The sequence below is a fragment of the Cibotium barometz genome, chromosome 39 (assembly GCF_041138505.1).
Source record: "Cibotium barometz isolate CiBa-2024 chromosome 39, ASM4113850v1, whole genome shotgun sequence".
Lineage (NCBI taxonomy): Eukaryota > Viridiplantae > Streptophyta > Polypodiopsida > Cyatheales > Cibotiaceae > Cibotium > Cibotium barometz.
The window spans coordinates 17,466,816-17,538,904 of NC_141084.1; the positions used below are offsets into that span (position 1 = coordinate 17,466,816).

Genomic DNA, 72,089 nt, shown 5'->3' on the forward strand with positions numbered 1-72,089 from the left:
GATGCCAATGGAATGAGCTTATTAGCTCTAGAAAATCAGGCTCTGCCTATTGTAAAAAAAAAAAAAAGTCTTAGGAAAGCTACGTACCTAGAGCTCTAGGAACGTGCATTAATAGAGAACTCTATGGACATGTGCATAAGATGGGGACGAGTATGCAGCATGGACAAAAGCAAAAAAAATGGGTCTATGGATACTACATGGGCACGTGCGTTCTTAGACAATGGGAACGTGCGTGGTAGATACGTGGGTGGAATTTTGTAGGTACGCGCGTAAAAAAACTTTATATCAACACATACGGCAGGCAGGTTGGCACGTGCTTCCATAGCACAGTGGTAGTGCACTCGCCTTGTAAGCGAAAGGTCGCGAGTTCAAACCTCGCTGGGAGCTCGACTTTTGCCTGGTTGACGTCTCCTTGCTTGGTTGAGAGTGCGCAAGCACTATCCAATAATATACAATACTAAGGATGTGCTATCTTTGGCACACGTGTTAATGTAGGACCTAGGTCGTCTTATTTTTGTGTTTTTTTTCCCCTCTTGAAAGGAAGGAGTCGTGTGAGAAAAAGCTCCTAGATCTAAAATCTGTTGGCTGAGGCAGCTCAGGCATGTGTGAGAAAAAGTGCCGAGATCTAAAATCTGTTGGCTGAGGCAGTTCAGGCAGGGATTAGGTGATTCACGCCTTTGGTGATGGGATGTTATTACATACTTGGTTGGTGTGGCAGGTATACACTTAGAAAGATGTCAGAGCCAAATTTCCCAAGTTTGGGCCCAAATCTAAAAGGTGGTACCTGAAGTAAGGGGATTATTTTGAAGAGCAAACTCCTAAGGGGTTCACTTCTGAAGTTTTCTTGATTGCTTGTATGCAGCTAGGGTTTCATATATCTTGCGAAATGTCCTCTTCTGTTTGGTAAGATGAGAAGTGGGGGCTACTATGAGATCTCCTTAATAGAGATTGGGAATAGAGGGGATAGGAAAGTGACTGAAAGCTTTTTTGTAAATGACTGTTGTAAGTTTATTAATATATTATTGTTTCCAAAAAAAAGAAAAAGAAAAAGCTTTGAGATCCACGAGGCACGAAACAAATCAATCCTAAAAACAGAAGTGCATATAATAAAAGTAAAGAAACACCACCTACATAAGTGCATATAATAAAGGGAAAGAAACACCACTTCTGCAAACAAAAACATTGCTGGATGACTATACTCAAAGCCTTCTCTAAGTTTTTCTATCCCGATTTGTATAGTTAACTTTTTTTTGGAGACCTTTAAGACTCACCAAGAAATTCATTCACATTCTTAAGATCATGATTTGAGCATTCATGTCTTTACTTGTGCCTCGTAGGTTATTAAAAGATCGCATGATTCTTTTTGGTTTTGTCAATTTTATTCGCAATTGTTTTTCTTTTTATCTTTCTGGTTTGCATTTTGAGGCAACCACATTGAGTACAAAACTCGTTGATTTTTATATGCCTTGATGTCTATTGTCATATGTTTATTTTCAACCCAAACTACACATTCGAAATTCCTATTGTTATGGTTACGATTTTTTATTTCCCATATGCTACGCATGGCTAAGAAAAATCTACTTTGATGATGACTTTTAACATATCCTTCAAGGGAAATGATGACCCTTATTGCCTTCACATTCTAGTCAATCACAATATAAGATAGGGGTTGACCCCACTCAACATGTGTCTATGTAAAAAATATTGCCTTAAGAAACTCCTCAATAGCACAAGAACCGCTTGATATACTATAACAAAGAAACACAGTGAAATAAGATGAACCATACAACGAGACTAGTTTACAAGTGATGACAAGAACTAGTAGCGACAAGCACTAGTAGAAGTATTACAAGAACATACAATAATGATAAAATTAGGAGAAAAAGAAAAAGAAAAATATAAAATAAAAGAGAAAAAAACAAAAGAAGCAAAATAAGGAGAAAAAGAGGCACCATTAATAGCATTGAGACTACTCACGGGAAAAACCACATTTGGAAAAGAAAAGATTGTCAAAAGATTGAACATGAATCCTCAAGCATGCAAAGCTATGGTGTGCTTAACCCTAATTATTATAATTAAAGAACATTGATCCTATGGTGGTGGGTGTAGTCTAATTTACAACATAATGATGATCCTAATAACTTAATCAATCTTGACTCAAGCACAATTAAGTTACAAGATGGAAACTTGTACTAATAAAAGAGAGGCTTGAGAGCTGATTGTGTTCATTGCTTGAAAATGCCCCTTTTTATATGAGGAGGGCACAATTCTACAAATGCGCTCATGTGGGATAATGTCCAAGTGTAATGTCGTTGTATTCTACTGATCCTAGTTATCTACTCATACCTTGCCCTTGGCACCACAAATTTCAACACCCCCCCCTTGGTGCCATGATGTATAGGCTACTGCAAGGTGGTTGGATGTGAATTATAAAAGATCCATCACTTTCCCATAGTGCAACATGCTACTCAAGGTGGTCAAGTGTGGTAATACAAGATGTCATCACCCCCCTTGGGTGCATAAATTGCTACTCCCAGGTGGTCAAGTGTGATAAGAAAACAGAATATAAAGGGCCAGGTCTACTCTCATTGTTGAACTTTTATAATCATGGGCTAAAGTGGTGAGGCTTGTCGATGCAGCTTTGGTTTAGAAGAGATGCTCGTCGGGGATCTTCGCTTTGCTTGATGACCTTTTATAATCATGGGCTAAGGTGGTGAGGCTTGTGGATGTAGCTTTGGTTGAGAAGAGATGCTCGTTAGGGATGTTCACTTTGCTTGATGAAGCCTCCACATAGTTGGCCTCCTAGTTCTTTGGTCTGCATTCTTCTTCGTTGGTCTTCACGTAGTTGGCCTCCTAGTTCTTCAGTTTGCATTCTTCTTCCTTGTGCTTGAGCTTCCACATTTGGGCTTGTGTTGGAGTCTACATTCACTTTTAAAGTGTCCTTTCCTTTTGTAGTGGTAGCATTCTTTTATGCCCTTGTTGGTGTAGAATGCTTGTTTCCTTGATGTACTTTGTATTTTATTATTTAACCGCTTCTCTTCTTCAAGTAGTGAAAAAATACAATCCTCAAATGTTGGTTTAGGTAAATTATTTAGAGTGGTCACTAGTGCACCATATTCCTCTGGCATGATTTTTATAAGTATGGCAAGTGCATCCTTTTCATCTATCTTTGCATCAATGTTATCTAGTTGGGTCATGATACTTTTCATTTTGCTTATGAATTGTGCTAGTGACTTATGAAATTCCATCTTTAAGCCATAAAATTCTATTTTTAAATGGATTTCTTGATTCTTGGCTTTGGAACCAAATATTAAATCAAATTCATCCCATGCTTGTTTTATCGTGGTTTTTGAATCAATGTGATGAATAAGGTTAGTGCCCAAATGCAATCCAATTAATGACAATGCTTGTTCATCTTTTTCAATCTAATCCTCGGTTAGATTAGTGTGTGCATTTTCCTTAATTAATTTCCATAGCTTCTTGTGCATGAGAAGATACTTCATTTGTGTGACCCATGTATGAAACCCTTCCCCAATAAACTTCTTATCTAATTAAATGTTTGTGGATGCCATTTGCAAAGGTCTTTCCAAATGAACCTTTGAGCTTCAATATGGCAGTGTCTAGTTACATACAATTTGGCAGTAAAAAAATAGGAAAATGTGATCAATTGCTTCCCGCTTATAATCCAAATGCTAAATGATAGACTTTGATGCTCATGCAAGGTTTATATGACCCAAAGAATTCAATGTTAGCCTTCAATTCAGCTAATTTTTGTTAATGACCTCTTAATGATGGTGTTTAAGGTTGAAAATAGTGATTAGCAACCACAAAGCTTGGTGGATTAAATTGAGCATGTGTGAGCAAACATTGAAGGGGGATTTTACATGGTTATTGCCCTTGATGAGGATCAACATCCCGAAGTGGAAGAATCAACTCGAAATCACCATAAATTACTTGTTTACAATGTTTGCACTTCTGTGTCTCCTAATTAGGTTACAAGATGAAAACTTGTACTCATAGAGAGGCTTGCGAGTTGCTTGTGTGCATTGCTTGAAAATGCCCCTTTTCATATGAGGAGGGTACACTCCTTATAAATGTGCTCATGTGGGATAATATTTAAAGTGTGATGTGGCTACATTGTAATGAAGGGATTTTAGTGTGCACATACATATGGGGATGGGCCTAGGCACATGGTGGCTTAGAGGTATTCACACATATGTGGTGTAGGGTATATGGGGCCTTGGGACTATAAAAGGCACTAACCTAGGATATTGTACCCTTTTGATACCTTTTATCTTGATATGACATCTTGTCTTCTTGGAGCTTATGCCCAAGCTTCCATGGCCTTCTTGGTTGTTGTCTTAGGAGGATGGTGACCTACATCCATGCCTACTCCATGCCTTGAGTATTGCCCCAGGATGGCGACCCACACCCATGTTGTCACTCTATGCCTTGAGTGGCCAACCTTCTCATAGTGGTATTAGAGCACTTGGCTTAGATCCTTGCTTAGGGAGTGATTAGATGATAATCATTTTTGGATTATTCTTAATTCAGATTTTAAAATGTATTTTCTTGAGTATGATTAGTGTAAATCGTTTTCGGAATTGATTTTTACACAATTTTCAAATTTGCTAATTTTTTGATTCAAGAAGATCAGCAATGAAACTTGTGTTAATCATTTTTGAATTTGTATTAATCACTATTTTTAGAACCCTAATCCACTTTACTGTTTGATTTCTTGAAGTTCTTGATCATTTTGATCTTGTTTTTTTAAAAATTTTCTTGATTTTCAAAATTAGGGTTTACAAAAGTTTCATCACCAGTATTGAGTGATTTCTTGCTTAGGGAGCATACTTTTTCAGAGATTATTCCTTAGAGCCCTTATTCTTCAAGATTGTAACCCTAGATTGCCAAATCTTTGAGTTCTTGAAGGAATATTGCAAGGAGAAGGTTGCTATGCAGAATCTTCGTGCACTTTCAAGAAGTGTGCAAAATTTCAGATTGTTGTGCAAGATTTCGTGCAAAAATTTTAGATTACTGTGCAGAATCTTTAAATTGCTTTGCAAAGTTTTCTAGACTGCTATGTAGAGGTTTTGGTTCCTTTGCAGAGCTTTTGAAGCAGTTCATAGTTTTCAAAGGTTGATGTACACAATTTTTCAAAGATTTTGTGTGGAACAGTGCACAGTATTGAAGGTTGTGCAAAAATCAATTTATTGCAAAGATTTATGTGCAAATTGCTGGAAATAGTTATTTGTAAAGTTTACAAAGATTTTAAATCTTTGCTTAAAAGAGTGAACAACACTTGGCCGAAAATAACATCATCAACATTGAAGGATTTCTACAATTTAAGCAAATCTTGGTCCCAACTTCAACATCGAAGGAATTCTACAATTCAAGCAAATCTTGGTCCCAACTTCAACATTCTAGGCTGTTGTGTAGAGGTTTTGGTTCCTTTGCAGAGCTTTTGAAGCAGCTCATAGTTTTCAAAGGTTGATGTACACAATTTTTTAAAGATTTTGTGTGGAACAGTGCAAAGTATTGAAGGTTGTGCAAAAATCAATTTATTGCAAAGATTTATGTGCAAATTGCCGGAAATAGTTATTTGTTAAGTTTACAAACATTTTAAATCTTTGCTTAAAAGAGTGAACAACACTTGGCCGAAAATAACATCATCAACATTGAAGGATTTCTACAATTTAAGCAAATCTTGGTCCCAACTTCAACATTGAAGGATTTCTACAATTCAAGCAAATCTTGGCCCCAACTTCAACATTCTTGGCTAAAATCAACATACAATGGCAACAATAGCTCAGCAACAAAACCAAGAAACTTATTAAGCTTTAGTTCTATTGCTGTTCTGCAAGCACTTTCAAGGCTATTAATCAATAGAATTCATCTATCATATTGATGAAAATGCAACATGCATGTTGACATGGTGAAAGATTTGATGTTTGGACATATGCTAAAGTTGTAACACATGCAAAATGCTATAAAACTAGTACTATCCCTCTTAAAGCTCAACTGAGACCAATGGCTAGGCCAATGTGCTTCCAGTAACCCAAGGGATTCTGGTTTTCCATGCAGAATGTTTAAGAGTAGCATGTAAAGCGGAGTGCAAGTGACAACAAGAGGCTGAGTCATACAGGCTACTAGCCAATAAAGGACACAGATGACAAGTAGGATGCTGGGTTAGATGTAGATTTAAGTTCTTACAGAGAGAGGAGCTGTTAGAAGTATAACATCCCTTCTTAATACCAGGTTTTAAGCTCATGTGGTTAAAGACATACACACTACAACTTATGGGGAAGGAGAGTTTGCAGAGTAGCAAGAAGAACTCAGCTCTTATCTCTTGAAGCCAGACAAGGAAATCTTGCAAGTGATGGAGAACACTATTATGTAATGACAAGAAGGGTGGGCAAGATCAATACTTGCAGCAGCATACAAGCAGCTTTTGACAGTGCAGTCAGGAACATCAAATTGCACTCAGAAGTGTACTGACGGCCAAAACAGAGGTGATTGATTATTCTCGAGTACATGAATAGCAGACAAATTGTGATTTAGAGTTCTTAAACAAAAAAAAAAGAGGAAGATCTCAAGTTCCTACTGTGAAATTGTCACACTTGCATGAAATAAAGGATCAATGTTACATCTGGAGTCACTTACCAGTAGCACATCATCATTTTTAAGCAACTTTTCATGTGTTTCGTAGCCAACCAGTAGCGTTGACAGACTCATTTCGCAACATAGGGCAAAGCTCTAAGTTGTTCACCCGTCTCTACATTTGCTGAAGCGCATTATTCAGCACAAATAAAGCTTTGCTTACTTGCAAGGCTCAATAGCTTCTTGCAAGAGCATCATTGCTTTTCTTACAAGGCTTAGCTCAGTTGGGTTCAACAAAGGATGATTCCAAAAAGCCAACGAAAGTGACTTGTCAGTATTATAAGAAGCCCAACCATGCAATTGAAAATTGCTTCAAACTTTAAAATAAGGATTTTTTTATCATTTAGTGTTCTAACTCTCCCAAGTTAAGGTATCCCACCACTTCTTTTGAAGAACATCATGTTGCATCCAATTTTGAGCATATTTTATAGCGTGGGGTTGTTCCATTAACATTTCAAAGGATATATTAAATGGTAAACTACAATGATAGTAAAGTGGACGTTACTTCCATAGCTTGCCATGGTTGCAAGAAACTTATTGGTTTCTGGAAGTTGCACTCTTTTTCATTGAGGAAGTTGTTTGGGAGGCCAAGCATTGGGCACTTGATCTTTTTTCTAAAGTTCCTTTCTTGCTTTTAGGTATCTTTGTTGAAATTTGTGGTGCCGTTGAGGGAAAGGTATGAGAAGAGGAATAGGATCATGATAATGTATGCAAGAAGGTTGGCCACTCAAGACATGGAGTGACAACATGGGTGTGGGTAACCACCCTAGGGCAATACCCAAGGCATGGAGCAGGCATAGGTGTAGGTCACCATCCTAAGGCAACAGCCAAGAAAGCCATGGAAGCATGGGCATAAGCTCCAAGAAGACAAGATGTCATATCATGATAAAAGGTATCAAAAGGGTATAATATCCTAGGGTTAGTGCCTTTTATAGTCCCAAGGCTTCATATGCCCTACACAACATATGTGTAAATGACCCTAATCCCCCATGTGCCTAGGCCCATCCCCATATGTATGTGCACACTAAAATCCCTTCATTACAAACTATCCCCTCCTATAATGATTTCATCCTCGAAATCGAAGGGTGTTCGTGCATAAAACAAATACCAAGGCTATATACAAAGAACCCAATACATGACCAAGTGTCACCATCGCAAAGCACCAATACCAATACATGAATCTCATGACTCTCGAGGTCAAATGGAAAAGATAAAGGACTCCTGTCAATGATGAAGCTAGTCAGGTATCCTCTAGGGTCAAATGGAAAAGATACGTATGTTGCCCCAAAGATGAAGTAATCCATACAACCGCATCCGCCTAGATAAAAAAGAAACCCAAGCCATGTAGACTCCAAAGAAATGGCCCTCGAACCACCTGGATTGAATCGAAAATGTAGAGAGCCAATGTCGATGACGCTCCTGGTCAATCCTCCTGGGTCAAACGGATAAATATGGTGCACATCACGGAACTCCGATGTCGATGTAGCATCTCCTGGGTTGTAGGGAAAACTTGTAAGTCCATCCTCATGACCATAATGCAAATCTGGCATCCATGGTATCCACCAAATGTAACCATCACACATGGTTGGAATGTGGAGAAATTCTAGCACAAAAGAATCATCATGTAGGCCAAGACAAATGTGTGTTGTGGTGGGTGCATCTGAGTGTTGTGCCACATAATCATCCACCATACAACTCAAGTGGCATAGAATGCACCCAAAGATGAATATCCCAACTTTGAAGATCATAGGATCATGTAGACACCCATGGGAGCCAAATGAACTCATCTCAAGGTCGGCCTCATGTAGTAGGATCAAATGGAAACCCATGCCATCATCAACCCCCATAGCTCTACTTGAAAAGTTGAAGGCATGATCCACTACATCTATATGTGCATGAGTGTGATCCAACCCATGAACTATATCCTCATGTGCAAGACCCTCTATGTGTGTATGATAATCCAAGATATCAACATCATCATAGTCATCACTAAAAAATGAAGAGATATCCTCACATGAAAGATAAATGGTATCATCTCCTAAATCATCATCTATGGCTAAGTGTATGTATCACACCTCACACGTGTGAAAAAAAAATCATCAATGAAGTCCAAGGCGTGTGAGTAAGACTCACAATGCACTAATACGCACGAGCATGCCCCAACAAACCCTGCGAGTGAACTCACATGTAAGAAACAACCCCAGGGTGGTTGCAAGATGAGGTTATCTAGTTTCATGTCGTGGGCGCCCTAGGCTTTAGCTGAAAAACGGGCATTTTTTCAAGAAGAATAGCCAATCTCTCATAGTTAGCCAAGGAGTTTCACTTCAAGGTCTTCTAATGAAACATCATATGCAAAGTTGGGCACCTAAAACTATAATCTGATCGAATATCCAATAATTGCAAATCCCCTTTTCTTTGGGAACCAAGTTTGTATACAGGCCCTGTCCTAGGTTTAGACAGGTATAGTGAATGTGAGTAAATTGCCTATAACTTTTACATTATTACTCATACGATGTTCCCACTTTGCATATCACAAATACAAATAACATAGAGCTTAACTTGATTTATCGAGTAATTTTTGATGTGTTCTACTATTTTCTATATTATTTAAAAGATATTAGAATTGTTAAAAACATACTATTTTATCCTCCCACCACATCTACCATTTAAAATGCTCAAATTGTATGGATCTAGTGATGATTAGATTGGGAAAGATTAGTATAATGTGGGTATAAGATAAAATTACAAATCTAACGGTTTGATTTTTGTAGATTTACTTTGGAAAATTTATCATGACTGTTAGAGGCCCATTAAATCAATAGTAATTTAATTCTAGAAAATTAAATATTGAATCTTTCAATCTAAAAACTCAAGGGATCAATACTCTTGTTGCCATGAATTTATCAAAAAAAATTTGGCTTGATTTGAGTATGGGAAGGTCCATTTTCAATCCTCCCAAGTGAAAATTCCCATATTGTGTCCACTCTCCCCTTTTCAAGTCTAAAACCAATCCTAGTTAGGTTTGGAAATCTAGGCTTGGTAAACTTCACAGCTTAGGTTTCATTCCATGTGTGAGGCTTGGGTAGGCCCAAACCTTATATATGCATGCCACTTTATGTCCACGTGAGCATCGAGAGGATCCACATAAGCAGTTTGCCACCTCAGCTTGCCACCTCCACCCTCCATGTCAACATGGTCAACCACTATGACTCCCCACCTCATCATCCTAGTCATCATTAATGCCACATCATCTTGCCACCTTTGCATGCCACCTCGCACATGGTGACATGGCATGCCACATCATGGAATTGCCACATCAACCATAATAGTGCCACATGTCAAGAGAATGCCACGTGTCATGCACGCTTGTGACACGTGGCATCTCCTTCCCACCTCCCCTCTTTTTTCAAAAACATATTTTTGGAAAAGTTAATTTAGTAATTTAGAGAAATAGAATATAGAAATTTAAATAATAAAATATATGTAACTTATTAAATAAAAGAATTTAAAATCACTAATTTAAAAGGATTATATTTTGGGATTAGATCAATAAAAATATTATTAAAGATCATATTATTAATTTTAAAAAAAATAAATTTTTTATTTTTATATTTCTTGAAATTTTTTTATGTAGAATAAACCTTTGAATAAAATATGAAAAAAATACATTATTTAAAAAAAGCAGTTATATAATTATAAAATAAAAGATTTCTTTAAAGATATATTTATATATCTGGTAATGATAAATATTTAGACTTGTTAATAAATATTATAAATAATATTAATTTTTAAGTGGATAATAGTTTATCTTTAAATATCTTTATGTTTATCTTAGTTATCCAATCAATCTTAGATAGGAAATCCAGTGAGATTTGAAGTGGATAACCTATTTTTCCTATATAATCACACATCTCTAGTACTATCCCACACTTATCTGTAGTACTATCCCATCATTGAGCCCTTATAATATTTTCTCTCTTAGCTTCCTTGAGAATGGGTTCTCAAAGTCGTAGGAGTCGGAAACGTGATAGGACTAGACTCCCCCCCATCCACCAAGTTCAAGAGGAGGAGAGGAGAAGGGTAGCTCGTGAGAGAAAGAGAGAGTGGAGAGCACGTCAACGAGCAACACCTTCCGTTGGCGATGATCCAAGCCTTGCTCCTCCTCTTCCACTTCCTCTCCCTTCGCCCTCTTCCCCCCCACTACCCCTTAGTTTAGATAATCCACATGAACCCGCCCTTCTTGAGTCCTCTCTTCTACAAGAACCCACCCCCCCTCCTTTGGGCGCCCTTCGTGTGGATAGGAAAGAACTATCAAAGTCAGGGGCACATCGTCGTGCCCATGCAATCTTCCAATCCTATTTCAAAGACCTCACGTCTTCATCACAGGCATGTGTGCTTGATGCTTTGATTGATCTGCCCAACATGGCCAACTGCAGGGCGCTTTCCGACATTGGAGGTCGAAGAGAGAGGAGAGCTGGCATGGCGGTGCTACAAAGTGTTCGTCATTCCTATATAGTTAACAAGAAGAGGAACTCTGCGGACGCTTTGGCTGCTCGACGGGCTATTGTGGCAGCCATAAGTAGCTCCCAAATGAAGGGTAAGGTTAGTGCCACATCTCGCATCCTTTCCATAGCACCACACGCACTTAGAGTTGGGTCTATTAGGCGACAAAGTTTAGATGCCAATGAGGTTGGTGCTATGTGGGCGAGTAGTGGTCGTGTAGCTAGGCATGATCGCCTACTAGATGAAACCACTAGAACCTTGATAGAAAGTTTTTGGGAGGAGAATTGTCGTGCATCGCCAGTTTTCAAGAAAGCTTTGCGTAAGAGAGTGACAAGAGGAGTGTTCATTGAGCACGGTGCTTGCTTTCTTGAAATGTCCCAAACTGAGTTGTATTCTCAGTTTGTGGCTTCGTATCCAGAGCTTAAAATTGGGAAAAGGTCATTTGAGGGGTGTAAGCCTTGGTTTGTGAGGTACTCACGTCAGCGTGACACATGTTGTTGTCGCTACCATGTTGAGTTCAATCTTTTTTATGATGTGTTCCGTTCTCTTAGTGGGCATAGAGAGTTGCCTCGTAGTCCACGTGATTTCATCCACTCTCTTTTGTGTGCACGCACGGAGGATGCCCAGTTCCATAGGATGCCTTGTGTGGAGAGCAATTGCACATCATGTGGTTCACTTGCACATCTACAGATGGTAGATCTTGATGCAAGTGACCAAGAGATAGTGGCATGGCAACGTTATGAGTATGTGACACACCAGCTCCAGAGTGGTGGACAGTCCAGGAAGTTGCAGCTCGTGGACAAACATACACCACGTTGTCACTTCACAGCTACATTTAGGGAGCAGATCTACCCCTACATACGGCACAGTCATTGTGCCAAGTGGCAGGATCGTCAGTTCCGAGCATGCCTAGCAGAGTTTCCTATTGGTGTGGTCGTCTCTGTGATTGATTTTGCAGAGAACTACACTTTCATACCTTTTCAGGAGATACAATCTGAGTATTACTTCTCAGAGCAGGTAATGGTTATATTTTGTAATATTTGTTTTATGTTTGAGCTTCATTACTTAATTGATTTTTTGTGTCCTAAACGTATGTATTGCTTCCCTCACCAGGTTGCTATTTTGGTCCACATTAGCTATCGACATACAGAGGCTCATGTAGATGGGATAGCGAGTACCCCCGAGACCCGTGTCATTATTCGAGAGTATCATTTCTATATCAGTGATGATCGTTCACATGATGCACATTTTGTGCAACACTGTTTTCGTCTCCATGACGATTTTTTAGGAGATTGTGGGATCAGACATGTCCAGCGATGGGTTTGGTCGGATGGTTGTGGCGCACAGTTCAAGTCATCACGTCAATTCTATTGGCTCTACAGGTTGTACTTATGGCTTTCTTACATTTACAAATTAAACTAAATTCACTAGAACATCTTAAAGAAAACAATAACTAAGACTATCTTTTATGGATTTATAGGTGGCATGTGCAGTCTAGTATCCCAGTGATTTGGTCATTCTTTGAGATTGGTCACGGGAAGGGTGAGCATGATGGTGCAGGCGCGTGTGTGAAACGTGCCTTGAGGCGTCATCAGCTGCGACAGGATGCTCAGCGGTTCAGAGATGCGGGCCACGTAGTCGAGTGGTGCTCCCAACATTTGTGTGGGAGTGCAGCATCATCGTACCCCAGACGTGATTCTCGGATTGTTAGGAGATTTTTTTGGCATGTGGATGGTGGCACGATTGACCGCAGAGCCTCCCATGATTGTGACACAGTACCTGGCACCTTGAGCTTACATTCCATCAGGAGCACGTGCATGACGGCCCCCACGATTTACACACGACGGTTTGCATGCTTCTGTGGAGCATGTATGGATGGCGATTGGTCACATTGTGCCTCGAGAGGATGGGCAGATGCATGGATACAGACATTCCTCTCCCCCGAGCATCCTTCACATCCAGTGGTGTCTGATGAGCACACCGGTCCTGCGTTCATGGTCAGTTATGATGACCTGACAGATTTGCTACAGGAGGGTGATGTATTTGCTGTTATTGCCAGTGAGGGAAATAGCGAGGGAGTAGACTACTATCTGATGAGTTGCACTAGGCCAAAGTGCATGCTTGACCAGGATACAGTGGATGATCATGGGTTTTCTTATGACGCCCATAGCATGATTGTGGGCAGGCCGGTTCTACCAGCAGATTCGACTTCATCGGGGGAGTCTTGAGTTCCAGCAGTGGAAGTGGGAGTTAGAGGCATTTCAGTTCTCTCATCTAGTGGTTGCTACCCTCGTTTTCGGCTTCGAGTGGATGACCATGAGAGCATTCTAGAGCAGTTGAGAGCTAGAGAGGGTGCTGCTGACTAGATCTCTATCTTGATAGTGACTAAACTCAGACTAGCTGGGTTAGCTCACTTACATTGTACTTAGATTTTTGGGCAGTGACTAACCTCAGACTAGCTGGGGTAGCTCATTTTCATTCTGATGTACTTATTTGATGTTTATATCATTATGAGTTTTCTCATTATTGAGTATCATTACATTTTAGTTGATGTTCTTGATTTTATTATATTTTTTAACACTTTGGCTATCATATTTTTTAACACTTTGGCTATCATATTGTTTGTTGAAAATCCCCATGCCATCGCACCCAAACATGCTCCGATGGGGACCAAACTTTGCAAGCATGTGGGGGTGGGTCCCCCCCACATGCTTGCAAAGTTTGGTCCCCATCAGAGCATGTTTGGATTGGCAATTAGCGCCCAGTGCGGGTTTTTCAAGACTCTTGGTGCTTAAGAGGCCATGGAAAATCCGGGCCTTCCCCATACCATCGTACCCAAACATGCTCCGATGGGGACCAAACTTTGCAAGCATGTGGGGGTGGGTCCCCCCCACATGCTTGCAAAGTTTGGTCCCCATCAGAGCATGTTTGGATTGGCAATTGGCGCCCAGTGCGGGTTTTTCAAGTCTCTTGGTGCTTAAGAGGCCATGGACAATCCGGGCCTTCCCCATGCCATCGTACCCAAACATGCTCTGATGGGGACCAAACTTTGCAAGCATGTGGGGGTGGGTCCCCCCCCACATGCTTGCAAAGTTCAGAGCATGTTTGGATTGGCAATTGGCGCCCAGTGCGGGTTTTTCAAGTCTCTTGGTGCTTAAGAGGCCATGGAAAATCCGGGCCTTCCCCATACCATCGTACCCAAACATGCTCCGATGGGGACCAAACTTTGCAAGCATGTGGGGGTGGGTCCCCCCCACATGCTTGCAAAGTTTGGTCCCCATCAGAGCATGTTTGGATTGGCAATTGGCGCCCAGTGCGGGTTTTTCAAGTCTCTTGGTGCTTAAGAGGCCATGGAAAATCTGGGCCTTCCCCATACCATCGTACCCAAACATGCTCCGATGGGGACCAAACTTTGCAAGCATGTGGGGGTGACCCAAAATCCGGGCCTTCCCCATACCATCGTACCCAAACATGCTCCGATGGGGACCAAACTTTGCAAGCATGTGGGGGTGGGTCACCCCCACATGCTTGCAAGCATGTGGGGGTGACCCACCCCCACATGCTTGCAAAGTTTGGTCCCCATCGGAGCATGTTTGGGTACGATGGTATGGGGAAGGCCCGGATTTTCCATGGCCTCTTAAGCACCAAGAGTCTTGAAAAGCCCGCACTGGGCGCTAATTGCCAATCCAAACATGCTCTGATGGGGACCAAACTTTGCAAGCATGTGGGGGGGACCCACCCCCACATGCTTGCAAAGTTTGGTCCCCATCGGAGCATGTTTGGGGGTGATGGCATGGGGAAGGCCCGGATTTTCCATGGCCTCTTAAGCACCAAGAGACTTGAAAAACCCGCACTGGGCGCCAATTGCCAATCCAAACATGTTCTGATTGTGACCAAACTTTGCAAGCATGTGGGGGGGACCCACCCCCACATGCTTGCAAAGTTTGGTCCCCATCAGAGCATGTTTGGGTACGATGGTATGGGGAAGGCTCGGATTTTCCATGGCCTCTTAAGCACCAAGAGACTTGAAAAACCCGCACTGGGCGCCAATTGCCAATCCAAACATGCTCTGATTGTGACCAAACTTTGCAAGCATGTGGGGGGGACCCATCCCCACATGATTGCAAAGTTTGGTCCCCATCGGAGCATGTTTGGGTACGATGGCATGGGGAAGGCCCGGATTTTCCATGGCCTCTTAAGCACCAAGAGACTTGAAAAACCCACACTGGGCGCCAATTGCCAATCCAAACATGCTCTGATTGTGACCAAACTTTGCAAGCATGTGGGGGGGACCCATCCCCACATGATTGCAAAGTTTGGTCCCCATCGGAGCATGTTTGGGTACGATGGCATGGGGAAGGCCCGGATTTTCCATGGCCTCTTAAGCACCAAGAGACTTGAAAAACCCGCACTGGGCGCCAATTGCCAATCCAAACATGCTCTGATTGTGACCAAACTTTGCAAGCATGTGGGGGGGACCCACCCCCACATGCTTGCAAAGTTTGGTCCCCATCGGAGCATGTTTGGGTACGATGGCATGGGGAAGGCCCGGATTTTCCATGGCCTCTTAAGCACCAAGAGACTTGAAAAACCCGCACTGGGCGCCAATTACCAATCCAAACATGTTCTGATTGTGACCAAACTTTGCAAGCATGTGGGGGGGACCCACCCCCACATGCTTGCAAAGTTTGGTCCCCATCGGAGCATGTTTGGGTACGATGGTATGGGGAAGGCTCGGATTTTCCATGGCCTCTTAAGCACCAAGAGACTTGAAAAACCCGCACTGGGCGCCAATTACCAATCCAAACATGTTCTGATTGTGACCAAACTTTGCAAGCATGTGGGGGGGACCCACCCCCACATGCTTGCAAAGTTTGGTCCCCATCGGAGCATGTTTGGGTACGATGGTATGGGGAAGGCCCGGATTTTCCATGGCCTCTTAAGCACCAAGAGACTTGAAAAACCCGCACTGGGCGCCAATTGCCAATCCAAACATGCTCTGATTGTGACCAAACTTTGCAAGCATGTGGGGGGGACCCACCCCCACATGCTTGCAAAGTTTGGTCCCCATCGGAGCATGTTTGGGTACGATGGTATGGGGAAGGCCCGGATTTTCCATGGCCTCTTAAGCACCAAGAGACTTCAAAAACCCGCACTGGGCGCCAATTGCCAATCCAAACATGTTCTGATTGTGACCAGACTTTGCAAGCATGTGGGGGTGGGTCCCCTCCCCATGCTTGCAAAGTTTGGTCCCCATTAGAGCATGTTTGGGTACGATGGCATGGAGATTTTCAACAAACAATATGATAGCCAAAGTGTTAAGAAATATAATAAAATCAAGAACATCAACTAAAATGTAATGATACTCAATAATGGAGATTTTCAACAAACAATATGATAGCCAAAGTGTTAAGAAATATAATAAAATCAAGAACATCAACTAAAATGTAATGATACTCAATAATGAGAAAACTCATAATGATATAAACATCAAATAAGTACATCAGAATGAAAATGAGCTACCCCAGCTAGTCTGAGGTTAGTCACTGCCCAAAAATCTAAGTACAATGTAAGTGAGCTAACCCAGCTAGTCTGAGTTTAGTCACTATCAACAGCAACCCAATCAAAATCGTCATCTCTAACTGCCGGTCGACGTGCGCGTCGAGGCTGCTGTGCACGTCGAGGAGGCTGTGCCGGCTGCGGGGGTCGTCGAATGTCTGCGGGGAGGTCTGCCTCAAAGGAAGGATCGTGAGCTGGTGCCGGTGTACTCGGGAGCTCACGAGTCCCAAAAGCTGCTATGGCCCTCTCTCTCTCTCTACGTCGTGCTAATGCAAGACGCCTCTGTCTGTAAACCCAAAATCGATAATCTGCAATGGTGCATGTCTGCCACTCTGCTCGTGTAAGCTCCTCTGCTGTAAGGACACGCTGCTCATGAGAAGCAGCACTGCTGCTAGCACCATCACCCGCTGTGCCACTAGGGCCAGCACCACCCACGCGCTCAAATGCTGTCACCTGGCTCTCATGTAGGACTCTCTGGTAAGCGTCGAACTCATGTGAGCTCCACTCTATCTCAGGAGGCACCTCAGGCTCCTGGGCTCTATCGTCGAAGGCGTCGAGTCCCAAGTCCATAGCTGATGTAAAGTCGACAGGCCTGCCAGTCCTGGCATCTACTCGTACAAGGCCTGGGTGAAGATCATCGATGCCCAATACCTTGTACGTCGCTAAGTCGACGCGTGCACGGCAGGATGGGCATGCTGAGAACCGGACGAGCTCCTGGGTGATGCAAGACAAGTGGAAAATATGTCCACATCCTAGGGCATATCCTCCTGTACTATCAATGTCCTCGATACATAAACAGCAGCACGCATCACGTAGGAAGGGTGGTGCATCCTGCGGGAGAGGTCGTCGAAAAACCTCTGTGACAGGCCGTGGATATAACGGTAGGTAAGGCACTGTCACGTCCGATGATCTACGATACTCTCGAACATGCAGCATCAGCTGCTCTGCCCTGTGCTGGGCAATCTGCTCCATAATCTGATGATGCTGTGCCTCAGCTCTGGAGCTCTCTACCTCGGTCCGAGCCTACGTAAAAAAGTAAAGCATTAAAATATTTGATTAGTCTCTCATTAGGTATTACTTAAAGAAATTTGTAACTTAAACGTGCAAGAGAAACCTACCTGCTGGATGTCGGACTCTCTCAGATGCTGTGCCTCTGCAGTAGCTGCCTCTGCCATTTGTAATGCAGCTCGGAGGCGGTCTATCTCCGCTCTCGCCTCTACCAACTCCTGAGTGAGCCTCTGAGTGGCAGGTGTGGGAACCTGCGTGACACAATCAACCATGCTGCTCATGTAAAAATATAGAAAAGTACATATAAACATGAAGATAAATGACCAAAAAAACTTAAGACGTAATATATATGTAAATACCTCCACATTTGTCGTCGGTATAGATCGTGAGAATAGGCGCACCACGTGCTGGATGCTCTCCGTGGTACTCCGTACGTCAATGCCGACCTGCGTGCCAAGAGCCTCTACTGTCGACAATGGCACAAATGAAGGATCTATGGTAGGTGCTACACGAAGGGCTGGTGGAGGCCGCCTACCCTGGTCCTGGAGACGGCCTCGGCCAGCACCACCACCCGGACGATGGCTGGTGTAATCGACCTCCTCCCCTAAGACAAACTCCGCATATAACTGCTTTGCGAAGTATATGGGAATCTGGCGGTTGTTCGGCATCCTCCCATATGCGGCAACATATCGACTATAGATATGTGCCGCCATACGAGGATGCGAACACCGCGAAATAGTGAGGGGCTTGCCCGCCCCGGGCCTCATCCCACGACTATCGAGGAAAAGATCTAGGAAAGCCCCATCCCTAATAGGAGCAAGATCACAGACCTGACGATATGTTAGGCCATGTGACACAGGAGCAGCGCGATGGTGGGCTATCCACTCATCTACATAAACAATATCGTGAAGGCTACGAAGGGACGCAAGCATCGCCTCCAAGTCTGCCACGATATGTAATGTAGACGGAGTGTCTCTAGCACTCCTACGGATAGCCGCTAACTCACGGTCTATCTCCGCGATGAGGTCCGCAATAGATGAGCGGCCCTCCTCGTGGCCCTCCTCGTGGCCCTCCATGCTAAAACCTAGGCCAAATGTGAAGGGTCCAATGTGAAGGGTCTAATGTGAAAGGTCTAATGCTTAGTGCTAAGTAGCACTAATGAAGCTAAAAACAAAGCTAATGGGCTCACTAATACTAATCCAAATCAAGAGCGCAAGAGAGTGAAAACGACTTGTGAAAATGAGGCAAAAAAAAAAGTTTTCCGGTTTTATAACCTCGATCGAGGTTCGGAAACATCATGCAATTTAGGGTTTGCAAGATTAACGCTCTGGATATTAGGGTTAGTGCAACATACGGCCAAGATACACACCTAATTCTAGGGTTGGGGAAGGATCGACGGCTGAGATTTGATATTACTATCTCGTTCGAGGTAAATGGACGGCCACGATTTAAAGGCATTACCACGACAAGGTATCTCGACGGTCAAGATTCATTATATACCTCGATCGAGATATTTAAACGGTCGAGATCGCATCTTCCAGCGTACGTGAATGGACGGTTTAGATTGCTTTTCCGTATCTCGATCGAGATAATTAAACGGTGGATATTGCATCTACGTATCTCGTTCGAGATACTCGGACGGTGCAGATTGAATCTATGTATCTCGATCGAGATATTTGGACGGCTGAGATTTGAACTCAGTATCTCGATCGAGATATGGGGACGGTGGAGATTGTATCCGATTACCTCGAACAATGAATGGTCGCGATTGGATGTATATTTCTCGTTCGAGATATGTGGACGATGGAGATGTGCTAGTCAAATATGCCTACGGGGATACAGCGTGGCCCTGATGTGGATCCGAGTGGCATAGATATCTCGATCGAGATATTGTGGTGGCGGTGACATGTATTGGTGACATGGATGACGCCTGAAAACCCGGACCTGCTAGCGTGGCATTAGTTGGCATCTCGATCGAGATATGTCGATTTAGGCTCGGGAGGCACGTGTCGTCTTTTGATTCGCGGCACTATCACGATCGAGGTACTCCGCCCGAGATGCATGGATGTCCCAATTTTGGAGAGAGTGAACGAAAGTGAGTACCCTCATCTTGCAACCACCCCCCATCAATCTCCAAGCATCCCAAATCTCTCAACAAGGAGTGTATGTATGTACCATGGCCTCAGAAGTTTTGTTTGAATTGGCCTTCCACTGAAATTTTTTGCCCTTATCCTTGGCTATTGCCCGATCAAATCTCATCACATGATCTAATCACCTCTATACTCAAGAAAGTATCACCATAGCTCACCCAAATCCTTTATGTCAAAATTTTTCTTGAGGACATCTTCACCTCATGAATATCAACATCACTGTCCCACTATCCCATGTGATATCAGCATCACTGTCCCATGTGATAAACAACTCATCACTATCCCATGTGATAATCAAGTCATCACTATCCCATGTGATAATCAAGTCATCATTATCCCATGTGATATTAGCATCATTATCCCATGTGATAAATCAAGTCATCACTATCCCATGTGATATTAGCATCATGACTATCCCATGTGACAAATCAAGTCATCAATATCCCATGTGATATCAACATCATTGTCCCATGTGATAAATCAAGTATCACCATAGATGACTACTACAACAATGCCCATGTCAGTCTTTTTCACATAAAGTGAAAAATCTGTTGTAGATATATGAAATCCAATAGTGACAAGATACTCTGCTATCTTGTTTGACCATGATCTAGGTGCTTATTTTAAGACATACAAGGATTTATGCAACCTATAAACAAACTATGCATGTGCATGGTCCCCATGTCTGCTGGTTGCTCGCTACACCATGTAGACCTCCTCTTGTAAATCATCATATAGAAATGTATTCTTTACACCCATCTGATGTAAATAACATTTCTTAGCTACAACCATAGCAATGACTTCTCTCGCACGGTTGCCATCCTAGCAATTAAGTTGAAAGTCTTCTTATAGTCAATGCCATAGGTTTATGCATATCCTTTGGCTACTACCAATCCTACTTGATACCTACCTACTCACAGACCCATTTGGATGTTGCTTTACTTTATTAACCCACTTGTATACAATTACCTTCTTCTCCTTACACAAAGGCAACAACTCCCATGTCTCAACTGTATCCAATATAGTCATCTCTTCGTCCATGGTATCTTCCCAATGTGTCCAAATGTCTCCTCTCAGTGACATGTGGGCTTTATCTCTTGTATTGATTTAACCATATAAGCATAATGATTGGCTATATACCCATCATATCTAAACCTATCCATTGGATATCTAACCTCATTTGTATCTAATATAGTCATTTCTTCATCCATGGTATCTTCCCAATGTGTCCAAGTGCCTCCTCAAAACATGTGGGCTTTATCTCTTGTGTGTACTGCTTTGACCATAGAAAACATAATGATGGGCTATATACCCATCATATCTCAACCTGTCCACTGGAGATTTGACCTCATTTGTATCTAGTGTAGTCATCTCTTCATCCATGGTGGTATCTTCCCAATGTGTCTAAGTGCCTCCTAAAAACATGTGGGCTTTATCTCTTGTATTGCTTTGACCATTATGCATATTGATGGGATATATACCCATCATATCTCAACCTATTCCACTGGATATCTGACCCTCGTAGACCTGCATACACCTAGATCACAGCCAAGTGTTCTTAAAATTACTTTGTAGGATCCTAAAAAACTCCTCATCAAGGCTCTATTCTAAGCCATATCCCCATCAATAAAATAACGACTACTAAAACATCAAGCATTATGCAAGCTTGATCCACTTTTGCATTAAATTTGTTGGAAACATGACTCGTGTATTGTGCCATTAGGTTTGGGGTGGGGATATCATGGCTTCCACATAGGTAAAATGGTTGATTTCCTTGGTCTTTCTTCAAATATGTGGAATGTATCAAGTTCATATTCATATACATGTGAGTGTATGATATGTCTTATGAGATGATGAAAATATGGTTGTGGAATTTCTGTCACGATTCTCTATCTAGTTTTTTGAGGATGAAAAACATAATGATCAATAGCCCATGGTTATAAAAGATTATATTTCTAGGAAGACAACCTTTGTGATAAGGGTAAATTAAATCTTAGTTTGAAAAGCTTATCTCAAAGTTTTTAGGTTAGAAACTATATGCATCCCTCTCAACCATTGGGCGCACCAAACCAAAAATGAGTAAAGTCCATAGAGTGGTAGGACAATACTAATGGCACGATCTCAACCTGGCATTGCAAAAAATAAAAACAAAGAGGATTTCCAAAAGAAGGTTGTAAAGGATACATATTCATTGGTAATAAGTAGTAGCCTACTAGCAGGGTTGGTGTATACATAGGAGCTCTTATGGATAGTCAAGGAGTTAGGGTAATGATAAACAAATCACATTAATAGTATCTAGTGTGGGAGACCCCATGTAAAGTTAATTGTAAAAGAGTATGATAATAGTCAAGCTTGATTATTTTTTATATCTAGAGCTTAAATGAAACAAGAAGAACATGATTGAGGTTATGAAATATAAGAATTGAACTCATTTCTAGAAAGGGAACTATACCTATGTATATAAAATAAAACTTATCAATGTTTGTAATCACACCTCTAGGATGTGTAAACATTATAGCCTTCACTTACACATGCTTGCATCCGATGTAAACATTGTAGCCTTAACTTCATGCATGCTTACATCCAATGTAAACATTGTAGCCTTATATCCAATGTAGACATTATAGCCTTCACTTTATGCATGCTTACATTCAATGCAAACATTGTATCCTATACTTCACGTATGCTTTACATCCACCAATGTGAACATTTTGTCAACTTTATTTCCCTTTGTAACCAAGTGGCATTGGATTTTAAAGTCTTCCACATAATATCCATAAGAGGGTGAAACCTCACTTATAGGCCCTGGTCAATTATTTGACCAATAGAAAACCAAGTTCTTTGTTACGTTGTGGCACATGAAGCACATCAACAAGATACTTCATTTTGCTATCATGTATAGACAAAGTAACTTCGCCAACATTTGCAATAGGGTTAATTGTATAATCACCCCTTTTATATATAACCTAGTTTTTCCAAATCCCTCATTTCTATGAACCACTCACCATGGCTGGTTGTGTGGTTAGAGGCACCAAAATCAACTTACCATACATCTCTAGAATTTGATGCATGTATAGTTGTGAACTAAGCATATGCTATATCACAAATAACTACTCACTTCTATCTTTAGCATGTTTACTTAAAAATGCATAGTCCCCTATAGCTTCCCACTGTTTATGACATTCACTTCAAAGCTACTAGGGCCCTATCGATAGTTTTATCGACCTATGTGCACCCTTATTTGTGACATTAATAGTGTCATTTCCAACATGTCGTTGTATAATTATATTTTTAGTGACAGGTAAATGACATTTTTGAGGTGGCAATAATATAATACCACTTATTAAGTCGCTTTAACGACATAATTTGTGTTGCTATGTGACACTATGGATTTGCTAGTATTTTTGACCTACAAAAAATGTCCAATTAACTCTCTCAAACATACACGTCCTTTTCTCTCTCTCCTTCTCTCTCTCTCTCTCTCTCTCTCTCACACACACACACACACACACACACACACACACACACACACACACACACACACACACACACACACACACAGATTTCTTTATCTATCTCACGCTTAGATATCTTTCTCTCTTTCTTACTGACATAAGCACTTTTCACTCTCTCTCAAACTATCATTAATCTGTCATCGTGTGTGTGTAGGATATGACGATGCTCGATACTTGGCTCTCATTGACGAGGATGACAATTCCTCTCCATGGAGGTTGGCTTATCTTTCTTAATAATGTCATACATTTACTTGGTTCTAAGATCAATAACATGCAGTGAATATATTTGTTTCCTTGATAAGAGTTTGTTAATACAAATGATAGAATAAACAACTTAAACAAAAGAACTAACAAAAAGATATAAACTAAAGATCACACTAGCTATAATTGCATTTATATACAAGTACTATAACTGTATGGGTCCATGGCCATGTACAAAAAATGTGATGCATACATCATCATGAAAAATTAGACTATAAAAACCCTCTGGATGGAGGAATATAACCAAAATAAGCTAGCTAAACTAATCTAATGGTTCTCCCTCGGTTCTCCTCATTTGAGCTATGCTGGTGCTTGTGATCCTTCCTATCATCATCATCTCTAGCATCCTATTGTCCATGATGCTCGGGGGAAGGCGATGGTCCAAGCTCCTACGATGAATCATATATAAATCAAACACTTTTACTATTTAATTAAGCCTCTCATTACCAAGATCACAGAATATAAACAATTTTGTGCTATTTGACCACATACCTCTAGCACAAGCTCCTCTCCATGCCATATGCTTGTAGCCACTTGTATGATGAGTTGCATCTCGAATCTCATTAATAGTCATAGCATGAGCATAATATTTAGTTTGAATTTTTTCAAACAATACTCTTCTTAACTTTATTTTAGTACTAACTATATATATAAACTTTATTTTAGTAGTTAATATATATATAAACTAGGGACAATTGTTGTACTTACAAAGCATGCAATGAAGCCACATTTTCCATCTCCTTTGCAAAGGTGGATGAGAATATCTCTCCTTTTTGCAAAGGTGGATGAGAATATATCTCCTTATCCTCTCGTCTATTACTCTCGTCTGTTACTCTCTCTGCTGATGTATCTATCTCTTCTTGCTTTTGACCTCATCTCTCTGCTCTGATGCATCTATCTCTTCTTGCTCTTGACCTCATCTCTCACATGTGTCGAGGTCTCACCACTACTAAGGTGAAGAGGACATGTGCTCTTCTTCTTTTGAGCCTCCGTCCTATATTTTTCAACAATGATAAGCACAAGAGATTAAGAAAAATTAATAAAAACATTTATATATCAATGAGCTAAATCCCAAACTATATAACCAATAATGATGAAAAACTTTGTGCAACTAATTGACTAAAGAGCATGAATAAGGTTATGATAAAGAACCTCAAGATTGAGCGTATATGTAAGATTACAATGAAGAACCTCAAGATTGAGCGTATATGTAAGATTACAATCAAGAACCTCAAGATTAAATGCATGTGAGGTTATGATCAAGAACCTCAAGATTAAAAAAAATATGAGAAGATGTTACCACCACTATAGGTTGCTTTTTGTTAAGCCATGAGATGGAATAATTCTCTAACAAAAAGCAAAAACCACTAGTCCATTGTCGTGTATCATAGTCAGTAGCCCAATTTGAAGCACTATAAGGGTGTAACTATAGCTCACCCCTGGCATAGAATAACCCATATGTCTATGTACCCTAGAGGTATCTGAATATACATTTGACATGCATAAAATTGCTCCAAAGGGAAACACCATAAGCTATGTTTGGCTATGTCATACACAAGTAGATAAAGCATCCCACATCCTGACTATACATGGTAGCATCAAAAGGCTCACTTGTATCAAAGCTACTGAGCTTTATTCTTGTCTCAAATGGTATGGAAATACCCTTGCAATACTCCATGAAAAAACTTTTTTCCAAATCCCATAAACATAGTTTGATTGAAACATAACTATGCCACCATCATGCTATATAAACTATACGCCTAAATAAAAGCTTTAAATCTAGAATTTTCTTCTCATTGTTCTCTATTGAAATCATGTTCCTACAATCAATGATTTCTACATGCATCTACATGCTTGACCAAGTGCGTTGCATCTATCTAAAAGCCTATCAATTCCTGTAACACCATAATAACATTCCAGAGGGTGACTACTATGTGTAGGACTTGCACCACATCCATGTGTGGGACTTGTACACCTGACCATAATCATGTACATAGGACTCGTACATCTGACCATGGATTCTTAGAGTGGATCCCTAATTGACTCTTCACATGATGACAAAATAAGTCATTTAAGTCACCAAAATCTAGCTTATTTTACAACCCACAACATTCTCAACCATAGCATGGAAGTGCAAATAAAATACAAGTGTCACTATTATGAGTTGTAATTAACTCTCACCAAACCATCACACGAGGAAGGGATTTTGATGCATTTTTCCCAGAATGTATCCCTCACATACGTAATGTGCAGGGATCTCAACATGAGGCATAGATTCTACCATATTATGCTTATGTAGAAGCATCAAACTTCCAAAGTTTACATGCCCAAAGCATGGATGCCATAATTCAGCTCTGCCTGCATAGAGGAAGTATCACTATAGCAACAATAACTAAACATACACTATGTGCCTACAACTCATAGGTATCCAACCTATATAAACCATTACATAATGTTGTGAGAGTAGAGACAAACCTATCGGAAAGGTCTTGTGCTATATGGTAAATCTACACTTATAGAGGATCTTGTCGTGCTATCGCATGGATCTTTCATAAGTGTTTAGGTGATTGTGTTAAGTGGACAAGTGTGAACACATCCTTTTTGGAAAAGTGTTAAGTGTTATAAGTGAACAAGTATGAACACGTCCTTTGGACAAGGAGGTTTATAGTGCATGTTCTCATCCACCTCATGGATGAAATGTTGCTTGCAGCCATCTAGCCCATTGCTTGCTAGTTAGTCTGCATACTTGGTGGGGACTTTTTATTACATCTTGATTGGAGATTAGGGTTAGGGTTAACCTAAGATTAGGGCTAAGACTTAGCAAAGGTATGGGGACATGGAGGGTTTACACATGGACGCGCTAGAGCAAGAGGAGGTGTAGATTGGCCGTAAGGTCAAATAGAGCAAAAAATCTTCATAATTAAAAGCAGGACACTTATAGCGCGAGGTTATTACTATATAAGTGACCTAAGGTTACTTATATATAAGTGACCTAAGGTTACTTATTAGACATAAGAGATGAAGTAGCCATGTGGTAGACTAGGGTTACCAACAGAGCATGTAGGATCTCAAGGCTATGGATCAAGTAGCCACCATGCGGTAACCTTGGGTTACCAAAGAGAGCGTGCAAGATCTCAAGGCTATGGAGCTATAGGCACATGATGATACAAGTAGCCACGTGGTAGCCTAGGTTTACTAAGAGAGCGTGTAGGATCTCAGGGACATGAAGCTGCATAGGCACGTGGCTCCTCTTGGTAGTAGTATCAACTAGACATGCGATAGCCTAGGGTTACCGATCTCAGGGACATGAAGCTGCATAGGCACGTGGCTCCTCTTGGTAGTAGTATCAACTAGACATGCGATAGCCTAGGGTTACCAAGAGAGCATGCAGGATCTTAGGGCCATGGCGTTATAAGACATGTGGCTCCATTTGGTGGTATGGAACACTAGGTTGGTGGTATGGAACACTAGGTTGGTGCTACATGGCTCGATAGGCTCACCAATCTGACCTCAGGCTCAGGGGTGGTTCAAGATATTGAACCTATAGTTGGGTGGTGAGTCACTTGCCACAATCTATTGCAATCACGCTATGAGTTTTAACGCTCAGGTCTATGGAAACCTTGCTAGGGTTCCTCAAGTATGTCCTCTATCTTGATTCATAAGGGTTTGCTAGGTAATCCTAAGGCACGACCCAAGGAGGGATCTTACAATGGTATCATAGCCTATATCGCGACAAGTTCCATAACCTCAAGGATTTGGGGGTTTATTCATGCTAGTAGTGTATAGATAGTACCCTCATGCAAGGTCTGCTAGTGGCAAGAAAAGCATGGTTTTTTCACATGGATGTGCGGGATAAGCAAGAAAAGCACATGAAAAGAAAGAGGATTTTTCCCTTGTAGTATGTTTCTGGTTTGTATGGTTGGTTTGCGTGTGCCAGGTGGTGTACTATTCATGGCATGGGGGTGGAAACCTGTTTAGTAGCGGCTATTTGCCTTTGCATAGGGGCTTAAGAGCCTAAGGGAGGCTAAGCTAAGCCAATCCTAGGTGGGCCTTAGGCAAGGCGATAGGTCACCTAGCCATAGGGGAGGCTTGGGATGCCCAACCTAATCAAGCTGTGTAGTCCACATGGTAGCCCACAAACATGCTATCACTTGGCTTAGGAGCGTGCAATTAATTAATGCATGTGTAGTCCACATGGTAGCCCACTGATGGGCTATCTAGGCTTAGGAGCTAGCCACGTGATTGGCTAAGGTAGGTAGCATGGGTAGCAGCGCACCTCAATATGGGTAGCATAAGGACATCAGTTCATATCTGACTATGGTGGCTATTGCTTACGTGGGAATCCACACACTTTTTGGTGGATCCAAGAGTAGCTCAATAGTCATGAGTTTGTAGATCCAAAGTCGTGAAACTTGTATTTTTTAAATACTTTTGTATAACCCCTATTTAGTAAAATTTAATTTTTGGAGGTCTCTTTGTCTTTTGTGATTGAATCTTTATGCTCATTTCTTATTAAAGGAAGGATCACATTGAGTGTTGAGGAAGGAATCTTATGGTCTCAGACCAAGGATACCAAGTATAGGAAATAGATTCTAAGATGCTCTGGTGGTGGCTCATAGTTAGCCAAGGTTCAAAGACTCACAATTATTGTTTGGAACATAGACTGTGAAGTAAGTGAATTAGTATCTTTTTTTTAGTTTCACATGGATTGAGCTGATTCTCGGGTCGAATAAGGGTTGGACTTGTTAATCCAATAGGTAATTTAGTGTCTCAAGGCTAGTTTGTAGGGGGGATAACTAATCATTCCACCTACGATCGTGTCTTAAATAGGTGGTTTTGTATGGAGTATGTCATGGTGGTATGGGACGTCATGGTGTATTTCATATGGAATGCTCTTGAGACAATTGGGGTTATTTCTTTGGTATATCCATGCTAGTGCATGGTTAACCTAAGGTAACTACGAGGGGAAGTGCCAATTATGTGGACAATAAGATAAGGTACTTTCTTGGTTGTCAAGAGCACGATTACTGAGATTCATTACACTCTCTCATGTGGATGCATTGCGTTTGTACATGACAGAGATTCATTACACTCTCTCATGTGGATGCATTGCATTTGTACATGATAGAGATTAGAAGTTTGAAACTTCTCAGTTTAGGACTTGGTGCTGTCTAAGACCAGGTTGCGTGTTGTCCAAGGTTTAGGACCACTTATTTTTATAGTGACTTTTTGGACATATACCAGTGAGTCCCAATGGTCAAAGATACTCTAGGGTGGATGGATGTTCCATGAGATTATTTTGATTCCAGGGTTTTGGAGTGATATGGAATCCACATGTTAAAAGGGATAGCTCTAGGCATGTTAGGGGTAGAATATGTTATAATTCCTTGTTACTTTTGGAAGTAGGGCCTCTACATGAGGATATGTTCATTCCTAATTTGGTGGGATAAAAAGTAGTTACAAGTTGTATGTTATTTTCAGGTTATTCAAGGACAAGTAACCTAACACAAGAATAGGTGAAGTCATACATTATCTTTAGGTTGTTAGAGGGAGGTTGTTATACAAGGGACATATGGAGGATTGTTTAAAATTCTATGTGATCTTTAGGATTTCGAGCACATGTCGCATGGGATATACATAGAATTTAATGGGGAGTTTTATGCTTGACCTAAAGTAGATGTGAGTGTCTTCTTGTTATGTGTAAAAACATAATCTCCATTCATTCTTAGATGAGAATTGGATAAAGAGATCTTGTGGTTAGAATATTGTATTGGAAGTGCATAGCATTAAGACTTCTTTGTACGTTAAGTGAACTAGTGTTTACAACTAATGCAAGATGCCATTTGGTATGGGTTTGTGCTAGGGTTGTTACGGTAGATCTTGTTGCACTTTGTGACTAGATGTCCCATTGAGATTCGGCTCTTGGATGATGGATAGATTAGCAATAAGTACTAGGATCTTTGTAGGTAGGTTCTACAAGAGGAGTGTTAGAGTGGCCGAGATATCTAGGGGCTTCAACTAAAAATATGTAAGTGTAGTATGTTAGTTCATCAGGAGGGGTATATTAATTTAGAAAAGTTATAGAATTACATTTACAAGAGGGTGTTGTTAAACCAATTTTGGAAAAAAATAAATTGTAAGTTTATGAAGAAAAAGGGGTCATTTTATTCACAAAAGTATGTAAGTGTAAGGGGTTTTTTAAATACTCCTTGAACGTGCATGATACATAGGATTTCTTAATAGTTCACCCCCTGAGCTGAGATAAGAGCCAATAGACTTGAATAAATGCTATGAATGGATGTTTAGACTCAAGGATTTACTTATAGAGGCTTATTCTCTTTATTCATGTTACATCCTAACCAGCCTAGAGCTAGGGTGGGGAACACGTGGAATTAAGGTTAATCTAAGATTAGGGTTAAGATTTAGCACAGGAGTGGGGACCTAGAGGTTCAGATATAGGCTAAGGGCACTAGTAAGAGGAGGTCTAGATTGGTCGTAAGCTCAATAAAGCTAAAATTAATACCTAGGGCTAATAATGGCTAAAAGATTAAAAAAAAGTAGAAAAGATTTATAATAAAAGCAAGCCACTTATGGCGAGGTTATTACTATATATAAGCTACCTAGGGTCCCTTATTAGACATAATATATCAAGTAACGATAGCCTGGGGTTACCAAGAGAGTGCAGGATCTCAAGGACATGGAACTACAGGCAAAATGTGCTCCGATGGTGGTGACCAAACTTTACAAGAGTGAGGGTGGAGTAAACATATACACTCTCGTAAAGTTTGGATCATTGGAGCACATTTGGTTATAATGCGCATGCCATTTGCTTGGTTTTCAATGTATCGTAGCCTTAGTGAGCCCCCTTAAAATTGGGCCTGTAGCTTGCACATTACAACCAAATGTGCTCCGGCGGGTGACCAAACTTTGTAAAACTAGGGATGGGGTCCACATATATACTATTGTAAAGTTTGTTGCCATTAGAGCACATTTGGTTGCAATGTGCATACTATTTTCTTGGTTTTTAATATGTCGCGGCCTTAGAGAGCCCCCTCAAAATTGGGCCTTTGGTATGCATATTGCAATTAAAAGTGCTTTGATGGTAAACCAAACTTTGCAAGAGTTAGGGGGGGTCCACATATACACTCTTGTAAAGTTTGGTCACATCGGAGCACATTTGGTTGTAATGTGCATGTCATTTGCCTAGTTTTCAATGTATTGTGGCCTTAGAGAGCCCCCTCAAAATTGGACCTATGGCTCACACATTGCAACCAAATATGCTCTGATGGTGACCAAACATTGCAAGATTAAGAGTGGGGTCCATACATACACTCTTGCAAATTTTGGCACCATCGGAGCACATTTGGTTATAATGTGCATGCCATATGCCCAGTTTTCAATGTCTAGATCTTATAAAGCTCTCTCAAAATTGGGCCTTTGGCTTGCACATTGCAACTAAATGTGCTCTAATGGTGACCAAACTTTACAAGGGTGAGGGTGGGGTCCACATATACACTCTTAAAAAGTTTAGACCATCCGAGCACATTTGGTTGTAATGCGTGTGTCATTTGCCCGGTTTTTAATGCATTATGGCCTTAGAGAGCCCCCTCAAAATTGGGCCTACAACTCGCACATTGCAATCAAATGTGCTCCGATGGTAAACGAAACTTTGCAAGAGTGAGGGTGGGGTTCCCATATATAATATTTCAAAGTTTAGTCGGAGTACATTTGGTTGCAATGTGCATGCCGTTTGCTCGATTTTTAATATGTTGTGGCCTTAGAGAGCCCCCTTGAAATTAGGCCTTTAGCACGCACATTGCAACCAAACATGCTTCAATGGTCGTGAATAAACTTTACAAGAGTGAGGGTGGGGTCCACATATACACTCTTGCAAAGTTTGGTCACATCATCGGAGCATATTTGGTTGCAATGTGCATGCCATTTGCTTGGTTCTCAATGTGCATGCCATTTGCTTGGTTCTCAATGTGTCATGGCCTTAGAGAGCCCCCTCGAAATTAGGCCTATGGCTCACATATTGCAACCAAATGTGCTTTGATAGTGACCAAACTTTGTAAGAGTGAGAGTGGAGTTCACATATACACTCTTGAAAAGTGGAGTTCACATATACACTCTTGAGAGTGGAGTTCACATATACACTCTTGAAAAGTTTAGTCACCATCGGAGTACATTTGGTTGTAATGTGCATGCCATTTGTTCGGTTTTTAATATGTGGTGGCCCCCTCGAAATTTAGCCTTTGGTTCGCACATTGCAACCAAATGTGTTGTGATGGTGATCACAACTTTGCAAGAGCGAGGGTGGATCCACATATACACTCTTGCAAAGTTTGATCATCACCATCGGAGCACATTTGGTTGTAATGTGTGCCATTTGCCCAGTTTTCAATGTGTTGTCGCCTTAGGAGCCCCCTCGAAATTGGGCCTTTGGTATGCACATTGCAACAAAACGTACTTTGATGGTGGCCAAACTTTGCAAGAGTGAGAGTGGGTTATATATATACACTCTTACAAAGTTTGGTCACATTTGAAGCACATTTAGTTATAATGTATGTTTGGTTTTCAATATGTCATGGCCTTAGAGAGTCCTCTTGAAATTGGAATTTTGGTATGCACATTGTAACCAAATGTCCTTCAATGGTGACCAAACTTTACAAGGGTGAGGGCGGGGCCCACATATACCCTCTTGCAAAGTTTGGTCACCATCACATCACATTTGGTTGTAATGTTCATGCCATTTGCCCAGTTTTCAATGTGTCGTATCCTTGAAATTGGGCTTGCAGAGCACATTGAAAAACTGGGAAAATGGCATGCATATTGTAACTAAATTTGTCACCATCACATCACATTTGGTTGTAATGTTCATGCCATTTGCCCAGTTTTCAATGTGTCGTATCCTTGAAATTGGGCTTGCAGAGCACATTGAAAAACTGGGAAAATGGCATGCATATTGTAACTAAATTTGACCAAAATTTGCAAGGGTGTATATGTGGATCCCACCCTCAATCTTGTAAAATTTTGGTCACACCATTGGAGAACATTTAGTTTTAATGTGCGAGCCATAGGCCCAATTTCAATGTATCATTGTCTAAGACCAACGATACATTGAAAACTAGGCAAATGGCACACACATTATAGTCAAATGTGCTCCGATGGTGACAAACTTCGCAAGAGTGTATATACCCCACCCTCATGCTTACAAAGTTTGGTCACCATTGGAGCACATTTAGTTGCAATGTACGAGTCGCAACCCAATTTCGAGGGGGCTCTCTAAGGCCACGACACATTGAAAACTAGGAAAATGGCACGCACATTGCAAAAACCAAATGTGCTCCCATAGTGACCAAACTTTGCAAGAGTGTACATGTGGACACCACCATCACTCTTTAAAAGTTTGGTCACCATCAGAGCACATTTGGTTGTAATGTGTGAGCCATAGGCTCAATTTCGAGAGGGCTCTCTAAGGCCACGAGCCACGACCCATTGAAAACTGGAAAAATGGCATGCACATTGCAACCAAATGTGCTCCCGGGGTGACTAAACTTTGCAAGAGTTTATATGTGTACCCCACCCTCACTCTTGCAAAGTTTGATCACCCATCGGAGCACAGTTGAACACCAAACGAATCAAAAGATGCAATGACAAATAGACATGAAAAGATACAAATTACAAACGAATCAAAAGATGCAATGACAAATAGACATGAAAAGATACAAATTACAATGAGAAAAAGTGAGACACCAATAATATAATAATAAAAATCCAAAGTACAACTCGTAATGATATCAAACTAATGGATCAAGCCAAGCTTGATCGCAATCTCACAAGACGAGAGAAAATGTAGGCCTCACGATCAACCTCATACTGCTGAAACTGAATGCATCTCCCATACTTGTGAACTTGCTAAAAATAACGCAACCATACTATGTGCATTAAATTGAACCCCATGACCATCCATAGCATCCTTGTTGGAGAGTGCTCTTCGGCATAGAGCATCTCAATAAATAGTAGTCCATCGGCTTTTCATTACCATCGGGGGGCAATGTCAATAAAGACGTTATCCATGGTTAATAAATCTATAAGCTCGTCATAGTAAACTAAAAACATGGATTAGCATCATGTGCCATAGGTACAACATCATTGGATTCTTAGGTGTTATCACTCGCTCACTCTAAGCTCATGCAGACATGACACACTCACCCCAGCACTGTCACCCTCTATGTATGCTTCACATAAGCATGCAAACCGTTATGTGAAGGTAGTGGGGTCACTCTGCGAGAGGTGTTCCTTTGAATGGAGTGAAAGCCCAAAGTGCCTGGAACTGTTTGGGAGCGATCGATAGTGATACCATTCACACACCAAAAAAATCTCCTAACTATCCTTGCATCACATGAGGGATAAGAAGAGGTCATGCTACCACACAAGTGTCTTGTACACCACTCCACCACCTACTGTGCATCTCTAAACCTCTCTACATCATGCCAAAGATGGTGACATTGTAAAGCATGCCTCATGCATACACTAGCACCGTCATGCTCCCCCTTTCCATGGCTAGTCTAAAAAAAGCTCTAGATGATGTGTCTACTAGTCTTTGAGTGCCACCTGTAAAGCCAATATAACCGCTTGAAGAGTTGAAGTAACCACCACATCCATCAGACCAAATCCATTGCTTATGCCATGGGACTCCATGATCCATCATGAAGGGAGAAACAATGCTGTACAAAATGTGTATCATTCGAGCGATCACATCACTAATGTAAAAATGGTACTCCTTAATAATGATACGAACCTCGGGGGTACTAGCAAATCCATGCAAGGGTATGACGATAGCTAATATGCACCAAATTAGCCACCCAAAGTGTAATACAATTTTATCTTAATATAATGGACAAAAGTGATATATTACATCACAAAGAAATTAATACTATATTAAATAATTTGGAAAAAATCCCATTCCCATTTGAAAAATGGGATCAAGGTGAACCTATCCAAGGTTTCATCAAAACCCCCTCATGAGACATATCATTGGAAATATATTTAAGAGTAGAGCCTAAATCTATAATCACTGACAAATTTGGACTTAATATACTTAAGATATGGCCAAAACTATATTGAAAAAGGAATTCCCAAAGCATGAGATTTTTTCCAAATGATCTAATATTGTCTTAATTGAAGAAATTATACTTGCTTTGAGAAGTAATACTTAGATTGTATGGTGAGAATGTATAGTTCACAGCAATGTCCACCATCACTGATATAACCACACCAATGGGAAAATGCTCCAGGCATGCATGATGAAACCGATGGTCTTGCCACTTGGCATAATGGGTGTATTGTATATAAGGGTAGACGTGCTCTCTAAAAGATTTAGTGTGAACAATGCATGTGGAGTATGTTTCTCCACGACTTGCAACCTCTTGGATTGTCCCCCCACCATCGCACTGGTGCACTACATACTGATATTGCTACCAATACACTACCCCAATGCCACTAACATCCCCCTCAAGCATATGTAGCACTGCCAACCCCCCACATACACCACAGATTCCCTCACACACGAAACGTGATGGTATAAGGCATGTGGCTTACATGGACACAAAAGAGAGTGTATGAAATCGCATGGGCTAGTAGGCCTTCCATTGTTTCCACTAAGGGAACGAAATGCATTAGAGTTGAATTGCCACATGGTATCGACAACATGTGTCATGCTAATGGAAGTAGCACACAAACCATGCTTTGCATTGCTCAAAAGATCTTTGGCCAATCTTAGAGGGTGTGCCTCTAGAAACTAAGTATATACCTCAGTTTGACTCACCTCAAGAAAGCAAGCCCCATGTTCAATGAACACACTCTTTGAGACTCTTTTTTGCAATGCTTTCTTGAACACTGAAAAAGCTCTTTTTTGCAATGCTTTCTTGAACACTGGAAAAGCTCTATAACTCTTCTCCCAAAATTTCTCTAGAAGTGCCTTGGTACTATCGTTAATCAAATGATTACACACCTCATAGCATGACCATTAGAATCCCACAATACCCCATCATCATTTGCATCTAGCCTGCCATGTGGGGTCTACATATGGCTGCTACAATAGCACAACGATGAGAAACCAATGCATCCAAAGTATTCCTCTTCTTGATGGATGCATATAAGCGACAAATACTATTAAGAACCTCTACATCCGCTTTCCTCTCTCAACGCTCACCAATCCTAGCAATAGCTCTACACTCAGCTACGTCAGGATGGTTAATAAGGGATGTGATTAAATTTTATTTTTTAAAAAATAAAAAAGAAAAGCGTGCTTTAAATATAAATAAATAAATAAATAAATAAATAAATATATATATATACAAAATAAATTAACAAATAGCATAAGATTATTTTACATAGGTGTAATAATATATTTTTAATTGATGTATATTATATTTAAAAAAATTAAATGTTCTAAGAGTATTTTACATATATATATATATGGATTATCTATAAATTAAAAACATATATATATCTTACATGTATGTGAAGCTATGAATGAATGCACCCATGCATTTTAGGTGATGATGACATGGAAACTCAAGTTGATGACATGGCATGATGAAATGCTGATGTGGCACATACATGTGTGTGACAAGGTTTGGTACATCACCTAACCTAGTCTAGACTTGGGTTTAGGCTTGGAAGGGAAGAAACTGCTTAAGTAGAGCTATTTTCACATAAAATGTATGAAAATATACATTTTCTTACTCAATTAAACTAAAATTTTTTGCATAGATTAGCACTACTTTCTCACATAAAATTATTGCATAATCACATAAAAACGAATTTTTATAATTAATTTACTACTTATGTTCAGCTACTCTAAGACTTTGAAGTAAGGCACTTATTTTACAACCACCCACCAAGAATTGTTTTGTAGTTATTAGGGTATATAAGGAGCTGGGTGGAAAAAGACGCTCGACTAGTTCAATGATGTTTTTCCATGGAAAATTTTAAAGGTTATAAACCTTAGCCTAATAAGGTACTTTTTCCATTTTCTCTCCTATTTAATTGAGATAAGCCATCAGACCCTACATAATTATTCATGTTTCTATAGAGAAAGTTTAATGCTACAAAACGTGACATGACAAAATTAATTTATGTGGTTTTGGACCTTAAATACGATGCTTCAACATGAGTTCTCTACCATGGAGAATGTAGAAAGTAGTGAATCTCTTAAATGTTGGAGCCACATAAATGAGGCAGGAGCTTACTCATGGCCTCTGTGAATGGACAAGGAAAGGGAGAAACTTATGGTGAACCGGATGCACATGGTATGCTATGGGCGCTTTGCATGGATGAGAAAAGGGAAGAACCTATGGTGATTTGGATGCACATAGAATGCTGTGACTTTGTGTTGATTTTTAGATGATGATGATCCTTTCTAGGGGTGAGAGGAAAAAAAATTGCTAGGGATGACAAAATAATTATGGGAATGGGTTATTTCCAAGGTTGGAGAAAGGAGGAAAAAGGGTGGTGTGAGGCCGGGTGAGAAGGCAAGACGGTGAGGACGTGCTAGTATGAGCCGAGGCAAGTGGACTTTAGAGAAATCTTTATGGGGTATGAGAGCATGTGAGTGAAGGGGGGGTTTGAGAGAGAGAACATGCACGAGTCTGCTACCTAGAGACAGGGCTTTCCCACACATGCAAGGCGTGCATCCCCCCCGTTTGTCTACCAACACCTCTGGCAGAGCTCGCTTGTGGATCAACGAGCTTGGACTTTTCATAGTTTATGCGCTTCTTAACGGTGCTAATGCTTAATTAATTACAGAATCGAGAGCACGAGACCATGAGCCACTGCCACGTTCATGTATCTGGTTGGCGGACAGCGAAACGCGGCGGGGATTGATTCGACGACGATAATTAACTCGGCATGGTGGGTTTCGAAGATGAAGACGCAGACGCAGACGCTTGGCTTTGATGAGCTGGGTGGCATATGGCGCATTGCTGCGGTTGTTGGAGCCTGCGCTTCTCTCGAGACCGTATAGATGGCATGATGCGCAGAGAGGCCAGCTCCTGCGCGCTTGTCTACTCTTTGCAAGGCAAACTTGCTCCCCCGCCTTACCCTAAAGCCTTGAAGACAGCTTGTGTTTAGCAATGCTTATTCCAATATAAATATGCATCCCAATGCTGGCCCTTTCACCACCACCAAGACCATGAGCTAGCTTGAGAGCTTCTGCTTAATTCAAGCTTCCAACGCCTCATAGACGTCCTTGACCTTAGCTCAGGCCCCAGCTCTCGCCATAGCTCAAAACTTGCTTCACCATCTTTCATTTTATTCAAGCTTCCAACTCTTGATAGACGTCCTCGACCTTACTTAGCTCAGGTCGAGAGCTCTTGCCATAGCTCAAAACTTGCTTCATTATCTTTCATCAGTACTCTTGTACACATTATTACAAACCCTAGCAAATCTTGCCCTAGCGTGTTAATTCAGTCGAGCGACCGCATTAATTAAGCATGATTCCCCTTACCTCTTTGCTAATTCTGCTCTCTCTAATCCAGCTTGCTCCGCTCTGTTTTGCTGTGCTGGTTCCCCAGACAGGCCCAAATCTAACCTACCATGGAGGCCCTCTCCTCTCCACCAAGCCCACACTGGACGTTTACATCTTGTGGTATGGCCATTTTTCGAAGACTCAGAAACGAATAGTGCTAGACTTTTTCGCTTCTATTGCACAAAACCAGATCAGCAGCACATCTGCTCCTAGCGTGAGCACGTGGTGGAGCACCATGACCTTCTACAAGGACACCCAAGGATCTTCTGTTTCGCCTGCGGTGAAGCTTGCAGGGCAGGTTTCCGACAGGAATTACTCGCTGGGCAAGCAGCTCAAGAGCGTCGACTTAGACAGCCTCGCCAAGGGCGCGATCAGCAAGTTTGCAAACGACCCGCTTGCGGTGTACGTGGTACTGACCTCCGAGAACGTGCTAGTGGAGGACTTCTGCGAGAGCCAGTGCGCCACGCACGCCGTAGTGAAGATGAACAAGAAGGCGGTGCCCTACATATGGGTGGGAAACCCCGCGACGCAGTGTCCGGGGCAGTGCGCGTGGCCATTTGCATTGCCGCAGTACATGGACTACAGCTCGATGGAGAAGCCCAAGAAGGCGCCGAACGACGTGGGGATGGACGGGATGGTGATCAACATGGCCACCATACTGGCGGGAGCGGCCACCAATCCGCACGGGAACGCCTACTACGAAGGCGATCCGCAGGTACCTCTTGAGGCCGGCACGGCCTGCGCTGGGATGTTTGGGCCGGGCGCCTACCCGGGTGATCCCGGCTCGCTTCTCACCGACAGCAACGGCTGCTCCTACAACGCCGTGGGCGTCAACACGCGGCGCTTCCTGCTGCCCTGCCTCTGGCACCCGGTGCTTCGAAAATGCACACCCCTCACCAGCTAGTTAATCACTTCGACAGCCTTGCCTCGCCTCCTCTCCCCTTCCATGATCATAAGCTCCCATGATTGCCTGCCTGCCCGTCCCGCAGTGTCCATTCCTGCACCCATTACAGAGATCCATGCTGTATAGACCTTTTGAAATTATTCATTCTCCTCTTGGCTCGACCCCCTTCACTGTATAACTTGCAGTTCTTTCATCGCAAAACTAATAAAGCACATCTTTAAGATTCTAGCCTCTATTTCCTCTTAGTCTATCTATCATTTCTTTTTATGTCCTCGTTGGTTTTTTTTTTGGGTTGTTTTTTTTAAAATCATGTATGGTTGGTTTTTGGGTGCCAAGTTGTATGTAAAACAATTCCTTTAGTTTCCTTTATGACCGATATGTGACATTAGCATATAGAGTACTTCTCTTCACGACTTTTTTAAATAGAAAACATGATTTTTCATGTAAGATTTTAACCTCCTCCTTATCGCTCTATAATTTGTCGGTTATCTGAAACCAATGTAGAAAGGCACTGTAAAATGTATGGCATACACTTTTTGAAAATACAATTTTGTATGTAAGGAATTATAATACATGTAGAAAAATAAACTCTCAATTAAAACGATGAAGTGCGATATAAAAATGACAAACTTATTTAGGGTGTTCTAGGCCTCTTGCTACTTGACTTGCCATTAGAGGATGCAGTAGTAAAGGCCTTGATTAGCCAACATCAAATTGCATTCCCCCTTTAGCTTAAGCAAAAAATGCTTCTCTTCTTTACAACCATTAACATAAAGTGACAAAAGTATATACTATAAAGAGAGGAGAACACATACTATAAGGAAAAGTACTCTCTTACTATAACTTACAATGGTCGATCCATAGTGTGAACCCGGCTATATGAGATGGTGCCATGACTATGCCAGAAGAGTACATACTATAAGGGAAAATACTCTTCTACTATAACTTACAATGGTCAGTCCATAGTGTGAACCCGACTATATGAGCTAGAGCTATAACTGGGCTCTATGAGATGGTGCCATGACTATGCCAGAAGAGTACATACTATAAGGGAAAATACTCTTCTACTATAACTTACAATGGTCAGTCCATAGTGGAACCTGACTATATGAGCTAGTGCTATAACTGGGCTATAGCTATGCCATACTCTAGTAATCCAAATGTGGCTATCACACAACCTATCATCCCCTATCAACCATAATCTCACCAACCATGTCAAGGGCATAAGTGCCGAAGCTATCACCACCTAGGTGGTGGGTCATCAATATCTATAGTACTAGTTGAGCTCGATATCTCAACACCCTTCTTGCAACTTCTCACTTTTTATATCATTTTGCTTTTTATAGTAGCAGTCCTTTACTATATGCCTTGGTTTGCCATAGTAATAGCAATCTATGCTATTTTCTGGCTTTCCTTGGCTCTAGAGTGGCCTCTTCCACCTTTTTGTGATTGAGAATCATGTTGTTATTATCCATGATTCATGTTTCCATATTGACTTGCACACCTTGACCTAGGTCCACCTCTACCTCTACTTGTGTTAGCATCATAGAAGGCATACTAATGTATATTATTAAAGGATCATTTAATCCCAACATTCATCTCCTCACTAATCAAATGGGCTATAAGTTTCTAAAAATTGTAAAAAAGTTCACAGTTCTTCTGATAGATGTTCAAAACTCGTCTAACCTTTTCCAAGCCCATTCAAAGTGACAAACACCAAGTCATAATTTGTAAAAAAAAATTTGTAGGGCTAAAACATGGTTCAGAAAGGTACTGGATGGAAACAATAATGATAGAAAGGCACTAAGACCCCTAAATGTTGAGAATCATGGTGCTCTAGATGATGGCTATGGAAGTTGCCTAATGAAGTCTCTAATTATGATGATTAAGAAACCCTAATCCTATGGTGGGTGTAACCTAATTACAATCAATGAACTAATTAAGTTAATCAAGATTGACTCAAGTATTTTGTGTTTAAGTCTGCACTCACTTTTGAAGTGTCCTTTCCTTCCATAGTGGTAGCATTCTTTTAGTGCTTATTCCCTTGTTGTACTTTGTGTTCCATTCTTTAGCTGCTTCTCTTCTTCAAGTACGAATGAAATACAACACTCAAATTTTGGTTAAGGTAAAGTCTAGAGAGTGGTCACTTGTGCACCATATTCCTTAGGCATGCAAATGCATTCTTTTCACCTATCTTTGCATCGATGCCATCTAATTGGGTCATAATGCTTTTCATTTTGGTTATGAATTATGCTAGTGACTCATGCAATTTTACTAAGCCATAAAATTATATTTTCAAATTAATTTCTTGACTTTGGGCCTTGGACCCAAATATTAAATTCAACTCATTCCATGCTTGTTTTGCCGTGATTTTGGTATCAATGTGATGAATGAGATTGGTGCCCAAGTGCAGTACAATTAATGACAGTGCCTGTTTATCTTTTTCAGTCCAATTCTGAGCTGGATTAATTAATGAGTGCATTCTCCTTAATTAAATTTCCATAGCTTCTTGTACATGAGAAGATACTTCATTTGTGTGCCCAAGTATTCAACCCTTCCCCGAATAGCTTCTCAACATTTTTGTTAGTGCTTTGACGCCATCGCAAAGGTCTTACCAGAGTTTGATTCTTGGTAATGTCTACTTGCTTACAAATTAGTGGCTAAATTATGTTTAACACCATCTAGGAAGGTCTTACTTAAGTACTACCCAAGCAGTGTCTAATCCCGTACAACTAGTAGTAACTAAATGTATCAAGCTTAACCCAAAATCAAGATTCACACTTCTAATTTTTGGTTAAAAACTACTAATTAACCATTAACTACACTAATTATATATCTTAATTAGATGATTAACAGGCTAAGTTTTTGGAGGGTTCAATTGAGCAAATTGAAGAGGTTTTTGATGGGGATTTTTGCATAGGGGGGTTTTCCTTGATGAGTATAAGTGGCCCACTAAAGATTTTTAGCTCAGAAAAACCCTAACTGCCCAAATCTATGAGAAGGATGACAACTAGGTTTTTTTATCACAATAGCCTCTACACTTGATCATTTGACTCAAAATTCAATATGTAGCATCGTTAGGGCATTGCTAAGACACGTCTTGAAGGGCTTGCCCTATTTTTTCTCATATGCGGTGAATCTAAGCAAAGAACAATTTATGAAACAACGGTGTTTTTTGGCCACCAACTATGTAATTTGTCAATTCCTCCTAGCCATGCCTTCGCCTATGGGTGCTAAGGATGTCCACAAATTTTGGTGGAAAATGGTTAAGAGAATGAGCAATGGCAAGCCAATCAAATTTTGGCCACAAGGGAGAAGAAGAAGGTAAGATGAGATTAGATACACTAACAATGTGATTAGTGAAAATGATTCTAGAGAAGTTCTAATGAGAAGCTCTAGGAGAGAGGGAAGGCTTTGATACCATGTTGAGAATCATGGTGCCCTAGATGATGGCTATGGAAGTTGCCTAATGAACTTCGTAATTATGGTGATTAAGAAACCCTAATCCTATGGTGGGTGTAACCTAATTACAACCATAATGATAAACTAATTAAGCTAATTATCAAGCTTGACAGCAAGGTTACAAGATGGAAAGTTGTACTCATAGAAAGGCTTGAGAGCAGCTTGTGTTCATTGCTTGAAAATGACCCTTTTATATGAGGATGGTATACCTCTTACAAATGTGCTCATGTGGGATATTTCCACAGTGTGATTTGGCTATATTCTCTTTGTCCCGGTCCTCTACTCATGCCTTGCCCTCAATGTGCTCATGTGGGATATTTCCAAGTGTGATTTGGCTATATTCTCTTTGTCCCGGTCCTCTACTCATGCCTAACCACTGGCATTACATCACCCATAATCTACCAACCATGGTAGTGGCATAAATGAGGAGGTGTCATCTTGATGTGTCATCCATATTTGTACTAGTTTGATCTAATTTATTATAGAGTGTTGAGATGTCCACTTAGTATGGTGGATCTCCCTAAAGTATCGTAAGATGTCTTGAATCTAGAGAAAATAGGTAGAAGGTCTAGATTTGAAGAGATATTTTGTGCCCATCTCGAGAGTAAAGAGAAAGTTTAGGCTAACTTAAAGAACGTACTCCTACACTACCATGCAGACAGTAATGTATAGTTTAGAGTGGAAGGTCAAGTGTGAAGAGATCTGCAAACACCTAGTGCACATGTTTGAGAGAGAGAGAGAGAGAGAGAGAGAGAGAGAGAGAGAGAGAGAGAGAGAGAGAGAGAGAGAGAGTATTCTATGTAATCTCATTTTGAGTAATATTATTTGCTCCATCTTCATGTTATTTTAGGGCTACCCATGCACCATGATCTGGATCAATTAGTGCAACACCCACCACACCAACATCACCACCCCTCGCCACCAATGCACCTATATCACATCACCTGTTTTTGGTACACCTTGTCCATTACACTCACACCACCACCGGTGCCACAGTCAAACTACACTATCCATATCCTTATCACACCTATTGTCCACATCTCTCATGACACCATAGGTTAAGCATTCAATCATTCAGGGCGGCATGACTGTGAGAGCTCATTTTGCACTACCTACCACTAGTCTATATATCATGGCCGTAAGTATTTTATAAAAAAAGATCTAGGATTCTTTAATTGATAATCTTGTGATATAGTTATTTGTGATAAGATGTGAATGGGATGTGATAGGATGTGGTGTGATGAAAATGAATGTGGATGAGATGTGAAGTAAAATGGATGTGAATGTGAATGATGAGATGAGAATGAGATGAGAGGATATGTGAAAGGGTGAGATGGGAAGTCAATGGTGGATGTGGATGTGTATGTGAAAGAATGTGATGTAAATGGATGTGGTTGTGTGAAAGAATGTGATGTAAATGGATGTGTATGTGAAAGAATGTGATGTGGTTGTGTATATGAAAGAATGTGATGTAAATGGATGTGGATGTGTATGTGAAAGAAGGTAATATAAAGGGATGTGGATGTGAAAGTGATGTGGATATGGATGAGATGTGATGTGCTGAAAAGAGATGTGGATGTGAATGTGATGTGGATGTGGATGAGACTATGAAATGCTTACTTTTAAATGAAGGAAACAAGATGATCTTGACAAAAAGAAAGTAATCAACCAATTGAAGGTAGAGTTCACAGGCACGTAATCAAGGAAGAGAGATGCGCCGGCTAGTGAGGTAACACATATATGATAACACCATGTATAATAATATATTCTTTATAATTAGTAGAATTTACATGAAAGGGTAACAATAGGATATGATGTAATCCAAGTGGTAGTGCCTTTCACTATGACCTTAGAGTTTCCATCAAAAAGTTTATCAAAAGTTTAGTCTCTTGACGTGCATGAAAAACATGATGGTAATCCCAAAGAAGTGAAAGAAAGAGAGTGTATGGTAGATTTGGTCCCAAATAACCCCAAAGGCCACCCCACCACCTTGAAGTGTATTTGATTTTCTTGTTGTATGAAGTATCTGAACCAACTGTAGGGCTAGGAGTTTAAGTCCACATTAGAGATGCATGAGATTGAATATGAGCAATACCAAGGTAGCTTGTTTCTAGACTAGGTCTCACAACATGAATTATACATAGTGTGTCCAAACTTTGAACTTTCACTAGAATGAGATAGGGAAGTAAGAGTTTGACTCTAAGTCCACATTACGTCATGTTGAGATATTGAGCTCAACTAGTGCTACGGTGGATATTGATGACCCACTTGGGTGATAGCTTTTGCACTTATGCCACTCGCATTGGTTGGTGAGATTATGGTTGATATGTTGCCAATGGATGACAGGTTGTGTGATAGCCACTTTGGAGTACTAGAGTTATGGCATAAATATAGTGCCAACTGGCTCATATAGTGAGATTCGCACTATGAACCGATCATTATATGTTGTTATAGGAGAGTAATTTCCCTTTATGTATGTACTCTTATCTTTTAGTTATATGGCTGTAGATAAGAAGAGAGAAGAAAATTCAGCCATCCATCTCTCTCTTGTGTGTATGTGTGTTTGCTTTGCAAGGAACTCAAGCTCTTCCTCTCCCCCACATTCTCTTGTTGCAAGGAACTCAAGCTCTCTCTTGCTTGCAAGGGACTCAAGCTCTCCCTCTCCCCCACATTCTCTTTATGGTATTAGAGCTCCAATTCATCTAAGAGCTAAGGAGGTAAACAAGAAAGTGGTACATTGGTAAGAGCATCATCATCTCTTGCCCTTCTTGTTTAGGTACAACACCCCCTTGGTAGCTCTAGCCTCTAGGAGCTACACATCTCTGATTGAGGAGCTATCTTCACAAGCTTGGAGGTGCGTGTGTGATATGCAATACTTTGTACTATAGTTTTAGGACCAAATTCACATTTCAAGTGTGTTTTGGTCTCCGTTCGATCACTGTAACGTATTTTCAATAGTTTCAAGAAGTTCTCGTAAAGAACTGTCTCTGGTGGTCAAAATCTGGTTACTACAGTGCAGTAGTGTATTTTGGAGTGTAGACAGTGTTTGCACATGTATTGTTGATATTGGGTGTATGTACATGTATTCTGGTTAGATCTGATAACATACAAGTTGTGCTAAAGTATCGCTACAGTCACATAAGATACTCTTGCTGTGTTACAGGTTGCATTATAAAAATTGTCTATTTGCAGGTCTCACATAGTTGCAGGCAAACATGTCTGGGAGGCTCAATCATATTGTTAGTGAGAAGTTGGACAAGAATAACTTCCATGCCTGGAAGTTTAGAATAACCAATTTCCTAATGGGTAAAGGATTTTGGGACTATGTTGAAGGAGATAATGAGGAGCCTCTAGAGAATGCCACTCTAGCAGATATAAAGGCATTCAAGGATTGGAATCAGGGTGCAAGGAAAGTCATGTATTGTCTTTCAAACAGTATCACATACATGATGATAGGACATATATAGGATCCCAACACTCCAGCAATTGCATGGCAAGATGTTCTAGACCAACACAAAGGCAAGGAAATTGCAGCTAAAACAAGAGCTGCATACTGTGGAAAAGAGAAGCATGTCTATCAATGAATATGCTTTAAAGATTAAGGGATTTGTTGAATCCCTTGGGTCTATCAATGTATCAGTGGTGGTGGAAGAAGATGATTTAGTGAGTATCTATCTGAATGGGCCTGGAAAAGAGTACAAGTCATTCAAGACCTCCTTTGCAGTCAGGAAAAATGTTTCCAACTTTCAAGACTTAGTGTCTATGCTGATCATAGAAGAAAAGTATCTTGGTGAGGACTATTGTTCACAAAGTAAGACCACATAAGAACATGTCTTCTACTCCAGTTTAGGTAGAGGCAAAGGTAGAGGTTGTGGTCGAGGCCAAGGTGGTGTCCGACAAGGAAAGCAAAATTCTGGACAACAATAGTCCAATGATTCGCAAAACATCATCAATCATACACAGGTGGAAGAGGCTAGTTTTAGAGGTAGGGGGAGCCAAAGAGGCCGAGTTGGTTGATAAAGAAATCAGAGTGCAAATAGCATAGAGTGCTATTATTGTGGCAAACCAGGCATTAGGCTTATTTTGGACTCAATTTTGGGCACTCAAAGAAATGCCAACACAGCTTAGAGATAATCCAAAAACTCTAAAAATTAAGGTGAAATTCATTTTAACATATTTTCTCTCCAATTTCTTAAGATATAAAAGACATTTTTCTATTCTTAAATACACATATAAAATTATTAAATACTAACGATTCTCAAAGTTTTCAATCCCTTCTTCTATGATTCACATATGTGAAGAATGAGGGGCATTAATGATTTGGTCAGTTTTTCATGGCTCATATCTTAAAATCTCTCAAAAAATGAAGTACATTTCAAAAGTAGTCCAACTTGCACGCTTTTGGCGTCTTTCCAATTTTTGCTACTTGGACCGATATAAAGCAAGCTCCCTTTCCATTTTGTGCTACTGGGAGATCTAGAGTAAGGAAGTGTGCAAAGAAGCTCAAGAGGATGGTAGAGGATCATGAGCAAGGAAGTTCACATAGAAGATCAAGCTCAAGGAGGAGTAGAGAGACAAGGGACACTTACCACCTGCACATCAAGCTCGAACATGAATATGAACCACTGAGGAGAAATAAACCCAATACACTATCTACTACGGCTTTATCCCAAAGACCCATTTACAAACTTGACACCTCCATTTAGGAATACGACAGCTCTGCTTAATTTTCTTGGAGATGGCTATAATGGGATCTTGGGTTATGCACATCATTTAGAAGCATCAAGCAATGTTTTTAAGTTAGAAAGAGATTTGTGAGGGAGAACATTCAATTGAAGCAGACCATGGAGTAATGTGTGCATAAGTTAGTAAGCAATAATGAAACCATTTTACGGCTTAAAAAATAAAGAGATGAGTGGAGAGTGAAGAAGATCTCCTTAGGTCTCCGTAGGCGACAAAAAAAACTAAGAGATATTCAGGGGATGGAGCCACACAATCCACATCAATCAGATTTCTACAAACAGGATGGTCTCTTTTCGCTTTGAGGCGAATCAGGTTTGATTCCTTGATCTAGTTATCAGAATTTTTTGTTCCACAATCAACCAGATTAAAAGTATAGTTACTCTACTTTTCATACTGACATAACTTTCTAAGTCTCTGTCATTACTTGGCTCAGTTAAAGGTAACTTTTTCTCGACTCAATTTAATTAAGTCTAAGTTTTTGTTTACTTTTGGATCCTCGATCCTTTCAATAATTCAAGTTTCTTTCCTACGGAATTTAGGAATAAGTCAGTCACACAAGTATTTTACATTCATCCAACTAAGCGTGTTTCTGGTCTTTTTTCTGGGAAATCCTTTTCCCGTTGAAAATGTATCGAAGATTCTATTTATCGAGATTCTAGACGTACACTTCATAATTCCAAAAGTTAAATGTGTTCATGATTCCTCTTTCTGATTAAAAATTTATCCATGTTTTCTCGATGCATTCCTATGAATATTTTCACATTCTTTTCTCAATTATACCAAAATAAAATATGCTCAATATCCTTCTTTTTGAAAAAAAGATTTATGCATATGATCTCATTGGATTTACAAAATCAATTATACCCATATTTCCTCTTTTAGCATAAACACTAATTCATTTTTATCTAAATGAATTATTTTCATAATTCTCATAAATTGAATGAATCTAGAAAATTTTTGCATAACCTTCTTTATTTTTCTAGTAAATGAATAATGCTGAAAACTCCACTTTTAGCATAAAATCTATTATGCATAAATTCATTCTCTAATGATATAAAATTTTCCATAGCTTTCCCACATTTTCTATGAAATGATAATGCTCAAAATTCCACTTTTAATATAAAAATTATTTATGCATAAATTCATTTTCTAAAAGATTTTACCATAACTTCCCCACATTTTCTATGAAATGAGAATGCTTAAAATTCCACTTTTAGCATAAAAATCAATCTATGCATAAACTTCATTTTCTAATGATAAAAATTTTACCATAGTTTTTCCTCATTTTCTATAAAATGAGAATACTCAAAGTTCCTCTTTTAGCATAAAATTTAATTTATAAATAAACCTTCATTTTCTAATGATAAAATTTTACCATAATTTTCTCGCATTTTCTATGAAATGAGAATGGTTAAAATTACACTTTTAGAATAAAATTTTTATGCATAAACCTTCTTTCAATATAGAATGAATAAATATGAATTTTTTAAACATAAAACAAGCTTAAATGAATTAATTCTCATTCTAATTAGATTAAAAATCATAAAAATGCTTAATCTCCATCTCTATCTTGTTGGGCCTAGAGTTTTGGGTAAGAAAATGAGATTAGGACTAAGATCTATCCTTCCAGGAAGGATTTAGCCATGTAGGTGAATATTTCTTCAAAAAGAGAGATTTACAATTCAAAAACATTACTTTTAACCATAAGAGATTAACATTAATGCATTTAAACAACATAAATCAATAAAATCATGGTTTTAAGAAGAAACCATGGATTAAAATGCCTCCCAAGCATTAGAGAGGTTGGGAAGAAGGTTACCATTCAAAAAGAGAAAAAAACACCATTGTTTTAGGCTTACTCTTGGTTTTTGGCTTGATTCTTTAGGGACATGTGAAGCTCTCAAAGAAGAATCTTGGACACCAACTAGAAGAGGGTAATCTCCAAGAGAAGAAGAGGATTAGTGAAACTCCAAGGCTTCACAATGGAGAGACAAGGTAGAGAGATAATAGAAATACACTAAATTAAAAATTACACTAGCATGTAAATACACTAAGATGAAAATACAAAGGAATGGGGGTATATTTATAGATGAGGGAGGCCACCAACCAAGTCCAATTGGGATCTAGAGGCTTCCAGCTTCAATTTGATCCAATTTGGACAAGTTTTGGACCAATTAGGCCCACTTTTCTGATCTAGTTTGAAAGAGGTGAGAGGAGAGATGAAAAATCTCATTTTTTAATTAAAAAATTAGAGTAATCATGAGGATTCTAGGTGCCACAATGAGGTGATGGTGGATGCTTACCTGCAGTGTTTTTCGTGCGAGCCATGGCAAAAAGTGAAGTCAAAATATAGAAATCTCTAAATGTTTCTCACTTCTCAACCCCTCTCAAGCTTGAGAAGTATTCAATTGAATGGCTCTTTAATGCAATTGATAAATCTTATAAAGTTTCCATTTATACTTAAATAAAAATGTTTTTTAAGCACATCTCTCTCTCCCCCAAAGATCATTTCTATGACCTATTCTATATTCAATTAATGCTTCTCATGGAGAAATTCTCTATTCACAAATCAAACTCTAGGCTTGTGAAGCTAGAGGTTTAAGAAAATGGTTTTTATACTTATATTCTTGAAAAATATGGTAATATTATAGGATAAATCCATAAATTGGATTTAATGCTAAAAGATAGTTATACTATCATAATTATTTTACTATGTCTTATTCTTTTCATAAAATTAAAAAATTACCAGTAATAGCAACATAGCTATGGTAAAAATTTTAAGAAATTGATGCATAATTCATTCTTATGCATAACGTGAAAAGAGGACTTCCTATCATATTCTAAGATTGAATATCCTAGGTTAAAAGAATGGTTTTTGTCACATTCAATGGAAAACTAATTTTAAAGTTTATGTGTAATTAAATAATTAAGAAATGAGAAAATTATGGTAATTATATTCAATGATAAAAGAGGAATTCCTATGACAATTGGAATTCAATCATTTAGATGAGAAAAGAGAAATTCCTAGCATATTGAAATTATTGGATATTTTATTTAAATTCAAAGATAAATTTTAGATAAATTTATTTTATCTATGAGAAATAATTAAATGGTAAAAGAGAAATTTCTATGACATTTGAAATTCAATCATTTAGATGGAAAAAGAGAAATTCCTAGCATATTGGATATTTTATTTAAATTCAAAGATAAATTTTAGATAAATTTATTTTATCTATGAGAAATAATTAAATGGTAAAAGAGGAATTCCTATGACATTTGTAATTCAATCATTTAGATGGAAAAAGAGAAATTCCTAGCATATTGGAATTATTGGATATTTTATTTAAATTCAAAGATGACTTTTAGATAAATTTATTTTATCTATGAGAAATAATTAAATGGTAAAGAGGAATTCCTATGACAATTGGAATTTAATTATTTAGATGGAAAAAGAGAAATTCCTAGCATATTGAATGAATGGGTATTTTAATTTAGATGAATTTATTTTATGAGAAATATTTGATGATAAAAGAGGAGTTCCCATGACATTGGAATGCAAATAATTAAATGCAAAAAGAGGAATTCCCATGGTATTTGAGATCCATGAAATCAAATGGTAAGAAGAGGAATTTTTAGTATAATTCAATTTATGATTATTCATCAAAAGTGGAAATATGGGTAGAATTGATTTTTGTAAATCCCATAAATTCTTTTATTCAATTGAGGAATTGAGAATGAATATGAAAATAGTCGTCAAGAAAAAGAATCTTTATCTAAGCCAATCAATTGGTAAAAATTTAGAAAAAGTCCCATTATCGGTATCAAAGTAGATAAAGCTACTAAATGGGAATAGGATGTTGAATGGATGACATGATAAGATGTAAACGGGATGCGATAGGATGTGAATGGATGTGATAAGATGTAAATGAGATGTGATAAGATGTAAATGGGATGTGATAGGATGTGGTGTAATGAAAATGAAATGTGGATGAGATGTGATGTAAATGGATGTCGTGTAATGAAAATGAATGTGGATGAGATGTGAAGTAAATGGGATGTGATAGGATGTGGTGTAATGAAAATGAATGTGGATGAGATGTGAAGTAAATGGATGTGGATGTGAATGATGAGATGAGAATGAGAAGAGAGGATATGTGAATGATGAGATGAGAATGAGAAGAGAGGATATATGAAAGGGTGAGATGGGAAGTAAATGGATGTGGATGTGTATGTGATGAAAATGGATGTGAATGTGTATGTGAAGAATGGATATGAATGTGTATGTGAAGAATGGATGTGGATGTGTATGTGAAAGAATGGATGTGGATGTATGTGAAAGAATGGATGTGGATGTGTATGTGATGAAAATGGATGTGAATGTGTATGTGAAGAATGGATGTGGATGTATGTGAAAGAATGGATGTGGATGTGTATGTGAAAGAATGGATGTGTATGTGTATGTGAAAGAATGGATGTGGATGTATGTGAAAGAGTGGATGTGGATGTGTATGTGAAAGAATGTGATATGATGTAAAGAGATGTGATGTGACATGAATATATGTGGATGTGAAGTGATAGATATGAATGTATGGATAGATGTGGGTAGTCGTACATGTGAACGATTGGATGGATGTGGATGAACGAGATGAGATGTGTATGAATGCCACATGATGTGGATGTGATGTAATGTGGATGGGATGAATGAGATATGATGTGGATAGATGTGATGTGATGTAATGTGGATAGAATGTATGTGATGGGATGGTGATGAGAATGAATGTGATGGATATAAATGAATGTGATGTGATGGATGTGAATGGATGAAGGTAATATGATGTGAATCGGGATGTGAATGAATGAGATGTGATGTCATGTGAATCGGGATGTGAATGAATGATATGGGATGTGAATGGATGAGATGTGATATGATGTGAATCGGGATGTGAATGAATGAGATGTGATGTGATGAGATGTGATGTAAATTGAGATAGATGTGAATGGATGATATGTGATGTGAATGAATGAGATGTGATGTGAAATGGATGTGATGTATGATATGTGATGTGAATGAATGTGATGTGATGTGATGTGAAATGGGATAGATGTGAATGAATGAGATGTGATGTGAATGGATGAGATGTGATGGGATGTGAATCGGGATAGATGTGAATGAATGAGATGTGAGGTGAAATGGATGTGATGTGATGTGATGTGGATCGGGGTAGATATAAATGGATGAGATGTGAATGAATGTGATGTGATGAGATGTGGATATAGGTAGATGCGATTGGATGAGATAAATGAGGAAGGATGTGATGAGATGGAAAATGATGTGATTGGATGAGAATGGGAATACATATGAAATGGATGTGGATTAAATAATGTGGATTGATGTGGAACAATGTGGAAAGATGAGAGTTCGTTATACAAACTGTATTTATGACATGTTTTTAAATGATTGTTTTATGTCAAGAATGCTGGGAAAGCATTTTGACCGTCTTGTGAATGAGGTCGTGGAGACCTAATTGATAAAGTTACAATTTATTGACAGAGAGTCAACGGCGGAGGACGTCTCACGTAGCAAGGTCGACCGAGGTCTTGACTAGCCTCGGTTCGATTTAAATGGTGAGCTTCCGGTACGGTGGATGTGGGACCAAGGAAGCGGCCTATGAGTGAAGCGCTACGTAACCTGCGAAGGATCCTAGAGGGTGCTGACCATACGGTGCTCGGGCTCTGGGTCACTGAAGATACCCACACATGCATCAAGGAAGATATTAGAACAAGGAGTAAGAGTTGTTTTCTGAATTCGGGCATGAATCTGGTTGATTGACCTTGCTGGTCCTCCTCAATGGATGAGTCCATGGCTCTTTTATATGGATCTCTTGGTTGATCTTGCTGATCTTCAATGGAGATTCCATTTTGATTTTTATAAGTGAATATATTACCGAGTAAAATGAGCTAGGAACTATCAAAATGGCCCCTGAGTGGACAGGTGTGGTGAGCGTTCTGGTTGCCAATGATGCCATAGGTACACCAATGAAGAAATGATTGGAAATTAGGATTCAACCGGATATTTTGGAGGATTATGATCAGTGACACTACTGTTTCATTAAATGATTGAATCTATGAAAAAGGCAATTTCATATTGGATGTGTAAGTGGTGTGACTAGTTTTAAGTTTGCATGAATATCCGGCTAGGGAGCTTGGGAACTCTTTTCCCTAGTACCCAAGACAAAACCTAACCAAATCCCTAATTGGATCTCATCACTACAGTGGTTGGGTGGTTGGCTAACCCATGGGACTAGATGGGGTTAGGCTGGACTGGTGGATCCCTAAAATGAGACTCAATTCTGTTATGGTAGGATAGATGAAGTAAATCCCGGATAAAAATTGTTCTATGGAAAAGAATCAACGGCTGTGCCTCTCAATGAGGAAAAAAGCATTGGTCTCTATGATCCAAGTCCAAGTTTCTTCCTTGATCTGATCGAGTGTCTTTACAAGTTCGGTTGGATCAGTTTGGTTAGTGATGACCTTGATTACGTTAGAGTAAAAATATCCTGGAGGAATCTCCCATGCTTTTCGGGCGAGGGAAGTTTTTTCGGGTTTGGTTTTGGAAGAACCGAGGGATTAGTCTCTTGTCTGGATATCCGTGGGTGAGGCCCCAAGTGATGGACCCTACCCCGTGCAAGAAGTGCTACTTCCACTGCTAGCACCCCAGAATTCGTTGCGTGGAGGGGACATGGATCTTTCAAGCAATGCCGGTTATGACAAATGCCATGTCACAAATGATGTTGATGATAAGCATGATGGAAACCATGATACAACCATTTGTGGATAGCATGATGCAAGAGCTTAGGGGCATTTGTGATGACATAAAGAGCATGGATGAAGATAAGGGTGGATCATCTCCACATGTTCGTTCAAGATCATGTTAAAGACAAAGAGAAGCATCACCCAAGTTCTCATTCTGCTTATGGTGCTATGTGCAACCCGATGTTTTTGTACACATCCAATGAAGCCAAAGGCAAGGGTTATGTATTTCTAAACCCAAGGAATGAAGTCTCAAGATTCCCAAGAAGTGATGTTCATATTCCATTCAAGGGGAATACTCATCGAGGCAGTGCTTCAAGACCTCATGTCAAGGAAGATCTTGATGATGAGTTTGAGAATAACAATGGTCAAATGCCTTCTTCTTCTCACAAGCCATGGATGGAGGCAATGTGTTAAGTTCTATGGTAGAGACACTACTAGTGAAGGCAAGATAAGGTCGATCAATGTATTTGAATTCTTGGTACCATCTCTTGGTTTACCTCTTACTTTGAGCGTGGATGGAAGAGATACTATACACTCTATTTAAAAAGAGGTTGGATTTACTAAGGACAAATGAGGACTTCCACTCACTATCACATTTGGTCATTACATAGAGTATGACTATGTGGGTCTATATACACATACTGTGGGTGTTGAAGTGGATAAGACACTTGCTGTAATTTGTGGACAGCAAGTAAATGAGGAGATCTTGATGCCGGTTGTTTCTCAAGACATCACCAATGTTGTAACAAAGCCATAAATAATGGGCCATGGTGGGCATGAGAAAGAGGGCCTATGGGGCTAATTGGAAGGCCAAACAAGTGTAATAAACACTTTTTTGATAACCCTAAGGGTCTATGACTGAATTAGGGTTTTTAGTATACTGGTAAACCCTAATTTGAGTGACCCACGGGTGTCCAAATCAAGAAGAGGTTCATAGCTCTTCTTGTAGCATTCAATCGGCTCTTCTAAGAGGTATAATTGCCCAATTGAAATCCTTAATCACCAAGAAATGATTAGTGACTTTTGTGACCAGCTGTCTGAAAAAATTTGGGCAGCATCTCCTTTGTATCTTGGACAAAATCTCGATAAAATCTCAACACCCCACAACAAATTGCATCACTTTGCATCCAAACAAAGGCATCATTTGCCCAATCATTTGCATATACCACTTTGCCAATGCATTGCTCATGTCAAGGGCCCCATTGCCCACATGCAATACTCAATGATGTCGATGTAGAAGTGTTGATGTAGACCGTGTGTAGATGGAGAGCTTTTGCTTGCCGATATCCCGGCCAAGCCTTCCCACCCCTTTACCGAGTTCGGATCTCAAGGCAAAGGTTGGGGCCAAGTCTTCACACCAAGTACCTAATCTCTCTCCTTGCCGCTTTACCAAAATCGCTCACGACAAGGAGAGTTCAAGCCATGCTCCCCCTTGGCCTCTCCACCAATGCCAAGGATACCCTCACACACATACTAGATTCTATGAATCAAAGTGAGTACAATGTGTGTGTGAGAGTGGTGTGCAATCCAAAATGTAGGGTAGAGTGACTTACATACACATTAGCATGGACTCATGCTCATTTATCACAAACTTGGCATGTACTCATGCCCACTAATTTCCCCAATAGCTCCAATCACATCAATATCACCAAAAGACAATGTGAAGCATGAAAAACCATCATATCACATCATATGGCATCCCCATTGGCATCTCATGTGAAATATAGGCATCCCAACATCACATAGCATGTAATAAAATATCCATAAGGCTCAATGGCATGTGAATGGCCTATGCAATCACTCAATGGCAAAGCTTATAGCCTCAATGCTCACAAATCCCCAATCTAGTGCATTAGGGTTGGCATTTGGCTCATGTGGTAGCCATTCCAATCAATATGAAGCATATTACATTCATGGAAGATGCCAATAGCATAAATGAACACCAATTTCATGAGATAAATCCTAAATCTTGCCCTTAGATGCCAAGAATCACCAAATTCAATGAGGAATTGAATGTAGGTACCAATTCTTGATTAGTAGGTACCAATGCTTGATTAGCTTCAGATTTGCAGAGATTGTTGAGAATGCGGCTTTCTTGGAAATCCCCTGCTCTTCTTGGCCTCTTGATCAAAAGTCTTCAATCCAAGCAAAAGAAGGCTCCATTTGGCAAGAAAAGATCTCTAATATGTATAGTAACCATGGCTTAACTCTCATCACTAGGCATCTCATGGAGTATAATCATCACAAAACAAACCTACATCACCCAATTTCGACGACTTTTCACCATCCAAAACCTAAAATTCCATGTTCAGCCATGGGACGAAGCAAGCCAAGGAAGGGTGTGGATGCAATCAATGATTTGGGGATTGGTGAATATGATACGAGGGACAATGTGATTGAGGATGAAGCCATTGTGCAAGATCTTCATGATGACGTGCAAAGACTTCATGAGAATGGGGACAATATTGATGCAAATGTGCATGGAAGGATACAAATGCATGAAGGGAATGCTAGGCCAGCCGGAACTAATGACATGATGATGCTCATGCAAAGTATGATGGCAAACATGACGGAAAGCATAGAAGAGCAACGAATCAATGATGAAGGATCAACAACAAGCCTTCATTGAATCATTTGCCGTACTCCTCAAAGATCTCACGGGTGGTGCCTCCAATGCAAGAAGCAATGGTGGGAATGAACATGTGGACAATGGTGACAAGGAGAATCGGCCTCCAAATGCATCATTGCACATTGGTGGACCTAAGACGCATGATGGTGACATGGATAGAGCTATGCTTTCAACCTCAAGGGATGTGGGAAAAGGCAACCTCAAGGGATGTGGGAAAAGGCAAGCAAGTGGTGTTCGACTTTGATGCGCAAACTAGTGATGGATCTTGGAAGACTTCCAAAGCTCCCGTGAGAGTTGGTGGTAATTAAAGAAATCATGCGTCACACAATGGGGATAAGTTCAAAGGTGTGAGAAGGACAAAGTGAATCTCACCAAGTTCAAAGGTGATGATAATACCAATGAAGAGTGTGAAGAATGGGTGAACAAATTGGAGATGTACTTTCAGCTCAACCCAAGGTCGGATAATAGAGCCAAAATGTACTTTGCCACTCTTCATCTCAAAGGCTATGCCCATACACGGTGGAGGCACTTGTCTACTCATGGATACGTGATTACCACTTGGGAGGACTTCAAAGATGGAATGAAGGAAGCATTTGTCTCGGAATTACATCAACAAAAAGTAATATGTGATTGGAATGAGCTTGAGCAACGAGGCAAGAGTGTAAAGGAGTACACACATCAATTCCTCAAACTATCCTTGCATGTAGATGATGCGAGTGAGACATATAATAAGATCAAATACATCAAGGGGCTCAAGTCAAACATTGGAGTTGATGTAAATGCTCAATGGCCATCATCTCTCAAGGAAGCTATGGTGTTAGCCGAAATCTATGAGGAGAAGTATAGTCAACAATGGCAATCCAAAGTTTCCAAGGTTGATGCAGTCCCGTCTTCCAATGTAAAGGCTTCTTCAAGCAATGTCATTCCAAAGTTTCCAACGGTGTATGGCAAGAGCACCAAATCAAATTTCAGGTTTGGTGGTACTTCTTCAAAAGTTGGGAATGGTAAGATGGATGGGAAACCGCACAAGAGCATGGTGATGAAGGAGGACCGCATCAATGAGTTGCATAGCAAAGGTTTATGCTATAAGTGTTGAGAGAAATGGTCCAAGGAGCCGCTTACAATGGTGCGTAAGGACACGGAGGTGTTGCTTTCAAAGAATTATGCTTGCAAAGTTGATTTGTTAGTGTTGGACATGGGGCCAATTGACTTAGTGTTGGGATGTGATTGGCTGTCCACACTTGGCACATTCTCTATGAATTTGAAGAAGGGATTCATGAGCTTTATGCATGAGATAAGTCAAGTGACATTGTGGGGTAATACTACATCCAAGTTGACCTTGATTAATGGCACGAAGCTCAAGAGAGAGCTAAGAAGGATGGGATGTGTGTATGTACTAGAGCTTTGCCAAAGAGGAGTCTTCAAAGGAAAGCAAAACTGAAATGCATGGTGACATGGCCAAGCTCTTAGAGGCTTACAAAGATGTGTTTCAAATGCCCAAGAGCTTACCACCTAAGAGGGATGTAGATCATAGTATTGAGCTTGTACCGAATGCAAAAGTGGTTAACAAGCCACCCTATAGGCTCTCAAAGGTGGAGAAAGATGAAATTGCCAAGCAAGTCAAGGAGTAGATAGAGATGGGTTGGGTGGAACCTAGCCAATCACCATTTGTTTCTCCCATACTACTTGTGAAGAAGAAGGATGGATCCTTTAGGATGTGCATAGATTATTGGGATCTTAACAAGATTACAGTGAAGAATAGGTTCCCTATACCCCAGGTGGATGACCTCATAGATGACCTAAAGGATGGATCCTTTAGGATGTGCATAGATTATTGGGATCTTAACAAGATTACGGTGAAGAATAGGTTCCCTATACCCCGGCGGGTGGATGACCTCATAGATGACCTAAAGGATGCAAAGTACTTCTCCAAGATCGACTTAAGGTCGTGGTATCATCAAATTAGAATGAAAGAAGGGGATGAGTACAAGACAGCTTTTAGGACGGAAAGAGGCTTGTTTCACTTTATGCCATTTGGATTGTGCAATGCACCCGCAACATTCCAAGCCTTGATGAACAAAATTTTGCATCCCTTTCTTTTCAAGTTTGTGCTAGTGTTCTTTGATGATATTCTCATCTATAGCAAAGGGGAGAAGGAACATTTCCTAGATGTCCTTTGGATTAAGTTGATTCTCTTTGATGAAATATTCTATCTGCCTTTGCGAGGTGTTCGTATACTTCTTCTCCTTCATCATTGCTTCTATACGTTGGCAATCTAAAAGAAGACTTAAATTTGCGCCATAAAGTTTTCCCATTGATTCTTTGTCAGGATGCAATAGTGATATCTGACATCAAATTGAAATGCAAAAATTGATATACATGATCATTTGTAATACTAATTAAAGTTCATAAAATTATTACAGAAACAACTATCAAATCAATATATAGAAAAGAGCTTACTTGATTGCATGTACTCTTTTTTTTATGCCACCACTTCCTTATTGTGGATTGATGTAAGGAATGATGTGAAGTGATGTGGAAAGATGGAAATTTTGTTGGAAACTGTAATTGCATATGAAACCTGTTTTTTTTAAAGGATTGTTTTACATCAAGAATGATGGGGGAAACATTTTGACTATCTTGTGGAATAAGGTCATGGGGGGACCTAAGTGAAAATATTGCACAGCTGATGGAGAGTCAAAGAAGGATGTCTCGCGTGGCAAGATCGGCCGAGGTCTTGACCAGCCTCCATTCGGTTAAAATGGCCCAGCTTCCGGTACGATGGATGGGGGACCAAGGAGGCGGCCTATGAGTGAAGCGCTAGGTGACCTACAAAGGAGCCTAGAGGGTACTGACCATACGGTGCTCGTGCTCTGGGTCGCCCAAGATACCCATGCGTGCGACGAGGAAGAAAATGAGTTGGAGTTGATTTCTGAACACAGGCATGGATCTAGTTGATTAGACTTGCTAGTCTTCAAACGGATGAGTTCATGGCTCTTTTACATGGATCTTATTGGTTGATCTAGCTGATCTTCAATGGAGAGTCCATATGGATTTTATGAGATTATACTCCTAGGTACTATGGGCTAGGAACTATCGAAAAGGCCCCTGAGTGTGGTGGTGAGCGTTCTGGTTGCCGATGATGCCATAGGTATGTAAGATTCCTCCCTCTAGCTTTTGTGGTGTGCAGGTTTAAGAACCTCCCATTCTGATCTTATAATTATTCCCCTCTGTGAAATAAAAGAAAGATCCTGTTTTACACTGGTTTGGCCTAGAGAGAGAAAATATTCTAGAGAGAGATTATTCAATTTTTAGATATTTTTGGTTGGAAAAATATCTCTTCTTATTAAAATAAATTCCCTCGAAACAGAAGTTCAAAAAGAAATTCAGAAGGTGCATTAGAAATAAATTATAATCTATTCAAAAGGCCTTAGCCTAAGGGTCCAGATTTTTTGAAAATTTTAGATTAAGGTTCTGAGGGGCCAATTAGATTAATCCAAATGTAGGGAGGAGATAAATTGAATAAATAAAGAAAATACCCCTAAAAATGAGTAAATACTCACATAAGATGAAGAGTTGACTAAGGACAAGGTTCTTAGTTAAAAAAAGAAGAGATATTTAGAGGAAATGATGCATTTTTGACACCTCAATGTGGGGGAATTCCCCTCATGAAGGAGGCGCCTATTTCACATGTGTGGCTGAGTTTTAAACTCACAAATAATGAGATATTTTCATCTCTCCTCTCTCCTGCTTCAACTAGATCCAAAAAGTAAGCTAAAATGACCTAAAAATGGTCAAAAATTAACCAAACTGATATGGAAAATTCTAGAATCATTTTGCTTGGTTAGAGGCTCACTTTTTTCTATAAATAAAGCCTCCCCCTTTGTAAATGGTTAATAGTGCTTTATGCACTGTTACTCTACTCCACCCCAGAGCCAAAAACAATGAATTTATTGATAATTCATTAGTTTTTTGACCTTTTCCTCTTCAAAAGAATTGGTGGCCACTCTTGTTGCAAACAAGAGTAGATCCCTCAAACCATCAAGCCAAAGGAAAGCTCACAAAAATTCATGTAAGCTAGAAATCCTACTTTTTCTTTATTCCATTTTATGGTTTTCTGATTTTTGCTTTCTTTAAAATGAAAATGGATGTTATGCCTTGCTGGAAAGGCTTTCCCCCTCTCTTCATTCTTAAATTCAGCCTGTCTTTATCCTAGATAAGTAATCAAATTGTTAGAATTGAACTTTTCATATTGTTTCTCTTTTAAAAGTGGAATTTGAGGATTCAACTGGATAATTAGAGGATTATGATCAGTAACACTATGGTTTCATTAAATGATTGTTTTAAAGATTGTTGAATATGTGAAAAAGGCAAGTTCATATTGGGTGTGTAAGTGGTGTGACTAGTTTTATGTTTGCATGAATATCCGGCTACTAGGGGGCCTGGGAACTCTTTTCCCTGGTACCCGGGACAAAACCTAAACAAATTCCTAATTGGATCCCATCACTACAGTGGTTGGGCGGTTGGCTAACCCATGGGACTGGATGGGGTTAGGCTGGACTGATGGATCCGTAAAACGAGACTCAATTTCTGTATAGTACGATAGATGAGGTAAATCTTGGATAAAAATTGTTCTATGGAAAAGAATCAACGGTTGTGCCTCTCAATGAGGAAAAAAGCATTGGTCTCTATGATCCAAGTACAATCTTTTCTCCCTGATCTGACTATGGGACTTACGGGTTCGGTCAAATCAGTTCAGTTAGTTCAGGCTTTTGACTATGTTAGAGAAAAGTTATCCTGGAGGAATCGCCCGTGCTTTCTAGGCAAGGGAAGTATTTTGGAGTTCGGTTTTGGAAGAACCGATGGATTAGGCTCTTGTCTGGATATCCGTGGTGGTCGAGGCCCCGAGTGTGGGACCCCGCCTTGTGCAAGAAGTGCTACTTCTGCTGCTAGCACCCCCAAATTCGTTGCACAGTGGGGTCAGGGATCTTACAGCTGGTATTAGAGCAAATTGGCTAATGAGGATCAACCGAGAAGCCAAAAATATCAAAAATTTATGAAGACGCAGTAAAAGGTTGTAATTGTGATAAAATTCATACAAATTGATATTTAAATTGAAATTCGTAAATTGGTAATTGGGTCTTCAAAGATGAAAATATCGCAATTATATGGAATCCCTAACTTGCTTGAGGCCTAGACATGATGGTATTTACCTTATAGTTCCAAGGACCGTGACTACCCGTATATACTGAGGGTATAACTGTAGCTATTTACTGGCAGTATATACGAGTAAATCTAAGATCTTGAAATTATAAGCTAAAATGCTGTCCAGATGATGAATTCGAATGTGGTTGATATGATTTTAAAATTCTGGTTGAGAACTGATGAGTTGAATTGGATTCTGATTGAAAAATAATGATTCCTGAATTTTATTGAAATGTATTAAACTGAGCAAAACCACAATGAGGATGAATGGGACGAGTCCCTGTGATGATGTTCGTAAGCTGGAATGACGTTAATGACTTCAGCAAATCACTATGAGATTAGTGGATTATGCTGGCAGATTGCTGCTGTTAACACTTGACCCAGTGGATCAAGTTTAGGCATGTCAAATTAAAAATCTGTATAATTGAAAATTTCCATGAAGGACTGTTCAGATAGAAACTTTGGTCTAACGGGGACCATTATTGTGATAAGGGTTTGAATGTTATGATCTGAGTGAATTGATGAGTTTTATATATGTAACATACCCATCTTCACTAATAAAGAAATGTCCATGTAATAGAGTTTTTATGGTATAAAAATCAATGATTTTATTAAATGAGTCATTTCTACTTAGAATCTTTAAATTTTGAGCCCAAATTTGGAATCTGCACGCAATTTTACCCTAATATAGGATTTTACAGCATCCAAAACGGACACCGGATCGAGCTTATATGCAAATTTTAGTCATTTTTACTTAAAAAGCAACGACCTTTAAACCTTAATAAATGCACGACCAAGCGTCCGATTGACGAACGGTCTAAACCCCAACGACCAGGAGAACTTGTCGGACAAAAAAAAAATACCCCCCGAGGCAATCCGGCACGCAAATCGAGGCACAGGCGTCCCAAATTTGGGACCCCGTCCCAAAATTTGGACCGTACACACTTACCAGGGTGCCCGTACGATGGCCGCACAAGAACCAAAGGACGACCGCCCACTGTGTGGTCCACACATACCGCTACGTGGACACCCATGCTGCCCTAGAGACCAGATAAGGTACATGTATACCACTCCTTTCCCTGTTAACCGAAACCGTACCTTTCCCACAGAGCCATGTAGGCCACTAATCTACAGCCTTTGCTGGTACACCGTCCTTTCGTCCTTGCTTTGCGCAGTGCCCGTACCTGTACCCCACAATTATATAAACCCCCGCCGGGGTGCTCCATGGGCAACACGCATTTCTGCGTAGCCTATGCTCTATTGTGTCGCCGTCCGTCCCTGTGCAATGTACTTGCTGTAGTACAGCCGCGCGGCCCTTGCAGCCACCCCTCTCATACCCCCTCATTTGCCACTTTTCAGATAAGCCAATTTTTCCTCCATCCCCCCCTTGCTACTAGGAGACAGTGTCCTTAACTCTTCTCCCCCCCCCTCCCCGACGTGTGAAGAGACTTACAGCAGCCCTCAGCCCTTCTCCCCTTTTACAAAACGTTTTTGTGTTAAGGACATCTCACAATCCCCCCCATTTGCATGGACTTTAGTAAGAGGTTTTTGCCTGAAGAGAGGGTCGTGCGCTGTGGTCTTTTGCTCATACAGTGAGCAAACGATCTCAGAATTGAGATCCAACAGAAGCGTTTCGACCGCGATAGCGAGCCCTACAAGACGACATCCAAGATGGCCCCTTCTCAGAAACGTCAGAATATTGCCTCGGGAGGAGCGCGCAACAACGAGATTAGGGAAGATGCTCCCCATGCGGCTCCAACCCTCCCTTTACAAGCTCCTCAAGGAAATGGTGGCCAGGTTAGCTTGGTTATCTTTTAAAGAAGAGTTTTTTTTATATTAGTGTTAATAAATGTGTATCTTTTCCTTTTAAAATAATGACATAAAATTGTATGAAGTTACAAATTGTGTGATGCTGTATTCAATAAATTGCATTGAAATTGTTATCTTTAAAGAGTGCAAGTTTTTCTTGGCTTCGATGCTAACTCCGTTCCGTGCTTGTGTAGCCGGGCGACGTCATTAGCAAAGCCCGGGAATGGTCCAAGGTATCCCTCATACCATTGGGAGAATAAGGTTCATCGATTGAGGCGAGAGATTATGATGCTGCCTAGTTCTGAGGGCCCAGGCTAGTGCAGTGAATAAGCCCACCCTAGTGTGCAGACATCTCTCTGAGGGGCAGGAGGATCGAGCGATGGAGCCTGAGAGGGCGACAGGCCCCGGCTTGAGTCCTCACCAATGGTCGACGATGAGGTGTATGGTCCCGTAGGGTTTTGCCCAGCATGTAGGGGCTGGAAGGCCGAATTCTAGATGATTGTCTCGGCAACATAAAGGAAAAGAATAAGAGAGCCGGTTTGGCTTGTATGGAATTGATTCATGTATAAACTTTTTTTTATAAATCTTATTTTTGGCATTATTATATTGTGGAAAAAGACTGTTTTAACAAACCTTGTGAAAACTAATTAAGGAACATGTTTATTTATGTCAAACAGTGTGGTAGGATTAATTAAAAAACAAATTGATGCGAGTAGGGTGGAAAGTGGGAGGATGGAATGCCCCGGCGGCACCATCCTACGGACGGGTGGACCCGATTAGTCGGGTAGCTTTCCACGGGTAGCTTTCCAACAGATTAAGTGAAAGCCCTACGCTAGATAAATAGGTTCTTGGGCAACTCTGTTCTAGAAGACTAGGCCAGCGGCTGTGCCTTGCATGGATGAGGAAAAAAGCATTGCCTCTAGAAATCAAGTCTAGTAGTTGCCCAATTTATGATCAATTACCCTATGGATGATTTGATTTTTTAGAAGATCACGCTCCCCCTGCGGGATAGGACTAGGTCTTACCTATGAATCGTATACTTGAATCTCTACATGGTCAAGGTGTCGATGAATAGGAAATTTTCTCCAAGTTAAGACTTAGTGGACCATCTTAAGTGTTTCCCCTATTTTAGAAAGGGGGAACCTTACAATTGGTATCAGAGCCGATCTTAGCTCCTAGGAATTGCCATTTAAGGACTGTTTTGCAATGAAGTTTTACCTAACATAATGTTAATTAATAAAAACATCCTACTAAAATAATCAAGTTGAATTGATGTTTGAATGATTGTAGGAAGAGGAAGATGCCTACTCGAAGTTTCTAGTTTTCCAATGCATCTTCGAGACTGCTAGTCACTCCTCAAATTTCGAGTTCCGTGACACCATGGTGCAGATACTAGAGAAGATGTCCCTCCCTCATTTCTCTCGTATTGAAAGAGGATGGGGTAGAGATTTCTGGAGTCGTGGGCCGAGATATTTCTTCATCCGAGCAGATCGAATTGGGAACCTTACCACCGACCTAAAGCGGATTCGTTGGATTGAAAAGTTGAAGATGGTCCGTTTATTTTGGTTCGTCGGTACCCCCAGGGCCGCCGACACCTCTATGACTATAGATGGGACTCGCATACCTTAGGATCGTTGGGTGTATGACCAAGTGATGCAGGTCTTATACTTGCTGACAGAGTAGCTGTGTTGGGACCTACCCCAATCCAGAGTCTACCACCCTTACCATCAGTTTTTAGAGTCTTAGAAACTACAGCGGAACCCCCATATTTCACCTATGTGGACTACCCTTATGTCATAGTCAAGCTTAGGAATTTCCCTTGATGGCAATTAAAACTAACTATATTAGTCTCAGATCTTTGTAATAAAACTCGTCCTTGTAAATATTTGGAAATAAAATGATTTCAATGTTTTACTCTCCAAAATAAGCGTTGTGCAAATATGAATCTTGTAATCTTAAAATTGTTTTTACAATGATGGCCAGGACGATCACCCTCTACTTCCCAATGTGCTTTACACTGATATCGAAGAGAAGAAGCTCCTTCTCAAGCAAATGCAACCTCCCTCCTTTAAAGGAGAAGGTTCAAAGATTGAGAAGGATGCTGAAGTCTAGATTGAAGTGATGGACATATGCTGCTTCTTCCAGAGAAGGCCCTCTGTGTTTTGAGTGCAATGAGGCGGGACACTTTAGGGTCAACTGTCCCAAGAAGGCAACATCATTTCCCCAAGGTGGTAGAGGAATTCAAGGTCGTGGAACCCCTATCCACCAAGGTGCAAGAGGCGGTGGGCATGGCCGAGGACGCGGAGGAGCAGTTGCTAGGACCGCCTGTATTATAAGTGAAGAACCGATCTTGGAAATGTCTGAAGAAGAGCGTGCCACCGTCCATGCGGTAGTAGAACACCAAGGTCTGAATAAACAATTTGGTGTAATCCAAACCCCAGCCATCACGGTAAGCCATTTCAGCTTTTGATTGATTGTGGCAGTACCCATTCATTTCTTTCTCCTAGGTGTTTGTAAAAATTAAACTTGGGTCAAAAAACAGCTAGAAGAATGATTGTAGAGTTAGCCAGTGGGAAAGAAGTAGTATCTCGCCACTCTATAGGAAACCTTGATTTTGAGCTGGGTAATGAGCGAACTCATGGGGCCACTTTAGAGTCTTACCATTAGCCAAGTAATATCCGTTCAGGGGATAACAGGAAAACCTAAATCTAGGGTAGTCAAGGCAAAACATCTTCTCAAGGGAACACGTAAGGGTCACCAAGTTTTCTTAGTCAAGCTCAACAAAGCCATTGAACCTAGTAAGGAGACAGAACCCTCTTGGCTCCAAGAATTCTCTAACATCTTCCCTGACGAGCTTGCAGGGCTACCGCCTCCTCGAGAAGACGATCATGAAATCAAGGTGATCCCTGGGGCTCAACCCGTCTCAAAAAGGCCCTATAAAATGTCCCTTCCTGAAGCCATTGAACTTAAAGAGAAACTTTCCCAACTCATTGAGCAAGGATTCGTACACCCCAGTAGCTCTCCTTGGGGGACACCTGTCCTTTTCCAAAAAAAGAAGGACGGAACTCTCCGCCTTTGCATAGATTATTGAGAACTAAATCAAGTCACTGTCAAGAATAAGTATCCTATCCCTCGCATCGACGAACTTCTTGACAGGCTTCATGGGGCCAAAGTCTTCTCAAAAATAGATTTGAGGTCTGGTTTACTATCAGATCAAAGTCAAGGAAGCAGATATATCCAAGACAGCCTTCAATACCCGTTATGGCCACTATGAGTTTACTGTAGTGTCATTCGGGTTAACCAATGCTCCTGCAACCTTCAACCGCCTAATGTAAGATATATTCCGCCCTTACTTGGATGAATTTGTGCTTGTTTTCTTTGATGACATCTTAATCTCCTCCAAATCAATGGAAGAGCATGAGGAGCATGTGCGTAGAGTTCTACAATTGTTGCGCAGACACAAACTCTATGCCAAGAAGAGCAAATGTAACTTCTTTACTCATCAAATTGAGTATCTTGGGTTCATCGTCTCCAAAGATGGCATCTCAGTAGACCCCGCCAAGGTCAAAGATATTCTGGAGTGGCCATCCCCTAAATCAGTTCGTGAAGTTCGTGGGTTTTTGGGAATCATGAGATGGTATAGGATTTTTATCAAAGATTATGCCTTGGTAGCTGCACCTTTGATGGATCTTCTTAATAAGGATTGCAAAATAGTGTGGCTGCCAATCCATCAAAACAGTTTTGATCAGCTCAAGGTCATTATTACTTCTGTCCCAGTCGTGAAACTTCTTGATTTCACCAAGGAATTTGAAGTGGTTACTGATGCCAGTAGTCTAGCACTTGGTGGTGTCACCAAGGAATTTGAAGTGGTTACTGATGCCAGTAGTCTAGCACTTGGTGGTGTCTTAGGCCAAGACGGAAGACCAATCGCTTATACTTCCCGCAAGCTGAAGCAATATGAAGCAAATTATGCCACCCATGATTTGGAGCTCTTAGCAGTTGTTTATTGCCTCAAATTATGGAGACATTATCTCTTGGGGGGCAAATTCCAGCTGACCACAAAAGTCTAAAGTGGATCTTCACCCAGCCTAACCTCAACATGCGGCGGCAAAGGAGATGGATTGAAATTCTACAAGAATATGACTTCGACATCAAATTCCGCCCTGGGAAAGATAATGTGGTAGCAGATGCACTTAGCCTACAAATCTTTCTTGAGTGCAATTTCAATGCCAAATAATCCCATACTGGTCAAGGTGGAAGAAGTCTCATCTCATGATCCAGATTATCAGAGGATGATGAAGTTAGTAGAAGAAGGGGAAAATCAGAGAAAGAGAAGAATCTAATCAAGGGATACTCCACTCATGAAGGAGCCTCTACTTCAATCACAGGCTATGTATCCCTAAGGATCCTGCTTTAAAGAAACTAATCCTTCATGAAGCTCATGATAGTCCTACTGCGGGACACCCAGGCTATGCAAAAACATTAAATGCCGTAAGAAGGAGCTTTCATTGGGCAGGCTTGAAAAATGATGTCCTTCGGTACTTGAAGCAATGTCTCTCATGCCAAAGGATCAAAGTTGAAAGAGTTAAGATGCCTGAGAAACTTCAACCCTTGGATATTCCCCAAATGAAGTGGGAGTGCATTAGTATGGATTTTGTCACAAGTCTCCCCACTGTTCAAGGAGGATATGACTCCATTGTGGTAGTAGTGGACTTACTTACCAAAGTAGCTCACCTTATACCAGCAAAGAAGACCTTCAAAGCTTCTGATGTTGTGCTCGAATATTCATCAAGGAAGTCCTCAAACTTCATGGTCTCCCAAAAAGGATAGTAAGTGACCGGGATTCTAACTTCACTTCAAAGTTCTGGCAGTCCTTATTTCAAGCCCTAGGAACTCAACTTTGCTTTAGCACAGCTTATCATCCAGAGACTAATGGCCAGACTGAGAGAGTCAATCAAGTAATTGAAGACATTCTCATGTTTTACCCTGTTTTGGCCTAGAGAGAGAAAATATTCTAGAGAGAGATTATTCAATTTTTAGATATTTTTGGTTGGAAAAATATCTCTTCTTATTAAAATGAATTCCCCCAAAACAGAAGTTCAAAAAGAAATTCAGAAGGTGCATTAGAAATAAATTAAAATCTGTTCAAAAGGCCTTAGCCTAAGGGTCCAGATTTTCTAAAAATTTTAGATTAAGGTTCTAAGGGGCCAATTAGATTAATCCAAATGTAGGGAGGAGATAAATTGAAGAAATAAAGAAAATCCCCCCAAAAAATGAGTACATACTCACATAAGATGAAGAGTTGACTAAGGACAAGGTTATTAGTTAGATGCATTTTTGACACCTCAGTGTGGGGGAATTCTCCTCATGAAGGAGGCACCTATTTCACATGTGTGGTTGAGTTTTAAACTCACAAAAAATGAGATATTTTCATCTGTCCTCTCTCCTACTTCAACTAGATCCAAAAAGTAAGCTAAACTGACCTAAAAATGGTCAAAAATTGACGAAACTGATATGGAAAATTCTAGAATCATTTTGCTTGGTTAGAGGCTCACTTTTTTCTATAAATGAAGCTTCTCCCTTTGTAAATGGTTAATAGTATTTTATGCACTGTTACTCTACTCCACCCCAGAGCCAAAAACAATGAATTTATTGATAATTCATTAGTTTTTTGACCTTTTCCTCTTCAAAAGAATTGGTGGCCACTCTTGTTACAAACAAGAGTAGATCCCTCAAACCATCAAGCCAAAGGAAAGCTCACAGAAATTCATGTAAGCTAGAAATCCTACTTTTTCTTTATTCTATTTTATGGTTTTCTGATTTTTGCTTTCTTTAAAATGAAAATGGATGTTATGCCTTGCTGGAAAGGCTTTCCCCCTCTCTTCATTCTTAAATTCAGCCTTTCTTTATCCTAGATAAGTAATCAAATTGTTAGAATTGAACTTTTCATATTGTTTCTCTTTTAAAAGTGAAATTTGATTAGTTTAGAATGCTTTAAACCATTTGGGATAATTTTTTAGTAACTTGAGGATACAAAAAATTGAAAAATGGTCAGCCATACAAAGGAGGTTATGGCAAAATTTTCTTAAATTTTGTGAAATAAGTTTTATCTTTTTATTATTCAAAAAGAGTAATCCCCACCGCTTGTGTATTCTAAAAGTGTTATTTTAATTCTATGCATAGAAAAATGCATATTAGAAATGTTTTTATTATACAAGTGTTATTTTCATTAGAATTAATTTCTATGCATAGAAAGATGCATATTGGGAATATTTTGATTATAAAAGTGTTACTTTCATTAAAATTGAATTTATGCATAAATAGATACATAAAAGAAATTTTTTTATTATAAAAGAGTTATTCTCATCAATTTTGATTTTAAGCATAGAAGATGCATAAAGAATTTATTTTTATTCCAAAAGTGTTATTCTCATCAATTTTGATTTTATGCATAGAAAGATGCAGAAATCCAAAAGTGTTATTCTCATCAATTTTGATTTTATGCATAGAAAGATGCATAAAGAATTTATTTTTATTTCAAAAGTGTTATTCTCATCAATTGTGATTTTATGCATAGAAAGATGCATAAAGAATTTATTTTTATTTCAAAAGAGTTATTCTCATCAATTTTGATTTTATGCATAGAAAGATGCGTAAAGAATTTATTTTTATTCCAAAAGTGTTATTCTCATCAATTTTGATTTTATGCATAAAGAATTTATTTTTATTCCAAAAGTGTTATTGTCATCAATTTTGATTTTATGCATAGAAAGATGCATAAAGAAATTTATTTTTATTTCAAAAGAGTTATTCTCATTAATTTTGATTTATGCATAGAAAGATGTATAAAGAAATATATTTTTATTTTTATTTCGAAAGTGTTATTTTTCTTAAAATTGAATTTATGCATAAATAGATGTATAAAGGGATTTTTATAAAAGTGTTATTCCCACATTGAAGTTGATTTTTATAAAAGAATGAATGGATGGATAGATGTGATGTGATTCAAATAAATGTGAATGAATAGATGGATAGATGAGATGTGAATCAGATAAATGTGAATGAATAGATGGATAGATGTGATGTGAATCAGATAAATGTGAATGAATGGATGGATGGATGTGGATGTATGTAAAGAATAGAAGTGGATGTATGTGAAAGAATGGATGTGGATGTGTGTATGTGAAGAATAGAAGTGGATGTATGTGAAGAATAGAAGTGGATGTATGTAAAAGAATGGATGTGGATGTGTGTATGTGTATGTGAAAGGATGGATGTGGATGTATGTGAAGAATAGAAGTGGATGTATGTGAAGAATAGAAGTGGATGTATGTGAAAGAATGGATGTAGATGTAGGTATATGAAAGGATGGATGTGGATGTATGTGAAAGGATAGATGTGGATGTGTATGTGATAAGTATAGATGTGGATGTATGTGAAAGGATAGATGTGGATGTGTATGTGATAAGTATGGATGTGGATGTATGTGGAAGAATATATGTGGATGTAAATGTGATGAATATGAACGAGAATTGAGGCGATGAGATGTGATGTAAATTGGATAGATATGAATGATAAGGGATGTGAATGAATGATAAGGGATATGAATGAATGTGATAGCATGTGAATCAGGTTGTAAACATGTGAATCGGGATGTGAATGAATGATATAGGATGTGAATGAATGTTTTAGTATGTGAATCGAGATGTGAATGAATGATATAGGATGTGAATGAATGTGTTAGTATGTGAATCGAGATGTGAATGAATGATAAGGGATGTGATGTGATGTGAATCGGGATGTGAATGAACGATAAGTGGTGAAGTGATGAGATGTATGGGTAGATGCAAGTGGATGAGATCTGATGAGGATAAATGAGGAAATAAGTGATGAGATAGAAAAAGATGTGATTAGATGAGAATGGGAATACTTATGACATGAATGTGGATTGATGTGTGGGTAATGTGGATTGATGTGGATGGATGAGTGGATAATGTGGATTGATGTGGAAGGATGTATGGATGATGTGGGTTGATGAGTGGGTAATGTGGATTGATGTGGATGGATGTATGAATGATGTGGATTGATGTGTGGATTAATGTGGATGGATGTATGAAAGATGTGGATGGATGTGTGGATAATGTGGATTGATGTGGATGGAAGTATGGATGATGTGGATTGATGTGGATGATGTGGATGGATGTATGGATGATGTGGATTAACGTGTGGATTGATGTGGATGGATGTATGGAAGATGTGGATGGATGTGTGGATAATGTGGATTGATGTGGATGGATGTATGGATGATGTGGATTGATATGGATGGATGTAT

General features: G+C 39.9%; 2 protein-coding genes and 1 non-coding gene across 3 annotated transcripts; 2 read left to right on the forward strand and 1 right to left on the reverse strand.

Moving 5' to 3' along the window:
* Positions 1-315: 315 nt before the first annotated feature.
* Positions 316-387, forward strand: TRNAT-UGU (transfer RNA threonine (anticodon UGU)). Its single transcript has one exon. It is a non-coding gene; the product is annotated as a tRNA-Thr (tRNA).
* Positions 388-1,650: 1,263 nt separating this feature from the next.
* On the reverse strand, positions 1,651-17,897 carry LOC147615806 (uncharacterized). The gene is made up of 3 exons (XM_086777901.1): positions 17,841-17,897; positions 17,127-17,745; positions 1,651-1,748 (listed from the first exon to the last, which is right to left on the reverse strand). The coding sequence occupies exons 1-3, from the start codon at positions 17,895-17,897 to the stop codon at positions 1,651-1,653; spliced, it is 774 nt and encodes a 257-aa protein (XP_086634027.1).
* Positions 17,898-37,747: 19,850 nt separating this feature from the next.
* LOC147615807 (protein EXORDIUM-like 2) lies at positions 37,748-39,327 on the forward strand. The gene has a single exon (XM_086777973.1). The coding sequence runs from the start codon at positions 38,158-38,160 to the stop codon at positions 39,094-39,096; it is 939 nt and encodes a 312-aa protein (XP_086634099.1). The 5' UTR covers positions 37,748-38,157; the 3' UTR covers positions 39,097-39,327.
* Positions 39,328-72,089: the final 32,762 nt, after the last annotated feature.

Coding starts and splice junctions, on each gene's coding strand:
- LOC147615806 (XM_086777901.1), bottom strand. CDS start 17,897: ATGGCAGAGGCAGCTACTGCAGAGGCACAGCATCTGAGAGAGTCCGAC. Junction 17,746..17,840: donor GAGAGTCCGACATCCAGCAG/GTAGGTTTCTCT, acceptor TTTTTTACGTAG/GCTCGGACCGAGGTAGAGAG. Junction 1,749..17,126: donor TGGCCCTAGTGGCACAGCGG/GTGATGGTGCTA, acceptor TCTTTGTTATAG/TATATCAAGCGGTTCTTGTG.
- LOC147615807 (XM_086777973.1), top strand. CDS start 38,158: ATGATTCCCCTTACCTCTTTGCTAATTCTGCTCTCTCTAATCCAGCTT.